Source organism: Erigeron canadensis, chromosome 8 (assembly GCF_010389155.1).
Source record: "Erigeron canadensis isolate Cc75 chromosome 8, C_canadensis_v1, whole genome shotgun sequence".
In the NCBI taxonomy this organism is placed as follows: domain Eukaryota; kingdom Viridiplantae; phylum Streptophyta; class Magnoliopsida; order Asterales; family Asteraceae; genus Erigeron; species Erigeron canadensis.
This window is the reverse complement of record NC_057768.1, coordinates 31065905-31137993: the sequence shown is the minus strand read 5'-3', so window position 1 is coordinate 31137993 and position 72089 is coordinate 31065905. Positions and strand designations below refer to the sequence as shown.

The 72089-nt window shown below is 32.0% G+C and overlaps 4 protein-coding genes across 8 annotated transcripts; 3 read left to right on the top strand and 1 right to left on the bottom strand.

Annotated features, from left to right (window-relative positions):
- Window positions 1-18476: 18476 nt before the first annotated feature.
- LOC122611076 (mitogen-activated protein kinase homolog NTF3-like) lies at window positions 18477-21201 on the bottom strand. Its single transcript, XM_043784038.1, has 3 exons — window positions 20868-21201; window positions 19835-20261; window positions 18477-19361 (listed from the first exon to the last, which is right to left on the bottom strand). Exons 2-3 carry the CDS (start codon window positions 20255-20257, stop codon window positions 18675-18677), a joined length of 1110 nt encoding a protein of 369 aa, XP_043639973.1. The 5' UTR covers window positions 20258-20261; window positions 20868-21201; the 3' UTR covers window positions 18477-18674.
- A 6929-nt stretch (window positions 21202-28130) lies between these two features.
- LOC122579247 (pentatricopeptide repeat-containing protein At5g18390, mitochondrial) lies at window positions 28131-33925 on the top strand. 4 transcript variants are annotated; one of them, XM_043751369.1, is made up of 4 exons: window positions 28131-28208; window positions 28388-29929; window positions 32734-32846; window positions 33486-33925. In XM_043751369.1, exon 2 carries the CDS (start codon window positions 28424-28426, stop codon window positions 29837-29839), a length of 1416 nt encoding a protein of 471 aa, XP_043607304.1. In that variant the 5' UTR covers window positions 28131-28208; window positions 28388-28423; the 3' UTR covers window positions 29840-29929; window positions 32734-32846; window positions 33486-33925. The 4 variants fall into 4 exon arrangements, with proteins under 4 accessions (XP_043607304.1, XP_043607305.1, XP_043607303.1 ...); XM_043751370.1 differs by lacking the exon at window positions 33486-33925 and adding an exon at window positions 30382-30464 and having other exon boundaries at window positions 32734-33215; XM_043751368.1 differs by lacking the exon at window positions 33486-33925 and having other exon boundaries at window positions 32734-33215.
- Window positions 33926-43284: 9359 nt separating this feature from the next.
- On the top strand, window positions 43285-46369 carry LOC122579949 (alcohol acyltransferase 9). The gene is made up of 2 exons (XM_043752217.1): window positions 43285-43912; window positions 45346-46369. The coding sequence occupies exons 1-2, from the start codon at window positions 43424-43426 to the stop codon at window positions 46249-46251; spliced, it is 1395 nt and encodes a 464-aa protein (XP_043608152.1). The 5' UTR covers window positions 43285-43423; the 3' UTR covers window positions 46252-46369.
- A 7908-nt stretch (window positions 46370-54277) lies between these two features.
- Window positions 54278-60200, top strand: LOC122578410 (cyclin-T1-3-like). Of its 2 annotated transcripts, none has more exons than XM_043750366.1 (7): window positions 54278-54396; window positions 55490-55771; window positions 56673-56754; window positions 57980-58108; window positions 58191-58366; window positions 58593-58744; window positions 59435-60200. In XM_043750366.1, exons 2-7 carry the CDS (start codon window positions 55542-55544, stop codon window positions 59998-60000), a joined length of 1335 nt encoding a protein of 444 aa, XP_043606301.1. In that variant the 5' UTR covers window positions 54278-54396; window positions 55490-55541; the 3' UTR covers window positions 60001-60200. The 2 variants fall into 2 exon arrangements, with proteins under 2 accessions (XP_043606301.1, XP_043606299.1); XM_043750364.1 differs by having other exon boundaries at window positions 55487-55771.
- The last annotated feature ends 11889 nt before the right edge of the window (window positions 60201-72089 follow it).

Below are 72089 nucleotides of genomic sequence, written 5' to 3'. Positions count from 1 at the left end.
CGTGAGAACTCTTAATTTTCATATTGGAACACATGTATTTTTTGTTCATTCATATGTGAAACGTTGTAAAAACATATGTTGTGGAAAAAAAAAATTTCGAAACCTTATATATAGCCGTTTGTCACATGTGAACAAAAAACGTGAACAAATTCATTCACATGTTCATAAAAGGCTATATTGAAGGTTTCTTGAAAAAGTTTCTTCTACAACATATATTTTTATATCATTTCACATCTGAATAAACAAAAAAAAACATGTGAACAAATATATAATTTAAGAGTTCTCATGGTTCTTAGAAAAAAATGGTTCTCAAAATAAGGAAACTATATATATATATATATATATCATATAAGAACAATCTTAAAATAAGAACACTTAAAAACTACATTTTGATGCATTAAAAGTCCATAAAACTAACATAGTGTATAACAAATTATCATTATTTAAGTGTTTAACAAGTAACAACACATGTGCATCCATCTTGGATTCATATTCATCAAAATGATGCATCCAACAAAAAACGTGTTTTTATCGATTTTGACGGATCAATGTGTTGTTACTTGTTAAACACTTAAATAATGATAATTAGTTATGCACTATGTTAGTTTTAGGGACTTTTAATGCATCAATATATATATATATATATATATATATGGGGGTAACACTCCGGTGAGAACACTTTTAAAATAAGAACGATGAGAACACTTAAAAACATCATTTTGATGCATTAAAAATCCATAAAACTAACATAGTGCATAACTAATTATCATTATTTAAATGTTTAACAACACATTGATCTGTCAAAATCAAAAAAATCACGTTTTTTGTTTTGTGCATCAATCTTGGATGCATATTCATCAAAATGATGCATCCAACAAAAAACGTGATTTTTTCAATTTTGATGGATCAATGTATTGTTAAACACTTAAATAATGATAACTAGTTATGTACTATGTCAGTTTTATGTAGGGCTGTAAACGAACTGAACAGTTCACGAACAGTTCTTGAACCGTTCGGCAGGAAGTTCGTTCGTGTCTGTTCGTTTAGTTAAATGAATGAACATGAACAAAGCTCTCGTTCGTTCATTTACGTTCGTGAACATTTGATAATCTGTTCGCGAACGTTCGTTCGTTTATGTTCATGAACCGTCGTTCGTGAACAATAGTTTGTTTATGTTCGTGAACATTTGTTCGTTATGTTCATTTACAAATATAAATATTTGCTTTATACAATATATATATTATTAATACCTAACTATTTAAGTTAAAGTTTAAATAAAAATACTTAATTAATAAATATTTTGTTCGTTTGTGTTCGTTCATTAGTGTTCGTTCGTTTGTGTTCGTGAACAGTCGTTCATGAACACAAACAAACGAACATGAACAAGTCATTTTGTTCGTTCATCAGTTCGTGAACCGTTCGTTAAGTTAAACGAACGAACATGAACAAGGTCTCGTTTGTGTTCGTTCGGTTCGTTTACAGCCCTAGTTTTATGGACTTTTAATGCATCAAAATGTAGTTTTTAAGTGTTCTTATTTTAATTTGGTTCTCATTTGATAGCCACCTTATATATGAGAGCCTTATTTTGAGAACCCATTTTTTTGTAAGAACTTTAAGAACTCTTAAATTCTGTATTGGATCACATGTTTTTTTTGTTTATTCACATGTGAAACGTTATAAAAATACATGTTGTAGAAAAAAGTTTTTTTCAAAACCTTATATATACCCAGTTATTAACATGTGAACGAAAACGTGAACATATTCGTTCACACAAGGCTATTTTGAAGGTTTTTTAAAAAAGTTATTTTTACAACATATTTTTTTATATCATTTCACATGTGAACAAATATATTATTTAAGAGTTCTCATTGTTTTTTAAAAAAATGGTTCTCAAAATAAGGAAACTCTCTCTCTATCTATCTATCTATCTCTCTCTCTCTCTCTCTCTCTCTCTCTATATATATATATATATATATATATATAGATGGGTTATATTAGGACCACCTCTTATTTTAGGACCAATTAGGACATGTGTTTTTTGTAACTTACACACCACCATCATCATCTACTACGATATACAAGACTTTTTTGTAAAAACACTAAGACTTTCGGCAACGGAGCCACCGGAAAATCATGTGTAATTCCGGCGACGCGGTGGCCGGAAAATCATGATGGTGGTCAGAGATGATCATGGTGGTGTGTAAGTTACAAAAAACACATGTCCTAAAATTGGTACTAAAATAAGTGGTGCTAAAATAACTTGCACCTATATATATATATATATATATATAGGAGGGATTATTTGAAAACTCCTAAAAAAAAGAACTCAAGAACTCCTCTACACCCTTGGATCAAAGAAAATGGAGGGACAAGATTAAAAATAAAAAAACTTCTCTCAACACTAGAGGGGTATTTTCGTCAGCTCCTTTTTTTTCTCTCTCTTACTTTAATATAATTCTATCTAATTCACTAAAAAGCTTTTATCTCACAAACCGTAAATCGTTAGACGAAAAGAAAAGCATGGGTAGTCTTAGAATTTCATCCTCTTTCATTAGAGATGCGATTCGATATACTTTTGACGAATTTTTAAATTTCGTTTTTTTTCAATCATGTTCATCTTACACATGTGTAAGTTGTACTTACCCCTAATACATCTCGCTCTAGGGTTTAGGGTTTGAAGGTCGAGGGTTAGCCGTAACCCTCGGGCTTCAAACCCTAAACCCTAGAGTGTGAACCCTCATCCTTTTTAGGTTTTTAGGGTTTAGCATTTAGGGTTTAGATTTTCCAGGGTTATTAGAATGTAGCGTCCCCCTCGGATTAGCAATTAAGCTTTAGGGTTTAGGGTTTGAAGTTGTAGGGCTAACCCTACAACTTCAAACCCTAAACCCTAAAGCGTACCGTGTACCCGCTCTAGGGTTTAGGGTTTAGGCTAACCCTCGGGCTTCAAACCCTAAACCCTAGAGTGGGAACCCTCATCCGTTTTAGGTTTTTAGGGTTTAACATTTAAGGTTTAGATTTTCTGGGGTTTTTAGAAAGTAGCTTCCCCCTCGGATTAGAAATTAAGTTTTAGGGTTTAGCATTTAGGGTTTTACAATGCGTCCTCATCTTTTTTGAACTTTATAAGTAACTTACCCGTGTGTAGATTGTACTTACCCATGGGCAGGTTGTACTTACGCATGGGCAGGTTATACAACTCACTACTTCTAGGTCTTTCCTGTGTAGGATGAACGTGATGGAAAAAAAATGAAATTTAAAAAGTCGTCAAAATTATATCGAATCGCATCTCTAATGAAAGAGGACGAAATTTCAAGACTACCCATGCTTTTTTTTTCCGTCTAACGATGTACGATTTGTGAGATAAAAGTTTTTTAATGATTTAGATATTTTTTGATTTAATAAGAGGAGAGAGAAAGAGAGTGCTGGACAACTTTTTTAATAATGACAAACATGCCCTTTCTGATCTTGATGAATGGAGGGCTGAGATTGGTTCTCGCGTTCCTTTTTAGTGGTTCTCAAAATAACTCACCCATATATATATATATATATATATATATATTAACAAATTGAATTAATTAGTATTAAATGAAAACTTTTATTACTCTCATGTCTCGTCAGAAGTTTCTTGCTTTAAATTCTTAAAGTTTTAAATTTAAACTTTGACCTTATATATTATTTTTTGTTATATAAAACTTGATAAAATTAAATTATTGAAAATACTTTTAAAACACAATCAATTCATATAACTTTAATCAGATATTATTTAACATAGATAAAAATTTTTAAAATAAAAGTTACAAAAACTGGACTATAAAAATTCAAAACATGACACTAATACAAAAATGGTATTATTTTGGATGTACATAAGTGGTGCTTGTGGAGCACTAACCATTATTGTGTTTGATATTTTTTTATTTTTTTTTTTAAAAAAAAGTTTAAATAAAAAAGTACATGATATCAACATTTTTATCTAATGATTTTAATTTAAAAATAAATTTTATTTAAAGGTCTAAACTTCTTATTTTAAAATTATAGTTTTTAACCGGTTGTAAGAGAAATGTGATGCCTTAAACAAGTGTTTAGATTTTGTTCTTTTGTTTTACGTCGTTTCAAACCTTTTTTTTTATATAAGTTTTAAATCAATTTATTTAAAGTCTCAACATTTGATATGACTAAACAGGACATACTTAAGTATAGATATTTATTATAAGCTTTTTATATCTAAGTAACAAAATAATTACGGATCATTTAACTAATTGAGTAGAAAATCAGTTACACTAACTACGTTGTCTATTTTATATAAACAAAAAATAATATGAAAATTAAAATTAAATGATTACAATTCCAAACAGCAAACTACACATAAGATGTTAAGATATACTTTATTTCCTTAGAAACACATTAAATTTCTAGAATCGATCGCTAACTCTTAGACTTAATAAGTGACTCTTTGACAATGAACGTTAGATTCATTAAAAAGTAGAGTCATCCTCAGTTTTTTATAAGATCACGGATACAATTATTCAAGCGACACATCTTGGAAGTTTTTTTAAATCATATGTAATGGCTCATGGTACATATTGTAGTCTATAATTCATGCAGGGTTTTACAAATATATAGTGAAATTACTTAGATGTTCCTTAATATTGAATACCAACTATTAAAAAAATAAGTGACTTTCTTTCTCTCAGTTTTTTTTTACATCTTTCACGAGATATTTGGTACACCGGATATTCCATGGCATATGATAGTTTATATATCAGTGCTTTGAAGTTTACTACTATTCTTAAATATATATCTATCAACTAAAATAGAATTGCAGTATTCTTTGATCAACACGTGACATATTATTTAAGCGACACGTGTTTTTTTTATTACAATTTATTTTAATTACATTAAATAATAGTTAATATAAATATATATTTTTAAACCATTACGATCTGTCATTATTAAATCCAAGTTACCATCAAATATGAATTTGTATAAAAATAGAATTATTAACTTATCTATTTAAACTTTATTTATTATGCCTCCATATCATTGGTTTTTGTAATTAAATCACAATTGATATTTACAGTCCGCAATCACCACATATCATATAATCGATCAAATTGCCACATTGAAATCATTATCGGGTATTATTATTATTATTATTATTATTATTATTATTATTATTATTATTATTATTATTATTATCTACCAATAAACTAAAACAGGATTGAGATGTTCTTAAAACAACACGTGACGTAATCCTTAATCGACACATTATGTCATTTTAATTTATTTATTTTATTAAATTATCATTTTTTTAATTGTATATTGATGCAATTTCTTTATTAGATTCAGAGTTAAACTCTAACTCTTGGCTTATAGATATAAAACACATTATAATCTTATTTGATTGATCGTTTTCTCATTAATAAAATTGTCTCTTTTTCATTCTCAATACTTCAACTCCTATTACTTGTATTACTTATAATAAGTTATCAGCATGAAGTCTTCTAAAATTTGAGTTTACGATATGAAATCACAAAGCTATTTGTCGTCATCCACTATGCTTATAAGTTCCGATTTTGTCATCCACTATGCTTATAAGCGCCGATCTTGATGTAATTGTGAAAATTTAAAGTAAATCTAAAAATCTAACTAAACATATATTACATTTATCATTACTATTTATTACGAGTATAACTTAGTTTCGATCATCGGTTTACTTTAACAATAATTTATTTGATACTCATGAATCATGTATGAGGCATATTCGAATCTCTTTATAATACAGTATATATAGCTACCGTACATCGTACGAGTAATAGGACTAGTGTATATATATATATATATATATTAAGATAATAGTGAATAAGGAGCTGTTATGCACCCAACTTGGGTGAAAAACCTCTCACATACCAATATTTTAATATTTTGAATAAATTGTTGGCCCCCCATGATTTTATAGTTTAAAAAAAAGTATGTGAGAGGTTTTTCACCCAACTTAGGTGTCTAAGAACCTCATATTCCCTTCCCCTTGTATTAATTATTGGTTTTGACGATGACAATCATTATGATTGTAAAAAAGAAATTTTGCGCACGTGTCAATAAAAATTTATTTTAACGATAAATTTAAATCACTGACGGACCACTGAAGTATTCTCGTTCCACCATTAGATTTCACCCGATCATATCCATACTTGGCAATAATAGCTATACATCAATTCACGAGACAAACTCAATAAAATTGAGAAAACCTTTATGTGAGATGTTAACCAAAGCCTGTATAATCCTTACTCCTTAGGCTTTATCCTTCCACCACGATACCATTAGGCTATCAAGCCATTGGCGGTCAATAACCTTAGATGTTTTTTTTCACATTTAGAAAAACAAGTATTTTACGTATAACATTTAGATTCACACATACTTTATAACTAACTTAAACACCCGGATATAATATCTATCTACCATTTTTTCCCCTCAATCGACAAATGCATGTCTGTCTTCGTATAAGTTTTGGATTAGACTCTCTAGTATGACAAGTCTGTAAATTTTTATTTTTTGTATACCAGTAAAAGCTTCGGAACCTCTAGCAGGTTGGACTTTGGGATGTTGTGTTGGACTGATAGATTGTATGTGAAAACTAATGCTAAATCGTGATTTGTGGTTTATGTGTGTGAGAGAGAAAGTTAGAGAGAGAATTGGAAAAAGGAAAATGTAATATTATTAAGGTTTTTAAAACATTACATGGGGTGGAGGGGTTTATATAGGGGAGTAAGTTACACTTAACTACTCTCCCTAATTACAATGAGGTCCTTCCTTAATTACACACAAACCCCTCCATACTTAATTAAAGAACAAAACAACTACATAATTACAAAACAAGCATTAACTAATTATTTAATCTAACATTATCCCCTTTTAGTGTTGTTTTGTTGACGTTCATCGTCTGACTTTCTTCTTCTTTCTTTCTTAATTAAATTACAATTAAACACCATAATTCTATATCTAACATTCTTCTCCTTGGTGTTGAATTGTAAATGTTGCATCGTCTTCGATCTTTAAATCTTGGCGGGTCCTTTTTGTTAAGAATCTTAGATGTTGAGTAGACTTTGAAGCTTTCTCTTTGTCTTCATCGTCTTCAAGCAGCTTTGACCTTTTAGATTCTTAAACTTTATGAGAAGTCGAAGACTTGGGTTTCTTATGAAAAGTGGAAGGTTGGAATGAAGTACATAAGCTTGGCTTGGTGTTGAGTGAAGAGCTTGTCTTGGTTCTCCCTTTACAGTCTTTGATTATTTGTCTTTTGCTCCCCCTCAAACACATAATTATCTCAATAACAAACAATTAATCCAAAAAATGATTTGACATTTTAGCTCCCCCTAAACTTGGTCATAATCTTCGGAGCAAAGGATAAAACTATGCAAAGTGCTCTTCGTCAGATGGATAATCAATCTCTTACACGTTTCTCCCCCTTTAAAGTTAACACCATATATTTAAAGTTGATAGTATGTCCGATGTTTGAAAAGCGAAAGTATGTCCGATGTTTGAAAGGCGAAAGTCGACTCCCGAGTGACTGTTCATGAAAATGGTTATTTAAGGCTATCAATTCGAAAGAAGTTCTTCAAAGTGAGAGTTTTCACTCTATGAAAAAGGAAATGCTTACCATGAACATTGTGCATAACCCTTAATATGAGGGTAGCATAAAAACCTCAAGATCTACTACTCTAAAATAACAAGATATCCACACTTTTTTGTTCCCATTTTTACTTTATAACCCTTTATACACTCATAAGTGCATATGTGTGCATATACATATGATCTATCGATTTATGTTTGTTTTTCCTTTTTCATTTAAGTGTGAATTAGTCATAAATATCGGGAGATCTAACATACATTATACTAAATCATACGTCATCTTAACTCGGTCAACGCTAGAGAACTCGCTCGCCGAATAGATTTCCAATTTAGATTTCTCAATGAGAATCCCCAATCACCAAGATTTAAAAGAAAAACTCGCTCGCCGAATAGATTTCCAATTTAGATCGCTCAATGAGAATCCCCAATCACCAAGATCTAAAGGAAAAACTCGCTCAGACCTATCATAAATGAAAACTAAATACCTATCAATTTATGTGTTTTGGGTTAATAAATAGTGCATATAGGAAGATATATAATAATTAATAGAGTAAATGACATAAATCGTCCATGTGCTTTAGCGAAATAGTCACGTTTCATCCCTGTGGTTCAATAACCTCATGGATCGTCTTTTATAGGAAAAAAAGCTTCCCGTTTTGTCCTTTGACTATTTGACCGTCAACCCGCCTTCGTTAACCCCCCACGTGCCCCCCCACGTGAGGGGTAGTCATGTCTTTTCCTTACCCATTCTTTGACTGTATCTATTTCTTCTCTCTTTTAGATATATAAACATGTATCTGAAAATCTATATATAAACATATACAAACTCAAACATATATTTAGAAATCTGTATACATAAACATATATATGTAGAGATACACACACTCAAAAAAGACCCGAAATTGCATATATTCATCATAATAAACAAACTCAAGACTACGATTTAGTCACGACTGGAATAAAAACCTACGGTCGGAAATTTTGAACTAGTGGCCGGAAATTTGAACTACTGGTTGGGAACTGAACTAGTGGCCAAGAAAGTGATCCCAAATACGTTGGTGTATAGATCTCGATTATGCGCGGTTGTAGATTCAAGGGCAGAAGGTGATGATGGCGGCGCTAATATGCACTGATGGTGGTGTAGTTTTGGATTGCGGTGATGGCACTTGAGGAGAGACCGATTAATAATAGATCTATACATATATGTATATGAAAAGCATAGATCTAAGTCTATATTTATGGAAATATAATTCTATCGCCTCCGGCTGCATTTTTCCGGCAAAAACGACTACAAATGGTTGCGACCTTCTGCGTTTTTCCAACCACTGTGATTTTCCGGCCACTGTATTTAGTGGCCACTGTATTTCCGGCCAAAATGACCACTAAAACGACAACCACTTCAACCGCCACTGGTTCTATATATGGGGCACAACCACTTCGACAACCACTTGTATATTTTTTTTGTTTAGTTTTTCTTGTTTAGCTTTCCTTTTTTTTAGTATGTGTTTTAATTTGGTGGTTGGTTGAATTTTAAGCGAAAGAACTAAAAACGAGTTATGTGGTATATGACGTGGAGATTCAGATGGAATATTTATGGATACAAAAGTATGTTAAATGATTTTTTGTAAGAAAAGATGGTATATTTCTGGGTTAATGAAGAATAGAGAAAAAGAATAGGGAAGAAGATGCGTGAAAAGACATGACTACCCCTCACGTGGGGGCTAACGAAGGCGGGTTGACAGTCAAATAGTCAATGGACGAAACGTGAAGTTTTTTTTTCTATAAATGACGATCCATGAGGTTATTGAACCACAGGGATGAAACGTGACTATTTCGCTAAACCACAGGGAAGATTTATGTCGTTTACTCTAATTAATAAATTTAAATACTATAATACAAAAAATGTAATAATTTCATAACAGTCTATGGATTCTCATAGTTAATAGATTCAAACATTTGAAAAACTAATATATATATATATATATATATATATATATAAGGGTGTGTTTAGTTGGAGAAAACGCCTCTTAATTTTCGGGAGTGTTTAGTTGGGGAAAACGCCTCTTGTTTTTCCAAGAAAATATGAAAACAGAAAACGCGTTTAAATCATAGTTTTCCAAAAGTGTTTTCCATGAAATTTTCCACTTTTCTATTAAAAAAATTAGAAAACACTTTTTTTTATTATTGTTACTTTTCATTTTCCATTTTCTAAATTTTGCAATCCTCAAATTGTTTTCCATTTTTCAAGTTTTGAATATGTTTTCAAAATTTTCATTATTTTTTAGAGATGGAAAACTCTTTTCATTTTCTAGAAGACTAGAAATGAAAAACTAAAAAAGATTTTACATAAATAAACGCGCCCTAAGGTTTGAAAATTTTAGACTATTTCATTTTTTTTTACTTAATAAACTTAATGATTCAGTCAATTTTTTTTATTTATTTAATAAACAAAAAACCGTCAATTACTAATATTTTAGTTAATACATACATATCATTCAGTCACTTAATATATTCACGACTTAATGACTTAAAAAAAACTTCTATGTCTATAACGATAATCTGGATTTCGAAACATGGACTATGTTGAAAATTATTTAATTTTAGTCTTGTATTTATATTTCCAACAAATCAAATCAAATTATATATTGGAAACCCGTGTTTTCCCGACCCAGACCATAGTACCTTGCTAAACAAAGTAATCTATTTATTTTGCAATTATTTAACTCACTTATAACAATTTAAAATAAATGTTCGTATTTTCTTGGGGCGCAATTACAAAACTTGTTGTATGGGCCGGATTAAACGTTATGTTGGTTCATATTCGGGTGAAGTTATAGGCACCTATCTTGATATTTTAATTAAAGTCATGGGCCCACGAGACTTATCTTGATATTCCTCTAACATCGAGAAAACAAAAGACTTATCAATTTAGTTAATAGGAGTATCAACTAAACAAACAATTTTTTTGTTTCAAGTAGCGTTTCGACATTAACATTATCATAACTTTAGCATTATGTCATTGACATAAACACGAAAAAGAAAATATAAGTTTACATGAATGATATGAATGGTTAATAAACCCTGGATGAAGAAGTAGTAAGGCCCCCAACCGTACGTTCTATATGGCTTGCAATTGCTTGCATAACGTGTCGATTGGGAATTGAAGAGGGGATAATCAAACGATTATTTTCTATATCTTATTATCGTGGAATTCGTCATCAAGATGGATTACCTTTACGCGGTCAACGAACTCATACTAATGCTAGGAATTGTCACAAGCAAATTCACGGTTCGTCAAACGTTCAGTTTATTTACTATCAATTTTTTTGGTAATCAGAATTAACGTTTTCACAAGGAGTTTCAGGCTCAAATAAGATTAAGTAACATCTTAATGATGATCTTTTAAGGTTGGAGAGGGTGTTGTACATTTAAGTTGAAAAAAGAAATTTGTAGTTTGTAGATCCTTGGTAATCTGAATAAAGAAAACTTGTCTATTTGTCCGTTTATGTTTTATATGTATATTTAGAAGCTTAGGTTATAAAATAAAATCGACCAACAAAATAAGGATATCATTTTCGATCTCTTAAATAGTAACCAAATGGCATTGGCAACTTTAAACGCCTAAAGTTTCCTTCCAAGATGGGTTAAGCTAAGTAGCTAATCACACAAGTTTACTCCAATAACCGTTAGTGGCACAAGTAATCGCAAACCTTGCTTCAATGATAATCAAGCCTCCAAAGTTCACTTCAACAGCAATCATGCGTCTAAAGTTACTTTAATGACATTTTTAAGTCCCAAAAACTCTCACTTAATGACACAAAAGAGTAAAACCCTATAAATTTGATTCCATCAAGTTGGCTGCCTCATTATCAAGCATAAAAACTCTTTCCGATTTTCTATTAGGAGTGGATCTCGAATTGGAACGCAAATTCTTTATTAAACATACACATATAAAGAACAAGAAAATACTTCCAAAAGTGGCATTCAACTCATGGGGGTATAAATGTCATTTTGTCAATTAAAGAAAAGATAATAGTGTAATCAAATCAATGTGTTTTTTTACTCAAATTTATGTTAAATATTTAAACCTAAAATTTAAAAATGACAACTAAACATGTAGCAATTACAATTAAAAAATATAAAAAAAAATAAATAATAACTATATTAATGTTTTAAATGTTACATGAACGTAAGACGTAACGATGATGAAATTTAATATATATATTAAAAAGTTATTTGTATAATAAGACAGATGAAAATAATTAAAACCAAATATTTAAAAGTAAAACTACAACCATGTGAAAGTTGTTTTATGAAAACGTGATAACCCAAAAACTTAGTCTAAAAAAAAATTACAAAAACTTTGATGTGGGCAAAAGTTAAAAGATAGGCTTTAAAGGATTAAAATAAAAATTGGTAAAAATTATCATGTGCTATAAAAACTTATACATTTTACACATAAAATACTTGTATATATTAATATAAATTTTTAGTACATTTACAATTTGGCATCTTAGTTTTTACTACTTTCAGAGCATGACCCATTTGAAATAATACAAGGATCTTTTAAAGTTATATTATTTTATAGGTAAAATTGGAAGATTTTCAAATTTTTATTAAATTTAAAGGTTAAAATTCAAACTTAATTTTTGAATTTTAATCATTGATTTCAATGAAGTGATTAAAGACTCTCCAACTTTACCATATATAACTTTTTGAGAATTCCTATCCTTTAAAATATCATAAATAGGTGCGATCTAAATGCAAAAGCTAATAGCAAGTAGCCTACAGAGGGAAAAGAATAGAATAAAAATAAAATAGAAAAACATGAGTGAAAGAAAATCTGAAGAGAAAAACACTCAACGTCATGGGTTTTAAGCCCATTTCGAAGCAAAGGGGGCAAAATCTATTAACCCGTAACTTTGAGGGGTATGTAAATCAAAATACAGTGTCATAAATTTCTTTAAGTTACCATATCAGATGTTATTTTTACTTTTTAATAGTTAATGACATTTCTCCACATAATGGTAAAGCTTGTACATACTCTAGGTCATTATAGGTGATTCAAAGAACAAACCCCAAAATATGTAGAGTCGAACTCATAAGCTGAATAAACTAGGAAAGACTCGAGCTAGTTAATATAGTCTAATTTTCTTACGTGTTTTTTTATAACAAAATAAAGAATGTCATTAATAGGCTGAGTAGCATTAAAGATAACAATTAATATGACAAGAAATTCAACTTGATTGTGCAACAAAAAGAGTCATTAAAACTAGGAAAATGCTATACGTAGTTCTAAAGGTTATATTTAACATGCATAAAAAAGTTTTACCTTTCCATATTAAAAGTCCACTTCTGAATTTTATAGTAAATGTATAACTAATTAATGTACCTTAACAAAAACACTTACGGTTAGCATAACCCTTAAAACTATTATCCAAATATATTGTTAAAGAGCATCGTTAATGAAGAAGGTATTGCGGTATTGCCTATTGGATAAGAGTATTTCATGGTGAACTTTGGAGATAGAAAAAAGTTTGGTCGGTATCAATTATTTAGTCATTATTATTATATAGTAAATGTAATAGTAAGTGGCTAGATTTTAGATCCGTGTCTAACACTGGACACGAGATTTATGATATTATCAATATTAAATCTTCATACATTTAAGTCATAAATTATAATTTTGTAAAAATATGATTTTAAGTGTTATATTTTGCAAGTTGTAGTACAATAATCATAGGTTCGTCACTGTCATTATTAACCTAGACATATTGATTGATATGTTTGTCGTAGTCATTCCATAAGGCACACGTTATATATAATAATTTCTCTATTATTGAATATTTTGAAATCATGTGTACTCGTAATGTGATATTATTATGAAAAATATTTAAGAATTAATATATAAACATACTTGTGATTCTGTATTTGACATTAAGTATATGTATTTGATCATGATGTGGACCCATAACACTCATAGGTTATTTTCAATTACATGTCCTATAATAACTTGATAACAATTAGAATTGTTTTTATATTCTTTGATAACAATTAAGACTCTTGATTTGAATGGCAATTGTAACTTTAAACATTAATATGCAAAACTAATAAATAAAAAAGGAGAAAATTATGTACCTTCTTGATTGAGAGATAAAATAAATCTTGAATGAAGTTCATATTGATTTGGATTTAGTATTCAAGTAACGCTCTGTTCTAAATCGTGTTTTATTCTGCGATCGTCAAATGTTTTGTAATTCCTATTGTGTTTAAAATGATGATGTTATATATCGTTATCTGTTATTATGTTTGGGATATGTATCTAGAGTTTAATTTATGTTTATATTAAATATTAAACTAAATATATAATATTTATTATTTATAAAAATATAATCTAATATTTATTAATAAGTCATTAGGTTTTGAAATAAATTTGTATAGACAATATTTCATATGTTGAACTTTTTTTAATTAATTAAATGATTGCAAATTTTAAAAAATTCTCTCAAGTTGATGGCTAAAAATATATATAGATTAAGTATTCATGGCTAAAAGGTGTAAATTATTGATGGAAAACAAAAAAGTGTTAATTAATGAGACTTTTTCTACAAATTAATATAAATATAAATATAATAATATATTTGGATAATGATTATCGGGATTTTTAATTTGTAGTTTATCTAAATGATGACATCATCAAAAGTCAATTTAATGAAATTGAGTGATGTGATTGGTTAATAAGTAATTAGTTCCACTGTCTTATAGTATATATTAAGATGCCTAGTTATAAAGTAACTTAGAGTAAGTTTATAACTAGGCATCATATAGTAAATGTAATAGTAAGTGATGCCTAGTTATGAACTTGAGTAAGTTTATACGAGTGAAAAATAAGTTTATCAAATGTTGCGTTTTATAAAAAGAGATTAGTTTTCTGGATTGTAACTATCTATGACCGAATGTCTATAGTAAGAAAAACTAAAGTTATGTGTATTGTATGTAAGCAACTTGAAAAAATGTTTATTGTATGTAAAAAAAACGATGCCACTTGTATGTGGCAACCATATACAGATGTCACTTGTCAGATTTTAATTGGTTGAAACGAAATTCTTACATATAATAAACATTATTTCAAAGTTGTTTACATACAATACACACAACTTTAGTTATTTTTTACTATAGACATTCGTTCAAAGTTTCTTCCATTCGCGAAAACTAATCCCTTATAAATAAGATGATATGTCACGATGTGTAGTACCACGAAGTTAACATGGTTCATAAAATTGGACATAGTTCATATAAATGGAAATGCTTCACAAAAATCGCAGAATATTTATTCTCACCCCAACCTTTTGTGACCACTTGCCGTACCAAGCATACTATATACTTTGTCTTGTTAACCCTGTTTTGTTTTGGTTTTTAAACTTTAGTTAATAAGAACACAACTTATAAGACATGATACTACTGCATTATGGGTTGTATTTGAATCCTATAAATGCTATCAGGTTCTTAGACTAAGAAGAATGGAGGGTTATGGGAATGTCCCTCCTCCATTATTTGGTTGACACTTGTCCACTACTAATCATAAGAGACATTCCTCCCATTTCTTTGGGATGGAGTAATGCCCCCAAGGCATTTTTTTTTTAAAAAATAATTGTTATATGTATATCTTTATATTATATGGGGGAAGAGAATATGAGGCTCTTAGGCATTAAGTTGGGTGAAAAACCCCTCACATATTTTTTTTTAAACCATAAAAATCATTGGGGCCAAACAATTATTCAAAATATTAAAATTTTGGTATGTAAAGGGTTTTTCACCCAAGTTAGGTGCATAACTGCCCCATACTCACTTTTCTCATATTATATATATTATTTATATATAGAATTAAGTTTAAACTTTGTAAAAAAAATTAATTTAATTAAAATGTCTTACTAAAAATTAAAACTAAAATTACAATATATATTTAAATTAAAAGTACTTAATAAAAACAAATAAAAACTAAAAGGAGACAATAAAACATTCAAAAACTACTGAAATCCATACTCGGCGCGAATTCGAGCCTTTTCCTCCTCCAAAATAGCTCGGTTAACCGGATCGAGATGAGACAAGTCCCTAGCCAATAAATTCATATTATTGTTTCGGATTTTTTTGGACTTGAGTCGAAGCTTCTGAAGTTCGATCTCTTGGCGTTGTTTGCCCACTTCTTGCAAATTTCGCATCTCCACCACTATGCTATACGCCTCCTCATCCGCCGCCGCCGTGTTCCCCTTCCGTGATCCCCCCACACGTCCGGCTTTTTTAGCCGTATCTCTCCCCACCGGACGACTCAACCTAGACGATTGAGGCTGCGGTTCCTCCTCATCAGTATCATTAAGGTCGAATGCAACCCTCGCAGATGACCCACACTTTGTTGACCCGAACTTTTCGATGTTGTCTTAGACCTTTTTGAACTCAGCTTACCCTGACTATTCATCGCCTCCCAATTTTCAATTACCTCCCATTTCGAACTTCTCCTCAAACACTGCCATTCTTTTAAAAAATTAAAACTCAGGTTTACAGCATTATACTCGCTAACAGCATTACTAACCAAATCCTCTTGGCTTGAACCACTTTGATAACCCGAACCATTAAGCCGAGTTATAATACCATTGAACTTGGTGACGCTAGTCCGAATTTTCCACCACTTCCCCTGTAGCGATTCAATGCCTCGATACATCGACCTATTCAAGCTTTTATGATATCCTTCTTGAACCTTTAACCAAAAAGTCTGAGCCTTTTGATAATTTGCTACAAAAAACACAAAATATATATATATATATACGGTATTTATAGGGTGACAATCAAATGAGAACGAAATTAAAATGAGAACAAATGAGAACACTTAAAACTACATTTTGATGCATTAAAAGTCTATAAAACTGACATAGTGCATAACTAATTATTATTATTTAAGTGTTTAACAACACATTGATCCGTCAAAATCGAAAAAATCTTGTTTTTTGTTGGATGCATCATATTGATCAATATGCATCCAAGATGGATGCACAAAAAAAAACGTGATTTTTTCGATTTTGACGGATCAATGTGTTGTTAAACACTTAAATAATGATAATTAGTTAAGCACTATGTTAGTTTTATGAACTTTTAATGCATCAAAATGATGTTTTTAAGTGTTCTTACCGGAGTGTTACCCTTTATATATATATATATATATATACGGTATTTATATTTATATTTATATAAAAAAGTATATACATATACGTATATTTATATATATTTTATACCGCATTTGGGGTCCTCGGATACATCAACCCAAGCTCGACATAAGGCCAAGCTTTCTGCTTCCGTCCAAGTAATTTGGGAGGAGTTTTTCTTCGGCTCCTCTATGTTATCTCTCCTTCGATGTTTTCATTTTTCTTTTTGAGGAGAAGAAACACTACCTTCGGGTTGTATCTCTTGAACCGCCTCCACGTCTTCGTAAAAGGTTCACGTAGCCAGCGGTGTATTAACCATCCGTTGTGAATCTTAAAAACAAAAAAAAAAAACATAAAACCACATATATATATATATATAACCGAAATTATGTGTATATATATTCGGTCTACATAAAAAAAAATATATAAAACCGAAAAACAAATAAAATATATATATATAACCGAAAATATATATATATTTTACCAAACATGACACCCGGTGTTTGACCGAAACCCGACGGAGAAGATGAAAAAATTGTATTGTCGTATCCATGGTGTTCTTTGTCTCGGCGGAGTCATGGGTGATCCAATGTGCATTGTACCAAATGATTGAATAATCTCCGGGTTATTATGAAGATTAGGTTCATCAAAATCTGGTTGGATAGGTGCTCTTTCATTGTTACCCGCGTTTTGATTCGAAAAAAAGTTCAAAGCCCACTAATTGGGAAACATTTTCGGTTGTATGGGAGAAAAATGTTTGATTTTTGGAAGAAGAAAATAGATATAGAAGATATGGAGAAGATGATAGATATAGATGTGTTTATGTATAATGTATATATATTATATATTATATAAATTGTGCATATAAATAAACATTGAAGGCGAATTTCGAACTCCAATGCGTTGACCAACTAAATGCCAATCCCGTCAAACGCGTTCGAAATTGAACGGGCACGATTTTTAAGATGGCGGAACGCCCCGGGACCGAAATAGGGCATTCCGGGGGTGTTAGGGGCGTTACGCACGAAAAAAAATAGAGGAAACGGGCTACTCCTCTTAGTCTTGTCAGCCAAAAACCGATGGCTAAGGTGTCAACCGGTCTAGTTCCTAACGCAGTTTTAACGATCGTTTAAACCATACAACACAACCAATATATGTAAAAGGACAAGTTAAAGGTTAAGTTGTATGTACTTCAAAACTTACTTTCGAAGTAAAATTTCCAAAACTTGTTACAGTGTCTACCATGTGACCTTTTTATCAAGAATACACAACATCACATGTGCAATGTCACAGGTTTACATGTCATGATAAGTCAGATACGTACACTAGGAATATTTGAAAGTTTGATATATTGAATAAAACATGTTTTTTTTTCTTTCGAACAGCAGAATAAAACATGTTAACAATTTAAGAAATACAATAGCAAAATGCATAAAGTTCGTCACATTCCTAAATAAGTTTCTCTATAAGCCATAACTGATTACAGAAACCAGGCATCCAATAAGATAATGAAATAAATAAAAAGCTACTCGGAAACTTCAGCATAATACTCGTATGACATTTCAAGCATATCCCATAAATTTTAACTTCAGCACATAAACAGACATGCATTTCAATCATTCTCATGTATCCAAATTAGCGTACAACAATGGCAAAATATACTAAAATGACAACAGGAGTATATACAACAAAGCTCGTGGAATTCGAATGTTTTTGAATCATGATGGTCTCAATGGTACAAATCTAAAAATACATAATGCCCTGTTGCTTATTTAGACTGAAAGACAACAAGAGCAAAAAAGATAAACAAGAAATCCTTGTCCAAACATGAAATTCAATAGTGGTGAGAGATATTGTTACCTACGCATTGGCAGTAGTAACAGCTTCAGGATGATAATGAAGCATCTCCTTCCACATCATTTCTCTTATCATATCTTCACCTAGTTCCTCGTCTATATCCATATCCAGTGGACCATGAACAGGAGGATCACATCTCGGGTCATAAAGTGAAGACATGTACGGATGATGAAGTGCTTCCGTTACACTAATTCTCTTTGAAGGATCAAAGACAAGCATCTTTTGCAATAAATCAGCCGCTAATGGATGAGCATGAGGGTAAAGTCTAGAAAATGAAGTCCCTTGTGAAAAAGGAAGAGACTTTATAAACTTTCTTGCTTTGGGGTTATCAATAAATTCAATCTCCTCTTCTCTTTGACTGCCAAGAATGTTGATAATTAATCTCAATTGGTTGAGACATTCTGTACCCGGAAACAACGGTTTTCTTCCGAGAAGCTCAGCAAAGATGCACCCAACTGACCAAACGTCAATTGAGGTGCCATAGTTGTCACAGCATAGGAGGAGCTCTGGGGCTCGGTACCAACGAGTAACTACATACTCAGTCATGAACTGATCTGTACCACTTCGGGTTCTTGCAAGCCCAAAGTCACATATTTTTAGGTCACAATTTGCATTAATGAGTAAATTCCCAGGCTTCAAGTCACGGTGGAGAATGTTTGCCGAGTGGAGATACTTTAAGCCTCGCAACAACTAGAAATTAAAGTTGGGTTATTTTCAAGCTTCGGCAAATTTCAAAATGTACAAGGGTAGAGACATTGCCTCATACTTTGAAATTGATTATGTAATTACGACAATCTGCAAATCATAATATCAATATCTGATAAAGTTGATCATGCTTCCGATTATCTATCTAGGGGTCAACTAATCGGATTATTATCTAAATACCTATAATTATTTCACAAAAATGTCTTCTTTCTCATCTTATCTGTTACTTTGTTCAATTATCGTAATCTGTTAAACACTTAAACATAAAATTATCTGTTAATATCTAAAAAATCATAATTATTGTTCACAAAAAGATGTCTCCTTTCTCATTTATCTGTAAAAAAATTTTCCGATAATTATGATCATTCAAACACTTAAACATCAAAATTCTGTTAAAAGTTTCAATATGACTTATATATTTCAAAATGCACATCCAAACACCCTAAGAATCCACTTACCTGAAAGAGGAAATATTGGCAGTGATCATTTGTAAGAGCCTGAGATGACTTAATAATCTGATGCAAATCCGTATCCATAAGCTCATAAACCAAATAGACATCTTTAAAACTTCTTCTATTGATCGGCACCATGACATCTTTTAAAGCAATAACATTTTCATGTCTAAGATGACGAAGAAGCTTAAGTTCACGTAAAGTTCTCATAGCATCAATTCGATTATCAAAGGCGTTATGTATCTTCTTAATCGCAACCTTTTCATTAGTTTCACGGTTAACAGAAGAACACACAATACCATATGCACCTCTTCCAATAGGCTTGATAGGAACATATTTTGTATCGATTTCAAACAATGCCTGCCACATAGTAAAGTAATGCTTCCCTTCCGTTCTAACACCATTTGGTGGTTCTACCGGTGTTGCCATTTTACTACATAACAATCACAAAAATCTTGTTATACCACTTTAAAACCTTTTCCATGCACTCATTTGTTTTCAAACATAAATGATTTACAGCAGTATAAACTTTCTTATTAAAGAGGAATGTATCCACATACATATTTACAATTTGTCAGCTACGGGTCTATAACCAACAACCTCGAATACTAGCTAGTCCCAAGGCCATTTGGTTACAATACTATCTATATCTATAAACTATATAGTAATGTCTCATGGATGTAAAATGTTCCAAAAACTGGTTAAAATTCTCGACAAACTCACAAACCCACACAGACGCATCACATGATAGGTAAATTAGTAAACTTTATCAATTTATTCATTATACAACAAGATCTTAAAATGATGTTAACTACAATGTAAGCCAAAAATTCAAGAACTATTAGTCTTTTTTAGACAATAATTGGGTGCATACTTTTACAAAGGCCAACAAATAAATGTCAAATTATATGCATCAAAACTTGCTAATTATGGGCAAAAAGTTCAAGATAGAAAGGACATAAAAGGAAATTACTAAAGATAGCAAGTAAGACACAAATACATATAAACAACAATAATGATAATTAATTCAAAATCATACCTTCTCTAGACCTGAAAAGGCAAGAAGAAAGTCTATAAATTTCAATCTTCTAAGCGGAATTACGTAGAACAGTTGGTGGGCATTAACATGGGTATGCTTAAAATTGCAACTAAATCACAAAATTAAGCATTTTTATGGTAATTTTGAGGTTAAAAAACAAAAACCCAATTGGGTATAAACCCTAACATACCAATTAATGGAATCTTGGAAAAAAGATCTGATCTTGTTAAGTTAAAAGTTAACTTATATATGAAGACAAAGAAATAAAGAAAGAGAGTGATAATTGGATCTGTAAAGAAGGAAAGATGTGTATATACATATACATATAGAGATAGATATACAATAAAATGTTTAAAACAAGGACAATATAGAGAAAAGGAGAGTTGGATTCGTTATGTTGTCGTGTTCAGACATCTCTCATGAGAGAAGTTGACTGGATGGATCAGTAAAAATTTATATATATGGAGTGGGGCGTTGAGGAAGCAGACCAGACAAAATGTAAACACAAATCCATTGTTATTACGGATTTTTATTAGATATAAAACACTACAAATCCATGCTTATCTATTAAATATTAATCGTACTATAATATGAAAGACAATAGTGTATCATGAAATAGTTTATACTTACTTTATAGGTTAATTTAGATATACTATTTGCTGTTAACATATATATATATATATATATATGGGAAAGATAATTTGAGACCAACTAAAAAAAGTCCAAAAAAGGAGCATTGATTTTCGTAAGTTACACACCACCATCATGATCTACTATGATATACAAGACTTTTTTGTAAAAACACTAAGACTTTCCAGCGACGGGCCCACAGAAAAATCATGTGTAAGTTACTTACACATGTGTAACTTAACTTACACATGATTTTTCTGTGGGCCAACTTACACATGATTTTTCTGTGGGCCCGTCGCTGGAAAGTCTTAGTGTTTTTACAAAAAAGTCTTGTATATCATAGTAGATTATGATGGTGTACAAAAATCAATGATCCTAGTTGGTCTTAAAATAAGAGATGGTCTCAAAATATCTCACCCCTATATATATATATATATATATATATACGAGGGAAAGTGCCCGCGCATTGCGACGGTGAGATGGTAAGGGTGATAGGTCATATGAGGTGATAAGTCATAGAGTGTGTTAGTCAAATTCTTTATCCGTACGGGTTTCGCCCTCGTATTTAAAAAATCGTCGAAAGTATATCGAATGACATCTCTAATGAATGAGCATGAAATTTTAAGAACACCCATATAATTTTTACAATTTATCGATATACGGTTTTTGAGATAAAAGATTTTGAATAAATTAGAGTAATAAAATGATTTATGGAGGAGAGAAAAAAAAATGAATAGTAGAGATTTAAGGGTAATATATGATAAAATGTTACAAATGGTCCATGTGATTGTTCATATTAGCATTTTGACCCCTGTGTTTTTTTTTCATTGCAAACGGTCCATTTGTTTTTCATTTTCGTTGCCAATGGTTCATGACACTAACTTCTGTTAGTTTTAAGCGTTATATACCCTCACGTGCATATCACATGAGGGTATAATTGTCATATTGCCAACCTCACGGACTATTTGTGATAGTAATCATTTTCTTTAATTTAATATTTATAAATGTATTTATATTTAGTGATATACTAGAATTTTAACCCGCGCATTGCCGCGGGTTTTTGTTTCAGCGATACGTCATGCAACTTTAATTATTGCGGATGTTTGTTATTAACTCGGATATATTACGTTTAAGGGTTTTCAGTTTTGTAAGTATATCTATACGAATAAAGCAAAAAATAACAAACTTTATGAATACGTTCAAGTAATTTTTAAACGGTATAATTGTAATTTTGTATGGTCTCAAAAGAAAGATATCCGGTTAAAAAAAAGATACCTACTACCTCCATATTCAGATTTACAAAAGCGTGGGTATACTTTTGAAGTTTACTCACTTATCTAAATATTACCACCATTTTTATTTCTCTCTCTTAATGCCTCTGAGGCACTCATCTCTCTATTTAAGGCTTTAAAATTATTAATTATGTGGTTCTCCAACGTATATGTTTTTTTAGTATAGAAACAACCTTTTTATTTTGGATTTGTTTTGGGTAAAAGAATCGGGCTTCCCCGTTACATTATACTACATCTTTTGTTTCTATAAAGTAACCATTATCACCGCATCTACAGTGCACAGGCGTACAACAATGCCAACACCATTATCAACAGTCAATACTGTTAGCGCCACAACCATCACCATCTCTCATGATATGTGTTGTATAAAATGGGTTCCAAAGGATTCCTAACCACCACCCTATTTCGCCGTTGCAACTTCTTGCAACAACTGCAGTGGACTACCGCTTCAATGGTGATGCCGATACTCTTTTTGTTCCAGATGTCAGGTGTTTAGGTTTATGTAATGTTATTGCGATATCTCATTCGTAAGTTATTGATTCGTGTACGGACTGTAGCTTATTTTTACAAATCTGGTATTATTGAATCTTATTTTATGTATGATATGGACGCTTGTTGAGTTGTTTTTGTAACAAAAGTTTTATTTAGTCATGCATAAGAAAGTAGTACTTCATGGTTTGATACTTGTATTTTGAATTTATGTAAGAGTAAGTTGCTACAAAAGAAAATGAGGGGGCTTTTTCTTTCACAGTGGGATAAGAATAGTTGTGGTAGGTGACTGGGTGTACCAACAAAGTAAAAGAAAAAAAAAGGTACTGAGAGAAGACACGTGCACGCAAGTTATTTATGTAAAAACAAGGAGTTGTAACTTATGCAGATATGGTTGTATATTATACTTTGTGCATATCAACTTGTAAAAAACAGGTTGGTTTTTAGTATATAGGGTAAATGCATATCTATGTATACCTATCTAAAATCATAAACAACCCCCAAATTTCAACAAATAGGTGCCAAAACAAGACTAGAGGAAGACTCTTTCACTGTATGAATGATTGCCTCCTATATGAAATGAAAAAAATACAACTAAAAAAATAAAATAAAATTTGAAAACCTCTTCCACCCTTTTTTTCACTCCGCCTGGTCCTCTTTCTTTCTTTCATCAAAACCCAATATACATGGCAACCTTTTCCTATTATCTCCTATCTTTGCCACTATCCTTGCAACCTTTGTTTCTTTTTTTTTTCAACAGTCATGACTAACGTCGATATATATTTTTATCGTTTGATGATACTATAGTAAAACTGATTATTCAACTACAAGATCTTAACATGCATTGTTAACCGAAAAAGAATGATTTTTTGGTGTGCATCTGTTTCATTATGGCTTTTAAGATTTGGTATGATAGTAATTATATTTTTATAATTATTGGATGCACTTTCTTTATTGGAGTGCATCCATTGATATTTATAAGTGAATATTGCTTTGATGTCTATATAGTTTTGTGCATCCATCTTACTTGATGTTTATGTAGTTTTGTGATGATGTATTGGTAGATTTGTGATTTAGGTAGATATAAATGAGTTGATTATTATGTTTATATGAAGAAGGTGAAGACAGGAGAAAAAGAAAAAATTATGTATGTATAAAATTGAATGGGAATGAAAGAAATTTTGGGGAATTTTTAAGGTATAGATTTCTGAAAATTAGGAATGAATAGTATATAAGGATCAAAAGGTTCGGAGAAAAAATTGACCGGATTTTGGTGGTGGTGGTTGTAGGAAGAAAGAAGAAGATGGAAGAGGAGGGAAGAAGAAAAGGGTGTTTTTTATGTAAGTGGACGATTATACCCTCACTAACGATCTGAAACTGATGACTGTTTGTGCCAGGGACTGCTGGCAACAAAAGTGAAAAACCAAGGGACTGTTAGCAACAAAAAAAAGGGGGGTAAAATGCAAATATGAACAACCATAGGGACCATTTGTGACATTTTCTAGTATTATAGATATATTAGGTATAGAACTATAGATGTTTAAATTAGTAAATAAAGAAAGATGGTAGTTTAGGTAGTTCAAATCATCTTTGGAGATTTTAAAAAAGGGCAAAATGTTTTATAAGATACGAGAGATAGTACACGCGCGTTGCGGCGGTGAGATGGTGGGGTGATAGGTCATAGGAGGTTATAAGTCATAGAGTGTGATAGTCAAATGTCTTAGCCGTACGGGCTCCGCCATCGGATTTAAAAATTCGTCAAAAATATATCGAATGACATCTCTAATGAAAGAGCATGAAATTTGAAGAACACCCACACAATTTTTATAAATTATCGATATACGGTTTTTGAGATACAAGATTTTAAATGAATTAGAGAAATAATGATTTATAGAAGAGAGAGAAAAAAGAATGAGTGGTTAAGATTTGAGGAGAGAGAAAAAAATGAGTGATTTGGATTTAAGAGTATTATAGGTATATTAGGTAGAGATTTTTAAATTAGTGAAAAAAATAAGGTAATTTAGGTAGTTCAAATCATCTTTTGAGGTTTTATAAAAGGCAAAATGCTTTATAAGATAGTATATAGTAGGGGTGAGTATGGATCGGTTTGGTTCGGTTTTTGCCTAAAACCGAAGCCAAAACCGATCCATTCGGTTTTTAGAAAACCAAAACCATTGGATTCGGTTTTTGTTCGGTTCGGTTTCTCGGTTTGGTTTGGATCGGTTTCGGTTTTTTTAATAAATTTTTGTTTTTTTTATTTTTTTATAAATATTATGTTATAAATTTAACTTTCAATTGTTAAGAAAAAAATATGATATAAAAATTCAAATACAAAGAAGCTTTTTATTAAGTAATTATATTTTTTAGGTGTTAAAATTTGTATAACTTTTATAAAACGAATTGTTTTTACTGGACGTTTTTATTAAAAATATACAATTTGTATAGATTTGTACAATAAAAAGATAAAAAGATTAAATTATTAACATATTTATAAATTATAAGTAATAAATATAAATGTAATATGATATAAAAATAAAATAAATTAAAATATATTTAGTTCGGTTCGGTTTTGATCGGTTTTTTGGCATATGAAACCGAAAACCGAACCGATCCGTTTGGTTTTTAGAAAACGAAAACCAAACCAATGGATTTCGTTCGGTTTTTTCGGTTTGGTTTTCCGGTTCGGTTTTTGCTCACCCCTAGTATATAGGGTTAAGATAAAATGAGTTCACCTAAAAAAAGTACAAAAAAAGTACATTGATTTTCGTAACTTACACACCACCATCATCATCTACTACAATATACAAGACTTTTTTGTAAAAACAATAAGACTTTTCGGCGACGGGCCCACCAAAAAATCATGTGTAAGTTACTTACACATGTGTAACTTACACATGTGGTAGTCGGAGATGATCATGGTGGTGTTCGGAGTTAACTTACATATGTGTAAGTTACATGGACTTTTTTTAGGTGGACTCATTTTATCTTTCCCCTATACATATATAAAATTCTATACTATCAAAAGAATAGTAAAGTTACATGTGAAAAAGTATTTAAAATATCTTTATTGATTAAATTACATTTTTAGTATTGTCGTTAAAAAAAAAATTAAAAAAAATTACATGTTAGTCATATATATCTTTTAAAATATCAACATTAACTTTTTACATTATTTACTTTTACATCAATTATCTCACCATTCAACGCCGCCTCTATCACCGACCGTCTTACCTCACCATCACACCATCGCTGCCACAAATACCACCGCATTGCGTAAGTATGGTGCTAGTTTCTTTTGACACAAATATGACGTGTAACATCACTACCATGTAACAACGGGAGAAAACTCGTGTAATGTTAGGACAAATGGACAACGTAATTGTGTCGTCGATTAATGGTTCAGATGATGATGACAGTGTCTGACGGCCTCGAATGAATATATTACACTTAACATGCGTTAAGGTTGTAACAAGAATTATGAAGTTATTTATTAAAATAATATATCATTTCCCTTTCCAAATTGAAAATGAGTAATTTTCAAAAAATGGGTGTAATCTTCATATAGTACTTACGGATGACAATACATTTGCAATAATAACCAATATAAGATTACTTTTAAGGTTTTCAAAAATAGATGTCATCTACGACATGAGAAAAATCTATGAAAAAAATCTCGAGGACAAGATTTTTTTTAAAAAGGACAAGATTAACGCATTTTAAAAATCTTAACACATTTTGACCACTTATCCCTAGTACCGCCCTTGAAAACTCGTGTTATACTCGTAAGACCATCTTTAACGGTCAATGTATGTTCCAACGTTTTTGGATTAATACACCGAGTTTCCGATGTATTGTGTTAAAAGAGTCGGTGTATTCACCGGCCTATTGGGCCAAAGTGGTAGCCAAAACACTGAGTGATGAGCATATTCTATTGTTAATCTATTTTCAATATTATTTTTTCAATGGGGCAATATTAATTGGTTTGCAGGTGATATGTATATTTACAGAATAGTCATATTATTTTGAGAAGTTTACAGAATAGCCCCTGAATAGTATAAGTTTATTTTATTAACACATTCTTATTATTATTGTTAATAAATTTATTAATTAATGTGGTTACTTATTTAATATCATGTTTTTTAATATTAAGATTAATGATGATGCGACACCAATAAACTGTGATTTCAATGTGGGGGTTGATGCTAAAAGTGGTTCAGTGTGTTGAGTCAATGTTTTGATGATGTGTCACCAATACACTAAGTTTCAGTGTGATAGGTTAAGAATGGTCATGTCCTTACATTTCAAGTGGAAATATTCGGATTATTCAAAGTAGAGCATTACATTAATTAATACAAACCCTTGTGCCTATAATTTGGCAAAAGTTCATCATGGACTCATGGAATCGAAACATAAATTATAAAATCACCGAAAACATGACAATATTCACGATAAATAGTCTGGTCACCAACACTTCTAACTGGACCCGAACCTGTTACACTAGTTATGAATATAAGGACACGGTCGGTGTTGAGTTGAGCCAAATGGTCTTGTACTCTTGTTCGATATCGAGATATGACAGTATTTAGGATAAAGAGTCCTGTCTTAAAGAAATCATATACGAATAAAATATCCAAGACAATTGGATTGACATTTAAAGTTAAAACCCATTTAGTTGTCCAATTTTTGTAAAAGCTTTTTTGGGCCTTTGGACTTATTAACCCATTTAAGGTTGTCCAATATTTCTAAATATTGCATACCAATCCCTCAAAAATCAATGAGCGACAAATTTACCTTCTTAATCTATTTTGACTCTTCCGATTTTTCATATTGAATTATAAAAAAAATAAAAATACAGAGAAGGAAAGCAAAGCTATGTCAGTGTGTTTTATCAGTTAGCAACATTTTTCATGAAGACAAGTTTCAGTTACAGGTTGAATCTCTATTCTTTTTCGACTTTTTAAATGTCATTTTCGATACATAAATATATAGATTATATAACTCTGGAAAAAAAATAAAAAATGACCCATTTAAGCTATACTAATTTTTGCTATATTTATGTAAGATATGTTATAAAAATGGTTTAATCAGAATTATTTTAACATTATGCAGGTGCCAAGTTTCTTGATTTATGTGTAAAGATTGTGTATGCATAAATTCCCAATGCTTAACTTAGTTAGATTGATAGTTGTAAAAAGAATCAGTCCCACAAATGCCAACCGTATCGAAATTAGAACCCTAAAAACTGCGGTGACCGATTATTTGAGTAACGGCGGTGGTGATGGAGGAGAGGGAAGAAGTGGGACAAATGATGATTATTTTGCTACCATTCATCATATATCTAATATTGTTCGTCGTGATATATATTTAGAAAGGACTTTGAATAAAATGTGCATTTCAAGGATTGTTAATTCAGAGTTTGTGTACCGTGTGCTTCGTAGTTGTGGTAGTTCGGGTATTGAGTCTTTTCGTTTTTTTAATTGGGTTCGTACCCAACATCCTCAGTATGAACCGACAACTGTTGAGTTTGAAGAGTTACTTAAGATTTTAGCTAAAACCCGTCATTGGGAAACCATGTGGAAGGTTGCACATCAGATGAAGATACAAAAGCTCCCGATTTCTGCGTCTGTTGTTTCGTACATCATTGAGCATTATGGTAAGAATGGACTTATCGATCAAGCTGTTGAGCTGTTTAACAAGTGCAAGAATTTTAACTGCGCGCAAACTACTGAAATATATAATTCCTTGCTTTTTGCGCTTTGTGAGGTCAAGAATTTTCAAGGGGCTTATGCTTTGGTTAGAAGGATGGTTAGGAAAGGAGTAGTTCCAGATAAGAAAACGTATACGGTTTTGGTTAATGGGTGGTGTTCTGCTGGAAAAATGAAAGAAGCCCAAAATTTTTTGAAAGAAATGAGCGATAAGGGGTTTAATCCGCCGGTTCGTGGGCGAGATCTTTTGATTGATGGGTTGTTAAATGCGGGTTATCTTGAATCAGCTAAAGGGTTGGTTAGGAAAATGACTAAAGAAGGATTTTTGCCTGATGTGAGTACTTTTAACTTGTTGGCGGACGCTATTTGTCAATCTGGTGAGATTGATTTTTGTATTGGTCTTTACAATGATGTTTGTAGAATAGGGTTATGTCCGGATATTGAGACGTATAAGATCATAATTGCGGCAACTTCAAAAATTGGCAGGACTGATGAGGCCTTTAGTATTCTTTATCGATCCATTGAGGAGGGAAATAAACCGTTTCCGAGTTTATATGCCCCAATTCTTAAGGGACTTTGTAGAAATGGAAGGTTTGATGATGCATTTAGTTTTTTTAGTGATATGAAGGTGAAGGGGCACCCACCAAACAGACCTGTTTATACCATGCTTTTAAAGATGTGTGCACGGGGAGGCAAATATGTCGAAGCTGCAAATTATTTGTTAGAGATGACCGAGTTTAAATTATCACCCATGTCACGGCACTTCGATATGGTAACTGATGGATTGAAGAATTGTGGAAAACACGATATGGCTAAGATGATAGAAGAGTTAGAAATATCTCTGCGTGGTATGTGAGTTGTGAGATATAACAATAGTTTTGACCTGCGGGTCATGGAAGAGATATAATCATAACTCATCAATAGATGTTCACTTGCTGCTTTGTTGGTAAGTCTTCCTTATATGTTGTAACACTCCCATGATTATCTGTATTCATATATATATACATATATATATATATATGAATATATCTAATGATTTAACGTTGCTTCACCCATTACCTTAATGTAAAGGTGGCCAAATGGGCGGGTCAGATGTGTCAGTTTAGCAGGTCAAAACAAGGTTTATGGGTATATGGTGAAAGGGGCCTGGCTGGGTCGATCTGAATTTTTTTTTTTTTTCTTTTTTAAATATTTAATAAACCCTCAGCGTAACATTTGGTTATTATGAACTATAGTAATTCAATAAGAATCTATTTTGTTATTAGAGTGATTTAGGAGGTTTGAAAACACATTTTGGCGACTTTTGATCATTTCCTTTCAAGCTACAATCTCATTGCTTACCTTTTGACCATTTTAGAAATTTAACATAACCCAAAGATATATACTTTTTATTTTTAGGTTTCACATCATGAACAGGTTCAATTTGTCGCTAATCAGAAAATTATCCTTGGTGTGTAAGAAAGCATTTATATTTGTCGATGGTGAGTGTGGCTGATGTGCCAAATCTAGTTAATGTTAGCCAAACTAGTGCTAGTATGTATTAGTTGGTGTACTCATAGGCTTGTAGCATAAATTGCATAATTGAAGATTTTCGTTTATCATTAGTCTTTTAGTTATGAAGATACAAGAGATTCGTTATTACAGTTGATGCCAGACTTATACAAATTCGAATGTGATATATAGTTTTATTCAGATCTAACGCCAGGACATACTCTTAATCGTGGCAAAGATTTATTGATGTAATTCCCAATCTACATAAATTGCTTTAAAATAAATTTCAACTTTGGAAATCAAAAAGTAGCTTGTCTGACTCTGATCTCAGTAGTCAGGTTGTATCCAGTACTAAATGTCAAAGGGAGGGGGTGTTGGAGCTCTATTTTTAACAAAGCCACATTTCACCAACTTTCATTCAGTTACTCATAACTTATTACCTTGAATCTCTGTTCCTTAACTAATGTGTAGTAATAGTTACTGAACCGAAAGGAACCAGAGCTGAGAACCCAAAAGGAAAAACCTAGCCCTAATATACCTCACAGGCTGTAAAATCGCATCTGAGACAAAACATAAAAATAGAGCAATTGAGACTACAATACACAATTACACAGACACTAGCCCTTCCAACCCAAAATTAGTTGGGATAGACTAAATAAGTAAATATAGAATGTGAGGTGATCCCCTAAGGGACACAAATGATGTCTTTCCATATACTCTAGACTATGGCTAAATCATAAATAAGTAAACAGTTAAGTAGGTATATGTGATGGGGGGTTTTTTCAAGTCACTGATAAGAAAATTCAAAGGAAAGGAAATTTCTAATGAACGAAAAAAGTCTTATTGATAAATTCTTTTATTATATAGTTGTTACTAGAGGTGGCAAACTCTGCCCTGGTCAGCATGGTTTTGGGTCAGAATGGGTAGTTTTGGGTCAGGTTGGGCTGACCGCAAATATTTTTAATTTTATTAGTAGTTAGTGTGTCAAATAAGATTACAAAATTTGCATTCTTTCAGTAACAATCTAATAATTTGAATAAAGTTATTAGAACTTAGGAGAATTTCGGCTTACAAAGAACACATTGGTAGACTTTCGACCCGTTTCCTTTTTTTACTTTGCTTATCTGGCAAACTGGCTTGTTGGGGATAAAACATAACTTGAGTCGACCCGTTTCCTTTTAAGCTAATGTTTCTTTTCACTAGTTGCATTCTGGGCGCCACATATAGTCTGTCTTGTTATTCGTTTTCTCAGAATCTTGACTTTATTATGGTATGCAAACCATACAGAATCACCTCTCAGGAGTAAAATAATCCTGAATGTGGCCACCATGATTTTGGCATCAATGCCATGCATGGATAAGAGTTAAACAGTCATAAATAGCATCTCTGATGCTATCTTTCATGAGCAACAGGTTTTTGAACTTACATGGTTTATATCATGTAATGAACTTAACATCAAAAGAATCAATACTTCAAAGCACTCACTACCCTCTTTGAATGAAAGACGTACTCTGTTCCTAGTAAATTATAGGTGTCTATTGGAATATATTCATTTGAAATTCAATACCCATTATGATACTCCTTAGATTGTTGAGCTATTCTACATGGTCTTGGAATCTTGGAGATAGAAGTGGATGCAGGGGCTTTTTCTGAGCTTTATATTCCCTTTGACCAAATATCAACCCTGACCATACACAAGTTACAATTGAATATAGATAGTATTTTGGAAGAAAACATATGAAACCTGGAGTTCAAAATTCCAATAATGAACTTAAGATGAGTTATCAAAGGTGCATCACATCCTGACTCTTTACATCACATGGATCAAAGTCGAGTTGTCATGTACTTGAGAACAAGGCATTGGCATAAGTCATTTTGTCTGTAGTTGTTATTTACCATCTATTGCCCAGTAGCCTTTGTCTCAACCAGTATTAACTTAGCCATCTGAACCAGGAATCATTTGTTTGAGACTTGTAGCTTTAAGTGTGTACTACTTTCTTTGCTACTAAGAAAAAAGTCAATACCGATTGACAAACCATGTGTTTGACGCTCAAAAGGGGAAGTCAGACTAGCTATTTGGTACTCTGTTGGAGCTTTGTTGGTATCAACAAAAAAATCCCAATTCTTACAATTTTTTAGACTTTTTTTACACGGTTCTTTTAACCATGACTTTGGTCAAACCCTATTACATGTTTACATTGGTTCATATAGATGTTAACTTCGTATATTAACTATGACGATGATGATTCCTTTTTGCAGGATCGTAAAACAAGCTTGGTAGAAGGGCCTATTGGCCATGGTAGCTGATATGTGCGGTTTTGAACGTTAATTTGGTCAATTTTGGTGTGATGCTGTTCGAAATACACGCAATGGTTAGTGATTTGATGTGCTTTTACTTAAGATTCAGGGTATATATGCTTAGCCAATAAGGCTTGTTCATGAAAAAAAATTTGATTCCTGGATTCATTGAATTCAAAAGCTAATCTGGACATATGGACCTTGTATGCACTCCCACGTTGTGGTAGCTTGCTTGCTAGATACTTGCAATACTTAGTCTAATCTCATTTTCTATGGTAACTTGTGGCATGTCTCGAGCCCACTTGTTTACCCAAATTGATGGGAGTCTAATCACTTGTATTGTATATAACAGTGTTCTAAGTATTTATAAATTCCTCAGGCGTACCGCCCTCCTTTAATCGAAAAATTAATAAAAATAATATAACCTGATTCTTGCCATGATATCTCCTATTCTCTTTGAGTCCTTGTTTATGGGCAAAATGCTACAAAACTGGTTATGATTCTGATTTGGTGATTATTTAATGTTAAATATCGTATTGTATGGAGAAAACTACTAGTTATTTTTGGAAAGTGATAATGACCTCCCTAAGGGACCAAGGGTTGAAAATATCTTATTACACGCATAAAAAGTAGTACTTTATATATCAATACTCATCCATTGAATTTTCACATAATAAAATAACTGACAGTCTTATAACCTTTTTTAATCGCAGAATATATTAATAATAAAAACTCCTAGAGAGGTGCTTGAAGCTCAAGTACAATTACAAATCTTAAAAGCAACACAACTACATCTCCAGACTCATCTGGGGATTTTAACTGCAAGGACTGCAGAATGCCACTGTTTGTGGTGTTTTTGGTGAAGTCTCATACAAACCCTGAGGACACGCTACAACACGAGACAATCAAATCCTAGACTCAACCGTAACTGTAAACTCTAGATGAGCAAAATAGAATGAGGGTTTTTTAAGCCAATCTTCACATATGATGTGAGACTTTCTGTGCCCGTTCGTGTACCAAAAAAATGAATAATTCACAATCACGTCAAAGAAATCTACTTGTTTGAGGATTGAAATTTTCTGTTATTAGGCTACCCAAGGTAGGTTAGTTTTTTTGGATGTACTCCGTCTAACCGGCGTATTTTTTTCCGAAACTTTCTTTGACCATCCCCCAAGATTGTACTTAACGGATTTGAGATATCGAAATGTTATCCACTGGACTACAGTCTACATTGGAGATAGTTGCTATATTTAAAAGGTCGACTTAATATATCAAATGTAAGGATAAAGTAGACTTTTTACAAACTAAAATTTGCATTACATACATCTATATTAAATCGTAACTTGTCTTTGAGCATTAGCTCAATGGTTGAAATACCATCCCCTTATACATGAGGTCTTGAGTTCAAGCCTTGGGGAGAACATAAGGAAGTCCCTTTATGAGGGCTTGGCTTGGGTATACCCATGTTCAAGTCTGAGGGGGCAGGGTTTACCCATATTGATCGTCGTGCCTTCGGGAGGATTAGTAGGGGGTTTTCCCCCTATCGGGTATTTGAAATAGGCATTTCTACTTCGAGGGAGCTCTCTAGCGCGGACCCAGTTAAGACAACGTATGCTAGACCTTCCGCTGTCGAATCGCGACACGAAGTTTCCAGCGAAATTCACCTTTCAAAAAAAAATAAAAATCGTAACTTTATTGTTGACTTAGCTAACAGTAGTGGAATATAAGTATTAATCTTTGTTTTAGTTGAGATCAGTTTTTGATTATTGCTTTCATGCGTGCTGAATTGGATTTTGTTTCTTGTGGAGTATGAAATAAAATCTTCATGTTTCCACTTTAGTAGATAAACAAGAGTATTTTTGGGTGCTTTTGTGACCAATTGGTTTAGACATATATCTTGAAACTAGTTCAGTGTCTTATGGAAAAAGTATTGCACTATCTTTAATTAATTCAATCAAGTGTATAAAGAATCCAAATCAACTTTATTTTCTTTTCTGATATCATAGTTTATAAGGCAGGAGGGAGTACCAGTCGGGTACTCATCGGGTATGCCATGCCCGATCAGCTATACCATGGAGGGTGTTCGGGTAAGGCTCGGTTAAAAGCCCCGATCGGCTACACCATCGAGTAGTGAAACCGATGTTGGGTAAGGATTTTGGAACGTTGGAAGCCAGTCCCCCCCCCCCCCCCCCCCCCCCCCCCCAACGGCTAGATCTGGATTTTTTTAAAAAAAAAAAAAAATTAATCCACTTTTTTACCTTTTCACCCATAAAAACCCCATTTTTCTTCCAATTTTCACTGTTGACTCGGATTATTCTGAGTGTTAGTTTAAATTTTAATTATATAGTTTTATTTAAGTGTTTAAGTTTAAGTATTTTAGTTTTATTTATGTATTGTGGTTTTAAGTTAAATGAACTTATGTTTTATGTTTATATGGTTTTAATTATATGTATTAAAATTAAATGAAAAATAAAATGAAATTGGGTAAGAATTGGGTATATATTGCAAGTGATTTGGGTAAGAATTGGATAGTTGTGAGTTGGAGAGTTTTAATCGGAGGATGAATTGGGTAGAATTGGGTAAAAATTATGTATTCCCTCCACCCTAATGAATTAAGCATGATGTATGTACCACTGTATATGATAACTTGCAGTTCCCATTCACTTTAATGTTTGCCACAAAGCTAATGATCGTATATGACTATGCTTTTATAGATTTCTAGTCGGTGCTTATAAGCAAGTGTAATTTGAATCTTTATGGAGGGACAGACTTTAGAATTTTTGAAAAGGTATTTATAACTTATAAGTGTGGTGGGAAGATATGGTATAATTACAATGAAGATGAAATGAAAAAATAAAGAGTTGGATGATAATACATCATGTTAAATATTTTGTAAGTAGAACATTTCCAGAACATGATTATTGAAATGATATGTTACTTGAAATGGTAACTTTATTATTGGTAAATTTCAGTATAATCATGTAAAATGGCGTATAATAAGAGGTCCTTGATGCAAATGACCATGGCTATGACTTTAGGCCTCCATCAAATACATGAAATGGGTAAATGACCTGGTTTAACAGTCAAAGAAAAGGTAAATCAGGCTAACAACTAACACTGTTGTTAGAGACACATGAAATCGAGATTTGAACCCTTGACCTCTGCATTTAATACTGTATGTCCCCCATCGCTAGGATAGTAGGATACCACAACAGATCGAGAAATAGAATAGTAAAGCATTAATACAAAGTATCAAAATGCATCAGAAGATCTTGAAGTGATTAAGTTTTATTGTCGTTCTCTTCTTTAGTTATTATAAGTTGGGTGAGTTAAGCTGAGCTAGCAAGAAGGAAAGCTTACATCACAAATTAAGAAGGTTTATATAGTTTTATACTGTATGTGTTGTTAAAAAAACTGGTTTTGCTGACAATTACCCTGATCAAACCTTTTAACATGTTGGTTCATATATATGGAGGTTATGTTCCCACATGCATTAAAATGAGTGTTATGGTTGTAAAGATGTTGACTTTTGAGAATGCTTTCATTATTAGAGAGCCCTATTGGTTTGCTTAATTAATTCCTTGAGGATCTGTTGGAAATTTGTGAGTGTAGGGTTGGTAATAATTGTCAAAAACAAACTAATATTACACTTTGAACTATGGTGAATTCACCTTCGAATGGTAGTATATTGCAATCCAACAATGCATGTTGTTTTACTAAATCTATCTACGGTCCGATAATTCAAAGTAACTCTCAAGTTTTTTGACACGGATACGAGAGCCAAAGATCAAAGATTGTTGATTATGTTCATGGAAGACCTGATGTTTGTTGTTTTAAGCAAGAGAGATAACAGTTGTTTTAAGCAAGAGAGAGTAGTTTGCTGGGAAACCTGTTAGCAATTAACTTAATTAGGTTATTTGCTTTAGAAAATAATTTTTAAGTACCCCTATAGTTGTTCTTTTTTTTTTTTTTTTTATAACAGCCCTATAGTTGTTCATCTGCTTTATTATACTGTAAATTTTTAAGCCAACTTCTAAATTTTTGTTGCATTGTTACTTTTTCGAAACATTAATTTCTAGTCAAAGATGTTGATGCTTGTAGAACAGGATTCTGTTGTCAATTAATTTATGTGAAGATGTTCTTGTTTCCACTTTGGTACATAAACAAAATTATTCTGGGTCCTTTCTTGACTAATTGGTTTGACCATGTTTAGGCTAAACGAAAAAAAATATTTTTCTTTAATACAAAAGTATCGTACTATCTTAATTTTAAAATATATCAAATGTTTTCTTTTCAATTTTGAAATATTGATCGTGGAAGCATATGCAACTACCATGCGTTGAAATTTATCAGCTTCCGTTCCCATTATTCACTACAAGATTTTGTATAAAAACTTGTGACCATAATCATGGTTTCGTAGATCGTGTAAAAAGCGGGGCGAATCCAATATTCATTATCGAGTGAGTTTTTATCATCAAATTATTAATGTTTATGAATAATCCGAAGTGCGTAAAATAATTTACAACAAAATGATACTAACTTACATTAGAACATCTACAATATAGGCGCCAACTTTTGCAAACCAAAACAAGTTTGTTTTCATCCAATAGTTTTTTGAATTAATCATAACTACTACATTTTATCTGTTTTGTTTTGAACTTTTGTCACAAATGTTTTTTCACTTAAATTTTCATGCTCCAATATATATATATATATAGGGTAATACTCCGGTAAAAACACTTAAAAACATCATTTTGATGCATTAAAAGTCCATAAAACTAACATAGTGTTTAACTAATTATCATTATTTAAGTGTTTAACAACACATTGATCCGTCAAAATTGAAAAAATCACGTTTTTTTTTGTGTATCCATCTTGGATGCATATTCATCAAATTGATGCATCCAACAAAAAACGTGATTTTTTGGATTTTGACGGATCGATGTGTTGTTAAACACTTAAATAATGATAATTAGTTATGCACTATGTCAGTTTTATGGACTTTTAATGCATCAAAATGTAGTTTTTAAGTGTTTACATTTTAATTTCATTCTCATTTTATTGTCACCCTATATATATATATATATATATATATATATATATATACGGCTGTTCTTCTAATCTATTGCTAAATGACTGAAAGAGCTCATCTATTAATTCGTCTTCTAGATGGCCCTTAAACACTGCCTCGACACCGACTCTCACACCTATTGCAAGTCGTCTAGCGTGGTCCTTCGTCTCAGGTTCTACAATGCGAGGCAGTCCTTTCATTTTCTCTATTGTAAAGCAACCATTGCGATCAACTATTTCCTTTAATTCTTGAGGCGATGCATAGTATATTGGTATGTTGAGAGAGTCTACCTTCTCTTCATCAATCTTCCCCTAATCTTCCACCTTTTGTGTGTGCATTTTCTCTCTTAAAACTCATATCCTATCTAAATACAATCATCTCGTTTCGTTTTGGGAACCTGACAATCAATGACAAACGTTCTTGCTCTTACAAAGTCCTCTGGATCATGTATTATTATTATCATCATTGTCATATTTTCATTATATTTACAATATGAATCGTATTAATTCCAACAAGCTAGATTGGTTTTTAGTTCAATGACAGATCTATAAAATATAAATTATGTGTGTTCAATTTAGTTGGCCGGAAAAAAAAAAAACTAGAAAATATCGAAATTACTAAACATTAACATAAACAAAAAATACTATGTAATTTACATAGTAAGGTCCATGCTTGACTCGATGAAAAAGAAAAAAAAATTATGACGTATAAGTTTCTTTCACATATAAATAAAGTCTGACTAAATATCACATTTTTATAAGATATGGGACGTAATACTGCCTTTGACAGTTTGACGATCTATGTGAGAGGGTGAGACGTAAATGACCTTATCCTTACATGAGGTAAAAAAAAAAAGGCACTGAGTAATACCACCAGGTCAACGGTCAACCCACCAGAGTATTAGCGGCGACGTCGCCGCTAATAGTGGGCCCCCGACAACCTGCAACGATGAAAACGATGACTGACAAACCACGTTTACGAGATGCCACGTCACCACTATTAGCGGCGACGTCGCCGCGAATAGTGGGGCCCCCATCGACTGACAAACCAGGAAAGTCTCGGGAATGGTTATTTGCCATCATTTTATCCTATCAAGTATGGCAACCCATCATTTTCAAACACTATATATAGTCGTCATTTTCAGAACGCAAATTGTATCTTTCCTTTTCAAGCATATTGTATCTTTCGTTTTCAGACATTACTTTTTCGTTTTCATAACCGCTGGCAATTTCGTTTTCATAGCTGCTGGTATATTGACGTATTTATATATATATATGTTATGAATATAGATATAGATATTATACATATGTGTAAATATATATATATATATATATATATATAATATGGACACCATCAATAGTTAATTAACTAGATGTTTACTTGAATTGTTTCAGATGGATAGTTTGGAGGATATTTGGGCAGACCCAAAAAACGTACGTATTGAAGTGCCGGATAATGTGTTTGAGCAACCTGATGCAGACGGTGAATTTGAATGCGAAGCTGGGGACTTTGAAACCGATGAGGTGTTCGGTTCCGTTGAAGAATTGACGGAGTTGGCTCAAAGAACATCAATGGATTTGGGTTATGTTCTAGTCATACGACGGACGAACAAAAAATAAAAAGAGGTGGTCAATAAAGTGACACTTATATGTCACCACGGTGGAGCGCGCGATGTAAGGTTAATTGGGCCACCCAAACGGTCCAGTAAGATAGGTTGTCCCTTCACTTTAATAGGCCGCCCTGGGCGTGATGGTGGTTGGAGGGTAACTGTCAAGGACTGGAGACACAATCATGATCCAACTACCGATCTGCAAGGGAATGTGTACGCGAGACGGATGACGGATGAAGAAAAGGAATATGTGGGGAACCAATCGGATCGCGGTTTGTCGCCGGAAAAAATTCGATCGCCGGAAAACTGGTTCGCCGGATATCGCCGGAAATCTCCAAAACTGGTTCGCCGGATATCACCGGAAAAAATGTTCCCCGCAAAACTGGTTGGTCGGATAACTTATTCGCCGGAAAACAGTAACCGCTAAAAGCGCGTCTGAAAATGGAGGCCGGGACGCCGGAAAACGTGGGACAAACAAATAGGATTGTTGATAACGAGGATGAGGGGATAGATGGCCGGATTATGTAAATAAAAAGGATAATATGGAGAAGAAAGGAAAATATGGAGGAAGAGATGGCCGGAGGTCTTACGGAGAAGAAAGAAAAATATGGAGGAAAAGGAGAGATCTGTGCGTTTAAAAAGATGTAGTTTCAGTGTGGGACCCACTATTTGCGGCGACGTCGCCGCTAATAGTGGGTGGTGGGGCTACCCTTTTTGACTGGTCGTGTTACGCGCTTCGAAAAAAAACTGCTTTCAAAACAAACCTCCGGCCGGTAAAGACAATCCTTGATCTGTAACTACAAAAATAAAAAAAATTTACACTTCGAACAAAGTTTTGCTTGTTTTATGAGAAATAAATCCGATTATAAACCAAAATTTTATGACAAATTAAATGGGAGCCAATTTGTTACCTTTTCATCCGCAGGGAAGCACGTCATTTACTTGTTCAAATTATTTACTATATGTCACTATATACATCTGCTTTAATTTAAATGAGATCTTATGATTAAGATGTGTAACAGATACATTCCCACCTGTATATATAATCAAAACTGTTGTTTCTCCTTTTCCGCTTTTTTTCGGGAAAAAAAAAATGAGGAATCACACACATATATATATATATATATATATATATATATAAAGGTGAGATATTTTGAGACCAACTCTTATTCTAGGACTAACTAAGACCATTAATTTTTGTACACCATCATCATCTACTACGATATACAAGACTTTTTTGTAAAAATACTAAGACTTTCCGGCGACGGGCCCACCAGAAAATCATGTGTAAGTTAACTTACACATGTGTAAGTACGAAAATCAATAGTCCTTTTTTAGACTTTTTTAGTTGGTCTTAAATTATCTTTCCCATATATATATATATATATATATATATTTCTTCAAGAATTAATAATCAGTTATATTCGTTCAATTCCAGCTAATTTCACATGTAGATTAACATGAACATTTTATTAAAAAAACATAATTTGGATCTTCCACATAATTTGATCCAGATATAATTAACTATAATTTTCTTTTACTAAATAGCATAGGAAATTAAACGGATCCCATAGAAAGATTAGTCGTCCATTTATTCATTTTTTCTCCCATAATTAAAGAGTTAGTCGACGAGCTTATGAATCAAGTGGATCATAATCTTCATCTAAATTGCCTTTAATTAATTTACTTACCAAAAATGTCCCATAGTTGCTTCTTCGATTATAATTTATATTAAGCAATCTATACTAAACCTGCTCCTAATTAGTGGAGGCCGTATAATATCATGCCACACTTTCCCACTTAATTTAATAATTTCCATGCGGCAGGAATCTCATAGTGCATATCACTATCCAATACTTTAATGATACTTTAATTTCTATAAATAGTGCAATATAAGGTTAATTAAAGAATGCACTCCGTAATAAAATTTGGAGTAAACGACACAAATCGTCCCTGTGGTTTGTTAAAATGAACACGAACCTTATCCTCTTATAACGAGAGTTTAATGGGGGTAGATGATGGTCAACTGGTCAAAAGACTAAACACGAACCTTATCTTCATATAAAGGACTGTCAGTGATGTTTTTGATTAGAAAGGACGAAACGTGATCGTTTTGATACACAACATGGACGATTTGTGTCGGTTAATCTAAACTTTGAGTAAATTATACTTTTGATATTTTTGGTTACGTATAAAGCAGCATGGTTGGATCAGTGGTAAACAACCTCTTCTCTGGAGACAGAGGTCATGGGTTCGATCCTCATCTCATGAAAAGGTTGGGAGACATTTTCTACCATTTAGGTAGTAAATGGAAGCAGGGATCAGTGGTAAACAACCTCTTCTCTGGAGACAGAGGTCATGGGTTCGATCCTCATCTCATGAAAAGGTTGGGAGACATTTTCTACCATTTAGGTAGTAAATGGAAGCAGTCTCTCTACTTAGATAGAGGTAAGGTTTGCCTACATCTTAACCTTCCCCAAACACCATTGAGGCATTGGGGTTCAAAACCTGCTGAAGGCGACACTGAGCAATTTTTTTTATATTTTTGGTTACGAAATTATTGATTTTAATCTCTAGGTTTCATTAGTTCCGTTTTTTATCTAAAAATATTTGCTCCGTTTATATATTTTGTTTAAATCACTAACAAACGTTAAATGTGAGATCACATGACGAGTACTTAGTATTTTCCTTAATTACCATAGAGATCAAAAGTGTGATCAACTTAGTTTATAACCATCATTTTCATCAATAATAACATCATTAACTTTAGCCACAATCAACAAACAAAGTTCTTACCGTTTCAGATCTATATGTTAGTTACATAATAAAATCAGAAACATAAATCACCTATACATATATAGAACTATATATTCCCGAATTTATAAGTATATATATATATATTATATATATATATATATGAATCTTGTTTGTTCCTTCACCCATAAAAAAAATCATCGATACCTAATAAAATGAGTATTAAAATCATTGATGGCATGTTAATTAGTAATTACAGTAATTACATACTAGCATGGTAGCGTGCAAAAGAGTGGTGATGCAGGGCCCAAACCCAAGTATTAAAAATTAGGCCATTTTGTATTTAGAAGGTTAAGACAAAAAGAGGCCTTCACTAAAACGGCTATAACTTTTGCTATAGAGCTCCGATTTCAGCGTATAACCAGGCTAAACGACCGTTGGAAAGAGGAGCATCAAGTTACAAATAGCCAAAGGCGGTTTGGGTCAGTCTTCGGGCCCAAAAACGCCATTTTCCATGAGTTATGGGCCTTTTTCTATGTTTTTCGGGTTTTTTTAAACTTTGTTTTTGTAATAACTTTGAGCTCACTTGTATTTTAAGGCCCGTTCGAATTTTGCATGCTTATTTATATCATTGTAGACATGGGAAAATGATCAGTTCATCATAAATCAAAATTTCATTTTTCCCTACACGTGTGTGTTTGTGTGAAAATCCCTAAATTTTGGTATTCTTTTAGAATCAACGAACTTTAGAAGAATTATTTCTGAGTATTCTTATAATCGACAGAATCAACTAACCATCTCATATTCCGTCTGCGTCAAGCAGCGATTACATATCATACGGAAATCTTGGATCCAAAATTACATATACTTCTAGAGTTATTTCTAGATCTCATAACTTTATTAATTTAATTCCGGTCATATTTGCTCTATCTAATATCATCCATGATAAACACTAACAAATTAAGTAGAATATACACAATATGATTAAAAAGAATTAGCGATACTATTAAAAATAAAAATGTTACTAGATATATGTTTATGGTTTTGCGTTTCACGGATATCTTGCTAGTATATATATTTGTCGCAGCTCTTCCCTACCATTTCCTATTTCTCCACAAACCTCTCTCCCTTGCCTTGAAATCTCTCTCTCTCTCTCTCACGTTCTCTCTCTCTAGGTGCGTGTGTGTGAGAACGATTTAGAGAAGTAATTATTAAGTATGCAAAGATCATGGGATGATGAACTCCCAGATTGTTGCTATGAAGAGAAGCAGCCAAGCTTGATCAAACCAAGTAGCCCCACTCCAAATCACAAGCTTTATCTCTCCAATCTTGATGATCAAAAGTTCCTTAGATTCTCAATCAAATATCTTTATCTTTTTCAAAAGTCTGTCCCTATTCATCTCCTCAAACTTTCTCTTTCCAAGGTTCTTGTTGATTACTATCCATTAGCAGGCAGATTAAGACCACTACTACTACTTAAATCATCATCTAATATTGAAGACGGTCTTAGTGACGTCGACAATGATGATAATAATAAACTTCAAGTTGATTGTAATGGTGAGGGTGCTGTTTTTGCTGAAGCATACATGGATATGACTGCTCAAGAGTTCCTTGAGATTTCTAACAAACCAAACAAGTCATGGAGGAAGCTGCTTTTTAGGGTGGATATCCGCACTTTTGTCGATACTCCTCCTCTTGTTGTTCAAGTAAGTTCTTAACTTGATTGCCTTGTCGTATATATGTAGATTAATTACTCTTCAACAAAGTATCGATCGAGTATATATATATATATAAAGGAAAACGCTAATTAGAGCCTTAATTTAATAATAAATGTACAACTAATTTATGTATCTTAATTACTGTTCTCAGGTTATATTCAACAAAGAAGCAAGAAATCTTATAATCTATGTATAAGATGTGAAATTACTCATATATTTTATATATATATCGGGCAAAACTATATAGCAGTGATACTATACTTATATTTTTATAAATAAATGAAAAACGATAGTTCTTTCTTTAAACTTTCTTATTTCGGCATGTCATTTCTAAAAAATTTTCCTTTTAAGTTTTTAAAGATATATTGATTTATCCATATGTCTAATATTAAAAAACAAATTTCGCTAAAAAAAAATCAAATATAATCACAATTACACTATCCTTGAAATAAATAATTTTATGATCGATGTACACTTGATTTGTACATTTAATCCAATAAGTTTTTTAAAAATAACATGCATGTATTAATTAACAAAAAAAAAAAAATCTTAAGAACATGTGACTATCTTTTAAACTTGAGTGAAATTGACAGAACTTTACCTTTGTATAGTGAAATATTCGTCTTTACTCAACTCTTAAAAAACGTCGTATTTATTAAAAATATAGATATTTTTATTGAGAGCCTTATTAGTAAATCACTAATATTCTTTCCTTTATAAGACAACTTATTTTTTCTTTGTTTCATTTTACTTTTAAAACTTGCACATCTTTAATTTTTTATTTTTGAAAGGCACATCTTCAATTGACCATCTTGTAATCCTAAATCGGAAAATGACGTATGAAAAAATAATATTGTCGGCGCACACACATATATGCACATATGGAAAAAAGATATTCTCAATATTATGCAACCAAGATTTAATAAAGAATTCTTACATTACTATCGCACATCTACATGTTAATTATGTAACATTATACACAAGTGAGTGTGGTTTTACGTACTCTTTTCTAATATTCTGATATTGGGTTACAAGATATTTATATCCGAATAAAATTTTAAATACAAATAACTAGATAATTAAATAAAGCATATATAAGAGTAGAAGTTGTCTAATAAGGAAAAAAATAACATACATAATATGTTATTACTTAATTTGTAGTACTTCGTATTATTTTTAATTCTTTTAATATAATAATCAAAGAACAATCGCACATGCTGGGCACTAACTTCACATCTCATGCGTTTGAACACAAAGAATCCCTATAACAAGATTTAAGTAATGCAATTTTAATTAATCATTCGAATAAGTCAATTACATATATAAATCTTTCCCCATAACCATGCATGATCGATCACTATATATATATGATACAATTATATATATTTCGTTTGTCTAATTCAACTATAAATTATATATAGGTGACAAAACTTAGCTGCGGAGGAATGATTTTGTGCACGGCCATCAACCATTGTTTATGTGATGGCATAGGAACATCTCAATTCCTACATGCTTGGGCTCATCTTACCTCCAAATCAACCGATAATGTGCCAATAATCCCGTTCCATTCTCGCCATGTGTTCAAGCTACGATCCCCTACTTCACATTTGCCTTCAATCCATCCTGCATTTGTCAAAAATGTCACTAATAATCCTAACATCGTGGACGGTTTATCACTTAATCAGTATCTACAGTCTCAACCTCTAGTTCCAGCATCGCTGACCTACACCGCGTCTAATATACTTCACCTCAAAAGCAAATTTGTGCCTTCATTAAAATGTACCACTTTTGAGGTCTTAGCGTCTCATACTTGGCGTTCATGGGTTAAATCACTAGATCTTGCACCATCACTCGAGGTGAAGCTCCTATTTTCCATGAACATTCGGAACAAAGTGATCCCGGAAATTCCAAAAGGATATTATGCCAATGGATTTGTATTGGCATGTGCAAAGACTAAAGTGAAAGACTTGGTAAATGGAAATTTGTACCCTGTAGTGAAGCTAATTCAAGAAGCCAAGTCAAATATCAATGATGATAGCATAAGTGGGATAGTAGAGTTATTGGAGGACAAAAATATAAAAACCGATCTCACTAGAAGTTTAGTTATATCACAATGGTCTAGATTTGAGTTGGAGAACTTGGATTTTGGAGAAGGAATGCCTTTGCATATGGGTCCTCTAACTAGTGACATATATTGTCTATTTTTACCCGTTATAGGCGATTCTAAAGCCATCCGAGTGCTTGTGTCATTGCCCAAGAGTGTCGTTGGCAGATTTGAGTATTACATGAATAATTTTCTCGATTCAAATAATGTAGTGGCACACTGAAGTGGTGAGAAAGAAGATTTAACTACTACGAGTATAATTTTGTTTTCAACTTTTTGTTTAACTTTGAGTACAATGTTAAATTAACTTGATTTTGATATAATCAATAAACTCATGTAAATGGCGTTCCTTTCCTTTCCGTCAATAAACTAAGACAATCATATCATTGTTCCCAATCAGATTCAAACGAGTTTGTGATTCACCTTGACTCAGACTAAGCGTACCTGACTCATAGGAATCCAGAGCAAATAAGAGTCACCTAAAAAATCATCTGTTTTTGATATAATTCGACTTGGCTCGTAAAAATCAACTCATGATTAAGAGTTATATGATACATATAATACATGCACACATTATCAACACTTTTCTTTAAGTTGTAGGATTGATAATACAATTCTGTACGTATGACTGTATCACTGTAAGGTAGTCTCCAATACTTGGTATGCTAGGTGACTCTAGCCTGGAGTGTTGGTAATGTTTTATAGCAGTTAAAGTTTCGGATGGGTCTAGATGTGTAAGTTTGAATTCTAAATTTGTATAATTTGTATTTTGATCTCTAGCTCCTTGCTAGTTAATTTGGTTATCTATAAAATTATGCCGTTCAAAAAAAAAAACGGTTCAATTAAGAAGTTTTCTTTCTATTTAGATCGATCGGAAATTGGAACTACTGACTCTTTAGTTTTTCCCGTTGAACATGTTATTTGTTTTCTTTGAGAAAACTCTTTATGTTATTTTATGGTGATGTGTGTATGTAATATTATTTTGCTTTGTATATATATATTTTTTTTTTATCATAACTATTTACTTTATTACTGTTATTAATTTTAAGTAATTTTAGTTTATGTTTTCTACAAAAATGATAATTGTATAATAAGCATTATTTTATCTTGATTGAATGGGATCCTAACTAATCATATAAACGTGACATATTTTAAAAATCATCATCATCATCGCATCATCATTATTTTATATGAAAGTAAGATGTTTGTTAGAATGGCAATCATTTTATTTATGAAGTGCTTTTCTGCCTCATACACAATAAGTTGCCTAATCATTGGCCAACTACATCTTCGGATGAACACCTATCCATATATATTTTATGGCTTGAATTATTTTCCTTTTTCTTGTGATTTTCTTAAAAATAACATCATTATTTTATTTTTCTTAGCTTTTTTATATTTAATTAAAATTTGCTATATATGTTATTTAATTATCAAAATTACTCCACGTTAAAATTTGAAAAGATTTCGCCACCACAATCCATGTGTGTTCAGGGCTGATTAAAACTTTTTGATAGCTCTAAAGTAAGACTAATATTGAGAGTTTTTTATTGTTATTGACAAAAAAAGACATCATCTTCAATCCGTGCTTATGATTAACAAAAATAAATTAAAAATCTTACAAATGTCAAAGTTAAAAGAATTTATTTACGTTGTATTTGTAAAACTTTTAATAGTTTTAAAACATCTATATAGCCATATAGGAACTTTTTCGAATGAAAAGTGTTTTTCGCGAATACCGGCAATACGTGCAGACATTACAATTTGTATAATGGTATAAATGTTATGTGATAAGTGATCATGTGAATAATCGTCGAACGGTTAATCAATTGAAAAATTATAACCTTTATTAATTAATTGATTGAATTCTATGACAATTGTCGTCTAGTAATATTAAAATTAAATTACACGATCGTATAATATAGTATCTGCACGACTAGACCATTACTAGGCAACTTTATAGACCAACATGAGAATATATTATTGTCTCGAATTCCTTCGCCAAATCAAATTTCCGAAAAATGGTCCACCTGCAAATAATCGATTGGTCTCCACTTTACATGACGACTTAATGATAAGGTTAATTAGTAACTATTCTTTTTATTCTTTCTTTGAAAATTTACTTTTTATTCACAAAAACCAGAGTCCACCAAACCATAACATACAAACTGCATCACATCAAATAAAAATTACGTATATCCACTCAAGAGATTGAATGACGTTTTTTTCCATTACTAAATACTGATACCACGAAAAATCTACTCATTTAATATTTTAGAAGTTTTATTGGATGTTTATGAAAACCTTAACGAATCTCTTTTCGTAACGAGCTATCCATACATAAACACCAACGTGTCACTAATAAAATATATTTGAAAATCTTTTTTTTTTATTCTTACCAATTTTGTTTGTGCAGTACTTCGAACAAATCTCAAACCAAAAACATGAACAGGGGGCTCACTTTACACGATCAATTAAATCTTTGCGAAATTGCCATCACCACAACACAAGAGCAAACAAATGATCCATGGATTCTACCTCTCTCTCTCTCGCATACCCCACAAACCATCGACTCTAGATGATAACTTCTAGCTTTCAATATATGTCATCATCGATGACACCCGGTCCATTGTCACTCTCCATATATATATATAGGGTAACTTTTCCGTACAAACAGGATTAAAATGAGAACAGTACGAACCAGGGATACAATAGTAATTTTCGTCCTTTTTCTTTTTCTCTTTCCTCTACCACGAATCTGTCAAAACTTTTACCCCAGATACTTTAGATTCAACATATCAAACAAATGAAAGCATTTGAATTTTAATAAAATACATCATTAAACTCAGAGTTTGATACTCTTTAATTTGATTACCATTTCATTAAGTTTTGAGAATCATTGAAATGGATGCACAAAATTATACAAGGGTGCGATATGCATTATTGCATCCATACAATTTGGATGCACAAAAAAGTGAAAACACAAATAACTTGGAACTTAATTGGATGCACAAAAAATACATACCATATATAGATGATTAAACAAAAGAACATCAATCGATATAATTTATATACAAGGAACTTGGATGCATACAAATTGGAAACACAATCATAAAAAGGAATGGATGCATATGCATCCATAAAAAAATAAAGAATTGCATGGATAACCATCAATACATCAAATGAAAAACCATGAGCAACAATCTAAGAATATTTTTTATGAATGCTATTTTCAATATAATGTCCAGAGAGTAGATTCAAGAAATCAAACCTCCAAGTCACGGATGCACTTGTTCATTCTGGTTAAAAATCCTTTTAGTTTTTTTTATTTTTTCAGCTCTTCAATTCACAGAAAAAAAAGAAATAATCAGTGACTCGATGTCGTATTCGAAGCATCATCATTAAAACTGGATTTGTAGGATGCACCACTAATCAAAATCCAGGATGTGTGACCGTAAATCAAAATCATTGTTTGTTGTGGGTTTTTATTTGTATTGTTGTATTTGTGTTAGTTGGAAAGAGAGCAAATTAAAATATAATTTTGGGAGAAAATAAAGTTTTTGATAGAGAGAGATATTTGAATGAATGTCTGGAAATAAGATAAAGTTGGGGATACATGGGGAAGAGGGTAAAAAAAAAATACGTGTGGTACTATAAGTTTAATTCCAAGTGTACCCTTTTAGCTATTTTAATATTAAAATAAAATATCAAAAAGTCTTAACCGTCGATCTAATTTATGTATGGATAAGATCTGTTCTTATTTGTTCCCATTCTTAATGTGTTCTTATTGGATGGGAAGCCTATATATATATATATACATATATAAAAGTGAATATAGAGTTGTTATGCAATAAACTTGGGTGAAAAACCTCCACATACCAATATTTTAACATTTTGAATAAATGTTTGGCCCTTCATGATTTTTATGGTTTAAAAAAAGGTATGTGAGTGGTTTTTCACCCAACTTAGGTGCCTAACAGCCTCATATTCTCTTCCCCTATATATATATATATATATATATAGTGAAAAGTTATTTTGAGAACCCTTTTTTTTGCGAGAACCTTTGAGAACTTTTCAAATCAAGTCCAACCGATGATTATTCTTTACATGAAAATTGTTTTTGATTGTTTTCTGAATAACTTATGTGTAATTTTGAAGTTTATAATTGTTTAGACGCATGTATTATCATCCGTTATACAATTATGTGGAGATTTGGATTCTTGATCACATGTGCACGAATATTGCTATGATTACATGTGATCGACTTGCATACATGTGATCATAGCAATATTCGTGCACATGTGATCAATAATCCAAATCTCCACATAATTGTATAACGGATGATAATCCATGCCTCCAAACAATTATAGAGAATAACTTTACCCTATATATATATATATATATAGGGGTTAGTTATTTATAGTACAGACATTAAAAAAAGTATAAAAAGTATATATGTAAGTTAACTTACTTTTTTTTCCTTCTTCTCCAGCGAGGCTACCGCCGCCAATCACCACCATGATCATCCAGCGACGGCGACCATCTCCGGTGAAATTTACACATGTGTAAGTTATATACACACTTACACATGTGTATATAACTTACACATGTGTAAGTCTGGCCGGAGATGGTCGCCGTCGCCAGATGATCATGGTGGTGGTCGGAGATGATCATGGTGGTGGTGGTGGTGGTGGTCGGAAATGGAAGGAAAAAGAAAGAAGAAGAAAGTAAATTAACTTACACATGTACTTTTTGTACTTTTTTAATGTTTGTACTATAATTATCGTTCTCACATATATATATATATATATGAGAAAGATTATTATAGTATATATATATATATATATAGGAAAATGACTGTTCTTCCTAACAAAATAGCCTAAAAATCCTCCTAACAATTTAAGAAGGTAACATGTGGTATCCACTAATTTTCTTTCCTAATCTTACCCTTTGATTTTTTCACATGTCATCATCTAATAGTTAGGAAGATTTTTAGGCTATTTTGTTAAGAAGATTAATCATTTCCCACATGTATATATATATATATATATATAGGGGGGACAATCAAATAAGAAAAGTTTTAAATTAAAAACACAATGAGAACATTTAAAAACTACATTTTGATGCCTTAAAAGTCTATAAAACTAATATAGTGTAGAACTAATTATCATTATTTAAGTGTTTAACAACACATTGGTATGCCAAAATCGAGAAAATCATTTTTTTTTGTGCATCCATCTTGGATGCATATTAATCAAAATGACGCATACAACACACAACGTGATTTTTTCGATTTTGACGGATCAATGTATTGTTAAACACTTAAATAATGATAATTAGTTATGTACTATGTTAGTTTTTATGGACTTTTAATGCGTCAAAATGATGTTTTTAAGTGTTCTCACCATTCTTATTTTAAGACTGTTCTCATCGGAGTGTTACCATATATATATATATATATATATATTGCTTTTTTTTTCACCCACGGGTTAAATAACTATTATACTTCACTTCTAAAGATTCAAAAAAGAAAAAAAGAATTTTGCTTTAAATGAGTCTTATGTACTTAATTAAATTTAACTTTAAGAAAACTGATGAAATTTTTTATAATAATATATAGATATATAGATATAGATGTAAATTAGATAGTTAAAATATCTAACATGTTTTTGAGTTTTAATTGTATTTTTCTCTTAATTTATTTCTTTTATTAAGGTGTATATAGTTATACTTTTTAGCATAAAATTTAGAGAGTGAATTTTTAATTAAACGAAGTCCTAAGGGCTTTCGTTAAGGTGCATTTTATAATTGTATACTTACCATAAAAATCAAGGGGTGGACTTTTGATATAAAAACGTACAACCTTTTTATGCACGTTAAGTAGTGAAGCCCTAGGGGCATTATTTAGCATTTTCCTTTTAAAATTGTAATTATCATTTTTTTTCAAATAACGTTGGTTGGATAACTTTTGACTTGAATTTCCTTTGACTTTAAACGACCCTTGACTTTGCAAACAATCTTAATATATACTATAACACAGTTGAACTAATTACTTATTAACCAATCAAATCGTTCAATTTTATTAAATTGACTTTCGCTTATGTCATCATTTAGATAAACTATAAATTAAAAATCCTAATAATAAATTATCCAAATATATTATTATATTAATATTTATAATAATTTGTAGAAAAAGTCTCATTAATTTACACTTTTTGTTTTTCATTTTTAGCCCTCAATATTTAATTTATATTTATTTTTAACCATCAACTTGAGAGGATTTTTTTAAAAATTTTCTAAAAAAAGTTACAAAAAGTTGATTAGGCACAGTTAGGTGGTTCAACCTATAATGATGATGTTTGATGCGATGATATGTTATAAATGATGTGATGCACCGATGTGATATGTGTCTTGACGATGTAATTATGACTTTTATATATAATGTTTTTAATGGACAAACGTTTTATAAACTATGTGTTATCTTACTTAGCTATTTCGTTAGCTCACACTTGCTCTTTTAAAATGCGTTGTGCCCTCAGGTCCAACAATAGTGAACAGGTAAATGTGAGAAGATGTGAGGCATGGGTAGATGATCTTGAAGCTGGCTGTAGTTTACCCATAGTGGCTGCTCGCATTAGACGTTGATTTATGTTTTGTATTTACTATAATGTCTGTTGTTTAATGTTGGGCAACCGATGGATTTCCATTTAGACTTGTTTGATGATATGGCTAGTAACACCATTTAATGTATAAACCAAACAGTTTTTGCTGGTTTAGACTTTTAAAGTTTAATTCCGCTTTCTTTTAACGCCGATAGGCAAAAGTTTTTAGAAATCCATAGTTTTAAACGACGGATGTTACAGTATTTTTTGATAGAACATGTATATTAGGTGGTAGGTGCATCAAATGGTGGGATATTTTAGTTTTATCAAACCTATATTATCTATAATTTCTTAGAAAAGAGGAACTCGCCTCCCAAAGTTTTTTCTTTTATTTATTAACTTAAACATCTTCATCTAATATACTTATAATACCCTAAATGAAATAATTTGCAATATAAATCTCTCAAACTTTAAAATAACTACACTACGTCCTTCAACATTAATCACTTTTACATTCACCACCATTGCAGCCTTTACCACCCGTCGCCGCCACCACCACCCCACGACCTACCATAATTGTTGTCGCATTGCGTAGACATATGACCCGTTTAAGAGAAGGAAAAGAGTTACCGCTAATATATTATAAAGTTTTAACAAACTATATACAAATTCACATCTTGTATTTAGAAAGTTATATTCTATATTGAATTTTTAAATATTAAGTTTAATTTTATAAGATATATTTTCAAAAATCATGAATTTATTAATATTAATTTCATATCAAGAGGCAAATTAGGAAATACCTTAAAAGAAATACTCCCTCAGAACTAGAAAAACTTTTAAAATATAAAATCGAAAACACCTAAATCAAACGCCTATAAAACTGAATTACAACAAAAGTAGCATGGTACCCGCACAATGCGACGACGGTGGCGGCAATGCAATGATCATGGGTGGCGGCGACGACGAATAGTGTAGACTATTGGGTTAGTGTAGTTATTTTAGGACTTGAGGGACTGGTGATGTAATTTATTTCATTAAGGGTATTTTAGGTTTATTAGTGAAAATAATTAAATTAGTGAATAAATAAGATGATGGTGTAAAAAAAAGAATATTATAGTCATATTAGATAGAGTAATTTCAACATTTTCATAAAAAAAACTTATTCTTTTTATATGTATATATATATATATTTATAGTCATAGGGGACCCTTATTTTGAGAACCCATTTTTTTGTTCATTCACATGTGAAATGTTATAAAAATATTTGTTGCAGAATAATTTTATTTTCAAAACCTTATATATAGCCGTTTGTCACATGTGAATAGAAATGTGAACAAATTCATTCACAAGTTCACAAAAGACTACTTTGAAGGTTTTTCAAAAAGTTTCTTCTACAATATATATTTTTATATCATTTCACATGTGAATGAAAAAAAAAACATATAAACAAATATATAATTTAAAAGTTCTGATGGTTCTTAAAAAAAAAATGGTTATCAAAATAAGGATATTCATATAGATATAGATATATATATAGATTATGTCAAGGGACGATATATGTAATTTTGTATTTCCCAGTTTCCTTAAATCTTTAAATAAAATAAAAAATATATTAAAATTAAAAAATAATAATAAAAAGAGACCATAAACTAGGGTTGTCTTCTCTTCTATACACATTTAAATCGGTTGAAGAAAACATTCGATCGAGCAGTCTTGAATTTTAATCAACACCCACTTTGCAAGATTCGCATCTTCATTCTCAGGTTCATTAAAGTTTCTTTCTTTTTATATATTTTTTTTCTTAACATTATTGCTGTTTCTTTTTCCTGATTTTTTAATTTTTGGGGTCAAATTCTGTAATTATATGTATCTATGTATGAATGTATATATCCGACTTGCATTATAAGTAGCTATCATATCAATCTTATATTAGTTAATTGATTATATACAGTTTTGGTCCAACCCTGATGCTAATATTTAATGTGATATGGTAATAAATATTTGTTATTGAGTAGAGTTAATGAAACTATATAAATGGTTATATATATATATATATATCTGTATTTTAAATGGATCTTGTTTATCATATAACATACCTTGAAAAAAGCTAGGTCAACTGTGAAATATGTAGTCATGCCTTATATTTAGGGTGTGTTTGAGATTCCGTATTTATCGGCTAATAGTCTTTGATATTGCGTATCTGCTTAAAAAACCGAAGCAATAAGTAGGTAAATAAGTAATCCCGAAGACCCCCTTACAATAGGTTTATAGGGAAAGTTGAGAAGAAAGATGACATAGTATACAAGTTCTGGTGGTGTGGGGTATGTAAAGTTTGCACCTTTTAGGGGACGTTGGTCAACAAATTGCAATTTTATATACCCATGTTGTCAAAATTGGTATATTGTGTTGGCATACCTTATTCTTTAGACGTTTCCAAGAAAATTTGCCAAGAGAGGTGACCCAATATGAAATATAACAGCTATGTGAATGTAGGGCATGTTATATTTTCCTATTCTAGGGGACATTGTCCAATAAATCACAATTTTACATCGCATTGTCAAAGTTGTTATATGATGTGGTCTTTCTTGGTAACATCCTGTTTGATGTTCCCTTGGATTTTGTTACCTTTTTTTGAGTGAGAGGTATTTGTATATTCCTGCTTTCAATATATATGTTTGTCATAGAAGCGATCAGGTACATAAGTAGAAGAAGATATTGAATTGGTATGAGTTTGTTGTTTCTTTAAGATGTTTATTGACAAGCCTGGTGGGATATTGTATTTTTTTTTTTTTACTTTTAATCAGATGCTAGATTGCAAGGTAGGAGTTTGATAAAGACTTTTTGTGTATGTAGAAGACAGGAAGTAGGCAACGATAAAGTGACAAGATTACTTTGCAAGGTTTGAAGCATGGCAGTTTCAATGCATTGCCATATCTCTAGAAAGGAAATGGCAAGAGATGTAGGTGGGATGGTAATGCCTGAAGCACCTCAGGATCTTACTCGTAAGTGGTATTTCACCAAAGATGAACTAGAGTGCCATACTCCATCAAGGGCTGATGGCATTGACTACGAGCAGGAGGAAAGTCTGCGAAAACTATACTGCTCTTTCCTGCAAGAGCTTGGAATGGAGCTTAAAGTGTAAGCTCGTGTTTCTATTTAGTATATGGGTTTTGCTAATTATAGCCTCTAGGGTTATGGTTAACAACAATAAATGGCCAGTTTTGTAGATAAAGTGTTATTTATTTTTATGGTATTAGTTCATAATAAAATTATGGTTAGTAAAGTTCTACTTAAATGACCTTAAATTGGTTCAATACGCTATATTTTCTAAAACAATAGCCGCTCATTGTCTGTTAAGGCGAGAAAGTAAGTGAGATATGTAAGTATGAGAAGATAGACTTACCTTATAGAGCGACAAGTTGATATTTCTTTTTGATAATTTAATTGTTTTTTGTATCATTCAGTTCTTGTAATGGTTTGTTACAAAAGTATACTAATTTGTATCGTATGTCCATTATGGGGGGTCTATTACCTTTCTTTTACCTTATGTAGCGTTGTATTGTATTTATAGTGGTTCACAGTTTTATGATGTAAATTCCTTTTAAGCTAGGGGTTTCCCAAGTTTAGTGTAATTATAGTTAAATGAGCTTTGGAGCTCTTGGTAAGTCATTCTTTTGTTTTTGGAAAGTCACGGTTGTGAGTCACGATAACAGCCTATATGCAAAATGTAAGAGAAGGTTGGGTCTAAAACGGTGTTGATGGACGTTAAGGAAAGATTATACTAGAGCTGAAGTGGTACCAAGAAGGTTTGGGCCTTTGGCCTTCATTTACTAGAGATGGTATACATGTTTCAGTGTTAAAGTTGCAATCTTTGCAACAAATTAATTTGAAACAATAGATGTGTCAGGTTTTCTTGGTTTGGTGGTATTGCTTCATTTTTTAATTTCATCCATGATTACCATCGGATCTTTGTCCTTCAAAAAGTTTATGAGATACTATTGTGTGCTAATATGGCAACTGGATATATTTCTTATTTCAGACCCCAGGTAACAATAGCAACAGCACTAATGTTCTGCCACCGATTTTACATGCGGCAGTCCCATGGGAAGAATGACTGGCAGGTAAAGTTTTGTTCATCGTTCTTTTCTTTTTTGTTTCCTTGATAATTTCTTGTGTTGATCTTTTGTTTTTGATGTTTTAGTCAAACTCATAAATGAAACAAAAATCTGTCTTTGACATATACAATTCCACGATTCTTATAGTAGTGATAGCTGATATAATCATCTTCTTGTTAAGCATGTGAGTCAGGTTGGTGTACCCTTTATCATAAATGAAACCAAAGCACAACTTTCAAAATCAAGTGACTAAATTTTTTATTTTTATTTTTTGTTCAAAAAGAAGTAAACTGTAAACCAGAAGTTGTATACGTCGAAGATACATTTTCTTCAACCTCCATGATTGTTATTTGATCTCTTCACCAGAAATGTGGGCACAAAAGGACTAACATTAATTTATAGAATCAGTTCGCTGTAGCAAGTAGTCTGAATTGTATGTGATAGAATGTGAAATCGCCTTATTGAGTTACTTGACAATCTGATGCTCGTTGCTCACCTAGAATTGTAGCTGAAACTACTCACGTTTGATGTTGCCACACTTGATCTAATGAGACTGAATTGTTCCAAAGCAGACCAAGTCTCTTTTGCACCTATCTTGTTGATATGAACACAAACTACAGGGGCTTAGGTAGTCATTTTTCTATTAATTAGTTCTCTTTTATTATTTAATTAGATGACTTGTTTTCTTAGTTTCTTGATAAACGAGTTAGAGTCTTAGTGTTTATAAAAATTTTTGTGGGTTATGGTTTTGCTATGGATGAATTAAGTCGAGTCTTAGACAGTTAGACTTTTGGAAGTACCTGACTTAAATTGTCAATAATCTTGTTTATTTCGTTTTTTTCATGTCTTGTGTTTAATATGAATTGAGCCACTATTCGCATTACTTTTTTACTTCTTAAGTAATATGACATTAAATCTAAACTTTGATCAGTACATACTACATAGTGTAAATAAAGGGGGTTAAGGATTAGTGGATTACATGACTTTGGATATCGTAACTGATGGATCAGGTAATACATATAGTACATATATTGCTTGGTCACCCTTTCTAAATGCTGTTTTACAAACTTTAGTTGGCGTGTTTCTGCTCCGGTAGGTGTAATATTAGCTTGCATTGAAGTGTTGGCTATATTATTCATTTGTGGAGAAAAATGCTACTGAGTATTCTAAAGTTATATTTGGCTATTTGCTAATCACCAGTATACAATTTAACGGTGACTGCTGCTTGCAGACAGTTGCTACTGCATGCATGTTTCTTGCTTGCAAAGCTGAAGAAACACCACAATGGCTAGGTGAACTTGTTGTGATGGCTTATAAGTTAATACACAAGGGGGATCCTTCAGCTTCGCGGAGAATTCGGGTGTGTCAGACACATTCCTTGTATCCTGAATACATGTTCTCCTTGTGGATGATGTTTCTCATGATGTTATGTATTTCTGTAGGAGATATATGATAAGCAAAAGGAACTAATTTTAATTGGGGAAAGGCTTCTATTGCATACTATTGCGTTTGATCTGAATATTGAACATCCTTACAAGTCACTTGTTCGTGCCCTTAAGAGACTGAATATTACACACAAAGAGCTTGTAAAAGTAGCGTGGAACTTTGTGAATGACTCGTACGTTGTACACTGATACCTTTTTCTCATGGGATCTTGTAGATCTATATATATATATAAATGTGTATATATACATATATCTATATATGCACATCTGTCTCTATACACATATACACACGTTTGTGTGTCTATAATTTATATATATATATATATATATGTATATATAAATATATGTATAGCTATATATGTTAGTTTTCTACTTTCATACGCTACATTCAATGTGTAGGCTCCATAGCTCATTGTGCTTGCAGCACAAACCACATTATATTGCTGCCGGCTCACTGTATCTTGCTTCTAAAGTAAAGAATGTAATATTGGCAACAGCAAATGATAAAGCTTGGTGGATGGAGTTTGATGTTGCACCCAAGCAGTTGAAAGGTTTGTTTCTGGACTGAGCTATGTAGTGATTATCTTTTAGTTAAACTTGGATGCTCATACCATCTATATTACTAGATCATCCTCAAACTTGTAGTGATTATCTTTTAGTTAAACTTGGATGCTCATACCATCTATATTACTAGATCATCCTCAAACTTGAGCTTTTTGTATTGGGAGGTCGATACCATCTTTTATTTCTGATTCATTCTCATTCAGCCAATCACTTGACTATTATGTTTTCATGAGCTTTATGCATAATATGTTAATTAGGCATTGTGACTGTATGTTCGGAAGTTGTTGGAATTTGCATTTGTACAATAAGATAATTAGGAGATACATTGTTCTTTATATTTTTTAATTTACTATAAACTGTTTGGTTAACATTATTTTCGGAAATGTCAAACCTAATGTAAACCACATATAGCAGGCTGTCCAATTTTCTAACTTATAATTGCCCACCTTGGGTGGTTATCAGTTATCACCTTTTCCCATTTGGTTGAGGTTTGGCGTTTTTCTAAAAGCCACAATGCTAGTTATTTTCCCCTCCTTGCATTATTTGAAAATTTTGATGTTACTATTGACTCATATATTATATAATTTCTTTAGGCTATGCTTGCAATTTTTAAATCTTTTTCCCTCTTGCCAAGCTACATCATGTGACTTCTAAACAATCATGATATTTTATTTCAGGTGTCATCGAACAGATGAAGATTATGTGGGAAGAGATTCGAAGTCAGAATCAAATCCGAACACCAAAAGATCAAAACATTATAAAATCTCAAACCACCAAAGTGCCAATTCATAGTCCACAATCCTCCACTCTGAGTGGCTCCAGTATCGTTCATGATTCTAAAGCAATGCCTTCCAAGGCTGCTGGTGAACCTGCAAGACCCCTAACGTCTAATATTGTAAAGAAACAGGGCTTTGAAAAAGTCTATGATACTTCCAAAGAAACATTAAAATGCCAAACCAGTGATACCGGGAGTGCAGTTAGCGTTGTCGAAGATGGTGATAGCGGTGAACCTGTTACTGTGTCTGATCTAAGTTCAATTTGCAAGGTAGTTCTGGCGGAGGTTGTAGTTGATGTAAATCGAATTAGAGAAAAGCTTAAGAAAAGGAATTCTGCAGAAACTATGAAAAGAAAGCGTATTGAAGACATGGGCAATGAAGTTGACGGTGAAGACTGGATAGAGAGAGAATTGGAGAATGGCATAGTGTTGGAATCTTCTTATTCTAAAAAGCAAGCGAAGACCTGAAGTTTTGGTATCACTTCTATTGTTTCCCAAAAGCGAGACTTATCATTCTGTAAGTATTGAAACAACATATGATAACCATATCAGGTAGTTATATAATCATTCCTTAGGCATTGTTTACAGTTTCCATCTCATGTTCGTGTATACAAATTTTTTGCAAGAAATATAAGTTCATAGGGGTGGAGGTCTTGTCGATGTGAGTATATTTCTCGTTTTGTATAGAAACCATATATATATCTATTTTTGGGTGACTGGGTAAAGAGGGGTATTGCAGTCACCTTTTATTGCATCCCTGATACAAATTAGTGCAACTTAAGTATCTTATTATGACGGATATCCAAATGAAGCAACCAGCTGACATGTTACACATTAACAAGTAACTCCTCTGCTCATTTTCATTGTCATTGAATCTCTGTATTTTGAGATACATAGAATTTCTTATCCACACAAAGATTAAAAATTTCTAGAGGCTATGCAATCAGTTCTCATAGATTACACAGATGTATTGTTGTATCACACAGTTTTCACATATAGTATATGTTTAATAAGAAACAAGTTTAGGAATGATAGAAAAACAAATGATAAAATTATAACAAGATTGAGTACTTTCAAATCCACTCTGAACTTTATTTGCCTGAGGGGGCATGAGATATATGCTATGCAACTATTTTGAAATGTAAGTTCTAAATTATATTAAAAATCCAATATAAGAAAGTCCTGATGTAGTCGTTTTATATGTGTGTTAATCTTTCTATTGGCTTTTACTTGCCTAAATAATTCTGGAGTTATATCTTATAGCAATATTTGTGCTGCTGACTTGGGTCTTCCAATATTCATATATGGAGTACATAGTTATTTTATTGATCATAACTCAAAAAGTAGTCGAAAATAGCCAGTCCTCTGGGAGTATTCTGTACTTATTTGTACAGTAAAGCTTAGGATTCTGCATACTGAATTAGATGACCTGTTTTGTTTTGAAAGACTAGAGAACGATGCATCTAATTAAAAGGTGTGTGAATCGAGGTAAAGATTGAAGATGAAGATGCTGCATAGGCAATAGACATTCGATGATTTTAAGGTACACATATCGTATTTATTTTTGGTAATCTATAATCAAAGCCCGTATATGACTTGGTGAAGGTAGGTGTATCGAAATCTGAGTTCCTTTCTTGCGTTATCAGAACACATCAATAGTATACTATGCAAGATTGTTTCTTGGCTAAAGCTTTCTACTTAATTTGCTTTATGATTTTCTCTGTGTTTCAGTAGCTGTGTAACTCACTTGAGGTTATATGGGTAGGACTTAGGAGTATGATCAATCGTTGGACTTTTACTAGAGGTGGCCAAATAGGCGGGTTGGATAATACTGTGGCTGAGTTATCTGAAAATTGAACCATAACTTATCCGAAACTTTGAATTTTAGAATAATTAGTGTAATGATGACATTTATTCTATTTCCACATTAATATAAAATTTTGCGCACAATAATTTTGAGGTTTTATGCATTTAAACTGCACTTTGTATGAACCATTCACTCCCATCTAATATTTGATAATACGTGTTTTGATATATATGTATAGATGGATATAGATATAGATATAATATAATCTGAATGAACCCTTTCAGCTGTAAATAAATCAAGTTCACCATCTCTAATTACTAAGATGATAAACCGTTTCTTTGCATTAGACTCACGAAAACAAGAGAAGGCAACCTTAACTAGCCATCATGGAGCACCAGGGTCACATCACTATAATTTTCTTTAGCAAAATGCTTACATGATTAGCACTTTGGAGATACAAACAGATTAGGTCTACAGATCAGGTTAGGTTAGTGCCAACCACACGCTTGCTTGCACACACACACGGTCACACACACTGCCAATTTAGAAAATGAGTTGATTTGTGCAAAAATAGAAGCTAGATTCCATAAAAAACTAGATTTGATAACACGGTCTGGATGTCCTTGGTTTATAGAAGACATTTGGTCTACATGACATGATATGTTCATATAATACGATCAGTGAGTCGCTTTTGTTTGTCATCTTCACTTTTCTGCTTTTCATTCAACGTATGTACGTGCGTGTGCAAGTAAATCACCTTTTATATCTCGATCATATATGTGTAAAATTGATTCGAAAAAAGAGATCAACTTTACTTATCCAATCAACTTCCATACATATAGCTTTTGCTTTCTTTCTTTCGAACATGCCTTTTACTTAAATATGTGAAACTCGAAGACCAAAAGTCGAAGGGATGTGGCAACTTATGGATTGATTCTAATGAGTGAGTCAAAGCTGCTTTTGTCTTTGTCGGACCCAAAAATAATTTTGTTTGTACAAATAGATAAACAAGAGATGGTTTTTTTGTTCAAGTTATTCAAGGATGACTTATTTAAATTCGAATGACATGATTTAATCAAGAGTATCTTTGGTATCATCACCAAACATTTCTACTCTCTGTGTGTTTTTTCTTCTTCTTTTTTTTTTTTATCATAAATTATTTATTATTAATTTATTATTATTAGTAATACTATAATGTATTAAAAATGATTACACACGATACGCCGTTATGACAAAATTATCACAAGAACAATATAGTTTTGGTTTTTTGAAATCATTTAGAAGATTTTAAGTAATATAATGAAATCACACTTCGATGAATGTTGTTTTGTTTGGACCATATTTTATTATTTTAGTTCAATCCTTTTTATTTATTATATAAAATACAGGTAGAACAACTTATTATAACTTATCCTCTAGTCATATATCAAAATGATATGAGTATAGATACGGAGTTTTATGATAGTGTTATTATATTCAGATTTTGATAGATGCTAGAAAGTGAAAGTCAAAAGTAGAACTGGAGATGGTAAAATAGAAAAAAAACCAAATCATGTACTTGTAGGTCGACGTGTAAAGATTGATGTGTACTTCCTTTTTTATAAATTTATCGGTACTAAATTCGTGCATGGATAATTATTAATTTGTTACAAGCATCATGCTTTGGTTTACTTGTAACTAAGAGGTTTACTTGTAATTAAGAATCACTAATTTTCAACTTTCAACCATTCATTTTCATCTCTCCTTAAATCTCAACCACTTATTTTTTTTCTCTTCTCCATAAATCATTTTATTCTTCTAAGTTAATGGCATCATCACCACCCACCACTCACTCACCACTCACTTTCAACCAATCACATTATGCCACCTCATATCCATCACTCACTCAAATTTTGTTGGCATTGCCACCACTCACTACAATTTTATTTATATTTTTAAAACTAAAATTTCATTAAACATACAACCATTACATAATACTAAAAAACATAATAAAAACATTACACAATACTAAATAAAACACAAAAAACATAACATAAGACTAAATAAAACATAATAAAACATTACATAATAAAATGCGTAAACCTAACACTCAGAATAGTCCGAGTCCACAGTACTGTCACCGTTGTTGCAGTGAATGTAGCGGTAGGGCTCAGGAGACCTGACAACGTCGCCGGGTTGAGGTGATACGTACTCCTCGCCCGGGTCAGAGTAGTAATCTACATCCTGACCACCATCGACACTGCCTTGCCAGAAAAATAACTTGATTCAGCCAATCCATCTTCTGACGAAGATACACGACATACTCACTTTCGTTGCGATTAAGAACCCGATTGGGAGCTTCAAGTCGGTCGATCTAGGCTTGGTAAGCCGCCTTGTTTTCAGACACACTCTGGATGACATTGTGGACTATAGATCCGGTGTCTATCTTCATTATTCATGTGGATTTGCATCGACATTTTTACATCCCGTAGAGTCATATTTTCATCGTTGTTTGCCATGTTTGAAGTGAAATGTATGGATGAATGAATGGATAAATGTGAGTAAATATGAATGTGTGTATATGAATGTGTATGTATGAATGAATGGGTGAAAGAGTGTTTAAATAGATAAAGGGTTAAAAAAAAATAATTTCAAACGATCAAAATGGCTCCAACGGTCACCAAGGTCGCTTCTTCCACGCGACTCGTTTTCGACCACCTACGCGTGGTTCACCGTCGGCAGCGGTGTTCCACAAGTAGTTTGACCAACCACTCGCCTTTAATTTGGGTGATGCCAACACCCTAATTCATTCAAACTCTTTTATCTCAAAAACCGTACATCGATAAATTATAAAAATTATATGAGTGTTCTTAAAATTTCATGTTCTTTCATCAAAAAGGTCACTCGATATACTTTCGATGAATTTTTAAATCCGATGACGGAGCCCGTACGGCTAAGTCATTTGGCTATCAGACTTTATGACCTATCACCCCCACCATATCACCACCGCAACGCACGGGTACTTTCTCTCGCTATATAAAATTTATAGATCTGTTATATCATAAACCAGGTGTACGTTATCTTATAATGTATATACTTAAACGTCTATTAATAAGTTCGGTCAAGTACACAACAATATATGTAATCATCAACAGGTGATCCCTACATAACACAAATTTACCATACACAATAATATATGCATCAGACAGTTGTACTGTACAATTATTTAATACATATATTGTTGTGTATGGTAAATGTGTGTTGTGTAAGGATCATTTTCCTTTGTTTTTATATAATCATTCATTTAACGACAATACATTGAAAATTAAAACGTAAAATAGTTGATACTATAACATACTTCCATAACTAGTTAAAATTTAATCTACATAATTCTAATTTTAGTTGCATTTTTTACTCATTTTAGTTTCAGAGAACCGAAATTATTCCATTATGCTAGAAATGGTATGACTATGTCATGCTTATGTAAATCATCAAAATTATATCACAAATTCAAAGGGTTACTAAAAATTATTGTTCAAAAGTAAGCTATGTTCAATGAGATTTTGTCTTTGTCGTATAATTGGTGTAATCGTATAATTGGTGTAATACTAGAAGTACATTGAATTGTAGTTGAATAGGATGGTTACATAATCCTGTGCTAAAATCTTATATAAATAAAGAAAAAAGTTTTGATGTCATAATTATTTTCTAAAAAAAATCTTACATGACATCCTTATAATTTTTTTAATAAATATTCTTTTAATTTAATTATTTTATGACATCATCTTTTAACTTTTTATTTTTAATCTTTTTATTATTAATTTTTTTTAAAAAAAACTTAATCAAGCCTAATATAAAATAACCTTTTTTATCCAACTAAATGTCATATTTTATTTACAGCGTCTCACTAATTCTATTATCATTTTCTTTTTCACTTACTAATTTCTATTTTTTTACAATTTAAGTACATGTGGTACATTATTGATTATATCCGATTTATTTTTATTTTCATGATAGTCTTTTGTTTATTATCATTTATTAATATCAGTTCAGTAATAACAGTTAGACATGCGTATAGTAAACGAAATAATATGTAAAATTATCATTAGTCTGGTTAACACTTTTACATTTTAGAGTTAAGTATATACATTTTCACCCGATTATTGGTCATTTTTTTATTAAAAAATCCAATTATGACATTCATAGTCATATGGTTCTTTATTTTTATCATATTTTTTATGAAAATGTATAGTAGTGTTTTTTTATGTTTTTCTTTTTTTATCTCATAACTTTAAAATATTTAATACATCTGGGTATCACTCGGGTTTATAATGTAGTGTTTTAATAAAAGTTGATTGTTCAAAGAAAAAAAATTATTGTTCCTGCGTACCTCGTGAGGGCTATTCCATACTTTCCTTCCCTTTTCATAATGCATCCCAATTATTAATTACATTTCAAAATATATTTTTGAGACATGTCCTTTATTTATACTCCTTTATAACAATTATCAACCTCTTACTTTTGAAAAGTGTTAGAAATTGGTTAGATACAAAAATAATAAATTGCCCTTAATAAACACTCTCGATGAAAATGGTTATTAGAGATTACCAAAGCTTTACATGTAACACCCATCACACTAAAAAGTCAGTTCGTTTGAAAGAAAACCAAAATCCAAACACATTATTTATCCCACCGTTGTCTCCACCAAACAACACCAACATACCAACCAATATGCCAAAACCCATCAGGGCAACCATCTTTTGTCGCACATCAACCTTTTATCTTTTAACTTTTGTTTTCCATCAAAGTTTTCATTTTTAGTTTTTTGACATCAAACTTTTAGCTTTAATTATCTTTTTATGGTTTGTTATATAATCGTATAATGTTTTTTAATATATAATAATTCTCATTATTGTTTCGTTTTATGTTCATTTAATATTTTATAAAAGATATTATATACACCGTCCTTTGAATGTCATTATTTATATTAATATAATTTTTTTTTGTCATCTATTTTTTATACATTTTATTAGTCTGATTAAGTTTCTAAAAAGCCACTTTTGAGATACCTATTAAATTGTTAAGTGGGATATGGAACATAACACTATAACAGGAAACGGGCCATATTCTCTTTTGTCTTTTTCTTGGACAAACCTTTAAATCATCAAAACTTTACAACCCCATTCAAAAAATAATAAATTACATAAAGTATCATCTTACAAAATTCCTTTTCTTTTTTCTATCGTCAAAAGCAAGGATATCTAACTTTTGGTTAAGCAATACTTAAGCTTATACAAAACATGACACGGCCCAGCATATAAATACCTTATAAATAGTTTTACTTGACTTTTCTATGATCTTGATCATATACTAATATTTTATTTTAAACAAAATTGTTACTATCTTAAAATTATGTCCTTTTATATTTAAGTGAACATGAATTCCTAACTGCACTTTTATTTATAACAAACATGTTATTTTATTTTAATTTGTGAATTTCGTTTTTGTTGCGATTCAACAGTGAGGGATTTAGCACACGTAGTCTTAATCGGGTCCCTGTTAAAGAGCTTCCTCTAAACAGAAATGCTCATTTCAAATACCATATGGGGAGAAATCCCCTAATAATCCGCACAAAAACACAACGATTAATAGGGTAAACCCTAATATTTCATAACTGAACCTAGATAAACTTAGGTCAAGCCTCATAGAGACACTTATATCATAACTATATGAATAAGTCCATTCATACGTAAAAACATACAAATCAAGTGATCACAAATGAAAATTCAAATAATAATAATAATATTGGCTATATCTACACATATAAATGAAGTTCATATATGAATAACTGGGTTGGATCAGTGGTTAGAGCCCTTGCCTCTGGAAACGGGGGTCAAAGGTTCGATCCTCATGCTCAGCAAGGCTGGAGGTCTTTTTCTACCTTTGGTAGAACCTAGAAGCAGTCTCTCTACCTTTGGTAGAGGTAAGGTTGTCTACATCTCAACCTTCCCCATACACCGTGAAAGACGGTATTTAGGACCAAAAACCCGTAGAAGACGGCATTGAGAGTTACTTATTATTGTTTGCATGTAAACAAACCATAACGTTTTGCTATCTCGGTTATAGCCATAGTTCTTGCCCTATATATAATAGTTTTCTGTCACATCTTTGTTCTCCTTGTCACATATCTCTTATCTCCCCTCGTTGCTGATTTCTATAACTCGACTCATGCTATACCTTTTGAAGTAATTTGTGATTAAATATAATTAATCGAAACTTTTTTTAATAGTAAATTTGGATTTAACAACATTATCTTTTCATATATTAAACTTTAATTTCAGAAAAAACCATATATACTAAGAAAACCCTTGTTTCTAGTCTGAGAGTATTTTTTGCTCACAACAAGACTTGAACTCAAAACCTTAAAGTCTTAAATTATCAAATCTAAAGAGACTTGAGACCTTAAGGTATTAGGTTAAAATTTTGATATGAATAAAATACATGTAATACTCCAAAAATGGAGATATAGATCTTTTCTCAAAATATATGGTTTCCTTTTATAATTAAAGTTATGTATATAATTAAAATAGTATGTCACATGGCCTAAATTTACCATTAAAAGAAACATGAAATATAATTATTCATGTAAAATTTAATTTTAAGCTTAACATAACACTTTTTTTCCTTGAAAGGAACATGACAAACACTTAACATGCAAAAAACAATTTACACCTATTTCCATTATATTTTAACTAGCACGGTACTCGCATGATGCAGGACGGTCGTGACGGCAATGGTATGATGGTTGGGCGACTTTTGGTGGTGGAGTGACGTTGAGTTGTGTATATAATTGATGTAAAAGGTTAATGAACATATTTTAAGTGATAAAAAGATTGATAGTGTAATTTAATGATTAATGTTAAGAGGATTGTGTATGTGAAAACATTTTAATGGGTTCTAAGTGAAAATATTACATGTTTTCAACATTACCAAAAATAAAGAGGGTTATTTTTCGTATAGAAGTATAGATGTGTATGTGAAAACATTTTAAGAGGTGCTAAGTGAAAATATTACATGTTTTCAACATTACAAAAAATAAAGAGGACTATTATTTTTATAATATAGTATAGATAGATATAGATATAAAAGTATAGAATTATAGATAATTTTGACATGGATAAATACATATAAACAAAATATCGAACATAAGAATTATTTCGATAGTAATTATAGTATTGGATATATCGTGTTTAATAGATACACAGACATACATATAAAATATAAGAAAACAAATAAAACACAAAATATTTATAATATACAAAATAGTGAATTTATAATTATGCTCATAAACGAAAAAGGTAAACAGCCTTATCCTTTTTTGAGGGGTCAAGCTCTTTTGGGGTTTGACCGACCCAAATGGACCACGCCGGTTTTTTTCAATTAGAAAATATATTTAAAGCAAACTAATTTCTATCACTCGGTCGAAAGCCGATCGATGATCAGTGACGATGTAAAAGAAATTTTAAATTTTAAATCATGATTATTAAATAGTATTATATTCCTCTGCCCATAAATTATTTAATCTTAAAATAATTGAACATTAATAACTTACCATATTTTAATATTTTTGAATTATTTTACCCAAAGTCTAAATTTCGATCATTAGGGATGACAAGTCTTGGGGTTTTTTCATCCAAATACTTGTACGGCCTATAGTCAACATCTCGCTGTATAGGTACGTGCAATGCTTCACCATTATACGGTGAAGTTTCCCTGATGTCGTGTCCCGACTGAATGTTCGGGAAAAAAATGCTTTATATGTTAGAACGAATTAAATGTATGTTCGCGTAATGCGAAGATCGGGTATGATGACGAGGAGTGGTGGGGGAGGCGGTAACAGTGTTGGTGACGACGCGACGACGACGATGGTGGTGTGGTTATCAATGTAAAAATAATTGATTTAAAAAGAGTAACGTAGTTATTTTAAGGGTTAAAGATTGTATGTTATGAAATTTTTTTTTATCAAAGGTATCATAGAAATGTTAAGTAAAAATAATTAAATTGGTTAATAAATAATATGGATAGTTTGAGTGATTCAATACGCATCTTTCAAAATAATGGATACTCCATTTATGAAGGAGTATAGATATAGCTTGAGATGAATTTAATTTTTAATTACTTACGAGTATATGATAAATTACCGCTTTTTGTCAGATAACCTATCATATAACCTTTAAAGGCTACCCAATACCAGTGACTCATCTCTCAAGAAATAATCTCTGTCAGCGCCACATCAGCAAAAAATACTCCAAGGACTAATCTCCCCAAAACATACCCAATACACTAATCCCTCAATGACTAGCTTTTGACCCACCAATTATTTAATTCTACCATTTTATCTAAACTTTCCACTTTTAACCCTCTAAAAATATAACTAAATCTAATAAAACACATACTTAATTTTATTTTACAAACTAAAACATACATACTAGAATATTAATAAAGACTAAAAGACACACTTAATAATGATAAAACACATAATACATCATTACATAATTCTTATAAAACATAATATTAACACTCTGAATTGTCCGAGTGCATTGTACTGTCACCGTCGTTGCTATGAATGTATCGGTATGGTTCAGTAGACCCGGCAGCGTCACCAGGTTGAGGAGATGCGTACTTCTCCCCAGGGCCAACCTCGTAATCATCAGGACGACCACCACCGACAACGCCTTGCCAACATAACGCGTGGTCTAGAGTGGCGGTTAAAGTGGTAGTAGCAACGGTAAACTAGAAAATGGTTTGATTCAGCCAATCGATTTTCTGTCGAAGATAAATAACATACTCATCTTAGACGGCGTTACAAATACGACCTTCAAGTCATCCGATTCCAGCTGTGTAAGCCGCCTTGTTGGATGTGATGCTCTGAACCACTTTTCTAACTTCAGTCTTGTGTCTATCATCGTCAAGCATGTGACCCTGCACGCCCATTTTTGCATCACGGACAATCATGTTTGCCATCAAAAATGTGTTTATATATAACAGTATAGAGGAATTTATGAATATATGAAAGACTAGTATGAAATTTAATGAAATGGAAGTGTATATATAGACATTTTGAAAAACTAGCCGTTAAAGACTAAAAGTGTCACTTTTTAAAACTTGTTTTGGTCAAAAAGGCCGTTAGAGAGGCTTGTTTTGCCAACTTTTGAAATTTAATTTTTTTTTTTGTCTTCTTCCCCGTATAGCCGTTAAAACTCAAAAAAAAAAGAACAAAAGAAACAACCATTCAGGCTTGTCCCTGGAGGAACGAAACGAGTCTAGCGAACGAGCCATGACGAGTCCCACCCAATGGTGTGGACTCGTCCCTCCAAGCTGAACAAGTGCGAGATGAGTGGTATTGAGTAGCTTCTTAGAAAAATCACATATAACTTGTTGATATTGTGGACCGACTTTCTACTCAGATTTCGCTAACTTGCTTCGGGCGATCAATGAAATATGACTAGATGAGTAATCATTATGGAATCGTACATAAAATTCGACCGAACACTCGTCATGAATTCCATTTAGATAATAAATTCCATGTTTTTTCTTCTCATTTTTTTTTAAATGAGACAATGCCCACACCATAATATGGTGAGAGGCTAAAGTAATTGATTGTATGATCCGGATCTTAGGGGGTTGGCATTGGAACTTCAATTTTATATTTCATCACTCACTTCTAACCAATCACAACATGTCACCTCAACTCCACCACTCACTCACCACTCATCTAAGTTTCATTGGCATCCGACCACTCACTTCACCATTCACTACAATTTTAACTTTATTTAAAACATAAATAAAAGATAAAACATTTAAAACAATAAAATATATAACACAAATGAAAATGACATAAACATAAAACATATGAGTTCCGTTCGGTTACAAATTAAACATAAAACATACGAATTACAAATAGAAACCTACAAAGTACACGACCACCCGTGTTTTTCGCATAACTCGCGTTTGCGGTTGACGATGAACTCTCTGAATGCCGGGTCGGTGATATGCTCGTGAGGATCCATAACGAACTTCATAACTCGCGTTTCGCGCACCTCGGCCGCTTCTTCTTCTTTCTCTTCGTCTTCCCAATCATCTTGTGTTTCTGGAACGACATCAAGTTCTGAAAATTCTTCATCTTCCTAAGCATTGGCGGCGGCCTATGCGTCGCGTGGAGTCCAAAATGGGTCGATATCCACATTGCCTGTTTTGTACGATTCGGGCTCGGTTGAGTAATAAATGTTTGGAGAATCGGGAATCATTCGAGGACGATAAACGGGTTGGGATTTGATCGATTGTCGGCGGGAGGTTTGAGGTGGTGTTTGTTGCCGATAAACGGGTTGGGATGCATGTTGGACTCGACCGCGATTGACGGGTTGGGGTTGATGTTGGACTCGACCGCCGCCACCAAGGGTTGATCTCATAGCACGTTTGGGGTTTCTTGGATCCATTTGTTGTGTTGTATGTAAAAATGTGTAGGTGAGTTTAAAGAATGAGATGAAATGAGAATAAATGGAGGTTTGGTTTAGAAGAAGGAGAAAGGGGTTGTGAAATAAAAAAAAAAAAACAATAAATGTAGTCATTGGTGTCTAGCCGTTTGAGCACCTCGAAAAACAAAGTGGATGGTTGACCGCGTGGTGTGACCACACATGCGTGGTAGACTGTTGGCGGCGGTGTGGAGTGGTGGTGCCGCATCCACCACACATCTATATTGCGTTCGATGCCA

What these genes read in the sequence shown, in the direction of transcription:
- LOC122578410 (XM_043750366.1), top strand. Translation starts at nt 55,542, where the DNA reads ATGGCAGTTTCAATGCATTGCCATATCTCTAGAAAGGAAATGGCAAGA. An exon ending in CAGCTTCGCGGAGAATTCGG is followed by an intron (nt 58,109 to 58,190) that starts GTGTGTCAGACA and finishes GTATTTCTGTAG; the next exon opens with GAGATATATGATAAGCAAAA. An exon ending in TGGAACTTTGTGAATGACTC is followed by an intron (nt 58,367 to 58,592) that starts GTACGTTGTACA and finishes TTCAATGTGTAG; the next exon opens with GCTCCATAGCTCATTGTGCT.
- LOC122611076 (XM_043784038.1), bottom strand. Translation starts at nt 20,257, where the DNA reads ATGGCAACACCGGTAGAACCACCAAATGGTGTTAGAACGGAAGGGAAG. An exon ending in GCCAATATTTCCTCTTTCAG is followed by an intron (nt 19,362 to 19,834) that starts GTAAGTGGATTC and finishes TTTAATTTCTAG; the next exon opens with TTGTTGCGAGGCTTAAAGTA.
- LOC122579949 (XM_043752217.1), top strand. Translation starts at nt 43,424, where the DNA reads ATGCAAAGATCATGGGATGATGAACTCCCAGATTGTTGCTATGAAGAG. An exon ending in CTCCTCCTCTTGTTGTTCAA is followed by an intron (nt 43,913 to 45,345) that starts GTAAGTTCTTAA and finishes AATTATATATAG; the next exon opens with GTGACAAAACTTAGCTGCGG.
- LOC122579247 (XM_043751369.1), top strand. Translation starts at nt 28,424, where the DNA reads ATGCATAAATTCCCAATGCTTAACTTAGTTAGATTGATAGTTGTAAAA.